This window comes from Astatotilapia calliptera, chromosome 7, assembly GCF_900246225.1.
Source record: "Astatotilapia calliptera chromosome 7, fAstCal1.2, whole genome shotgun sequence".
NCBI classification, from domain to species: domain Eukaryota; kingdom Metazoa; phylum Chordata; class Actinopteri; order Cichliformes; family Cichlidae; genus Astatotilapia; species Astatotilapia calliptera.
Window position 1 is genome coordinate 14,158,783 of NC_039308.1, and position 62,039 is coordinate 14,220,821.

The 62,039-nt window shown below is 39.6% G+C and overlaps 5 protein-coding genes across 6 annotated transcripts; 2 read left to right on the forward strand and 3 right to left on the reverse strand.

The window, feature by feature from the left end:
• Window positions 1–1,063: 1,063 nt before the first annotated feature.
• gas1b (growth arrest-specific 1b) lies at window positions 1,064–3,179 on the reverse strand. The gene has a single exon (XM_026173257.1). It carries the CDS (start codon window positions 2,751–2,753, stop codon window positions 1,974–1,976), a length of 780 nt encoding a protein of 259 aa, XP_026029042.1. The 5' UTR covers window positions 2,754–3,179; the 3' UTR covers window positions 1,064–1,973.
• A 14,109-nt stretch (window positions 3,180–17,288) lies between these two features.
• On the reverse strand, window positions 17,289–20,150 carry fbp1b (fructose-1,6-bisphosphatase 1b). Its single transcript, XM_026173258.1, has 8 exons — window positions 19,912–20,150; window positions 19,366–19,528; window positions 19,175–19,267; window positions 18,377–18,517; window positions 18,155–18,292; window positions 17,903–18,022; window positions 17,606–17,795; window positions 17,289–17,515 (listed from the first exon to the last, which is right to left on the reverse strand). Exons 1-7 carry the CDS (start codon window positions 20,079–20,081, stop codon window positions 17,607–17,609), a joined length of 1,014 nt encoding a protein of 337 aa, XP_026029043.1. The 5' UTR covers window positions 20,082–20,150; the 3' UTR covers window positions 17,289–17,515; window position 17,606.
• An 8,208-nt stretch (window positions 20,151–28,358) lies between these two features.
• On the forward strand, window positions 28,359–37,759 carry LOC113025479 (KN motif and ankyrin repeat domain-containing protein 1-like). Its single transcript, XM_026173259.1, has 10 exons — window positions 28,359–30,794; window positions 31,082–31,234; window positions 31,756–31,864; window positions 31,957–32,106; window positions 32,230–32,317; window positions 32,910–33,129; window positions 34,085–34,227; window positions 35,185–35,385; window positions 35,652–35,750; window positions 35,849–37,759. Exons 1-10 carry the CDS (start codon window positions 28,520–28,522, stop codon window positions 35,909–35,911), a joined length of 3,501 nt encoding a protein of 1,166 aa, XP_026029044.1. The 5' UTR covers window positions 28,359–28,519; the 3' UTR covers window positions 35,912–37,759.
• Window positions 37,760–41,592: 3,833 nt separating this feature from the next.
• Window positions 41,593–49,209, forward strand: LOC113025480 (probable global transcription activator SNF2L2). 2 transcript variants are annotated; one of them, XM_026173260.1, is made up of 6 exons: window positions 41,593–42,055; window positions 43,720–43,949; window positions 46,088–46,193; window positions 47,753–47,854; window positions 47,989–48,133; window positions 48,252–49,209. In XM_026173260.1, exons 1-6 carry the CDS (start codon window positions 41,960–41,962, stop codon window positions 48,383–48,385), a joined length of 813 nt encoding a protein of 270 aa, XP_026029045.1. In that variant the 5' UTR covers window positions 41,593–41,959; the 3' UTR covers window positions 48,386–49,209. The 2 variants fall into 2 exon arrangements, with proteins under 2 accessions (XP_026029045.1, XP_026029046.1); XM_026173261.1 differs by lacking the exon at window positions 41,593–42,055 and adding an exon at window positions 42,076–42,144.
• A 6,381-nt stretch (window positions 49,210–55,590) lies between these two features.
• LOC113027288 (neuropeptide FF receptor 2) lies at window positions 55,591–57,352 on the reverse strand. Its single transcript, XM_026176908.1, has 3 exons — window positions 57,022–57,352; window positions 56,591–56,690; window positions 55,591–56,485 (listed from the first exon to the last, which is right to left on the reverse strand). The coding sequence occupies exons 1-3, from the start codon at window positions 57,350–57,352 to the stop codon at window positions 55,591–55,593; spliced, it is 1,326 nt and encodes a 441-aa protein (XP_026032693.1).
• Window positions 57,353–62,039: the final 4,687 nt, after the last annotated feature.

The following is a 62,039-nucleotide window of genomic DNA, read 5'->3' on the forward strand; positions in this document are numbered from 1 at the left end:
TCTCACATAACTCCTCTCTCTTCTTCTGAGGTAGCTGCCTCTTCATGCTCCCCCCACTCCCAAACACTAGGACAGAGTGAATGAAGTGCAACTCGTATTGTGCCAGAGCACCATTGTGTGTGTGTGTGTGTGTGTGTGTGTGTTGGGGGGGTGGGGGGGTTGTCTCTGCATAATAGAGGTGCCACTTGACTTTTCCTTCAACAATGGGCCCATCTCTTTTTATTTAAAAGCAAAATGGCTGCCATTATTGGTTTCAAAACACCAGAAGGACGGGACACTGGCTGTTTCGGTATACTGAGCTGACTGACTCATTGCATGAGTCACAGGCATGTAGACAGACAGCATGTGTCACTGCTATCACTGATTAAACATAGTTGTCACAAACAATTCAATGACTCTGGGCAACATCTTTGCAACACAGTACAGGATATGGATTTTTACAGGTTATTATGATACCACTGACCTTTTAATCTGGGTTAAGTTAGCTCTAGATTTTGCTGAGTGGTACTGACACTTAATATTGCAACTCAGGTATGGTTTAAATAGCAAAAAAATACCAGTGGTGTAAATGCAGACCAACGAATGAATGAAATGATTACTTGCGACATTGAAGAATGAAAACCATAAATTGTGTTATTTTATGTTATAAAATAAAACAGAATACTGTGAATAAACCACTTCAGCATTCTCCTCTGATGAATACACACAACGCCAAAACTATGCTTATATGCAAACAGAACTACTCCCAACATAGATGTTTACATCAGCGCTGTAACTTGCACTATTATATCAACCGATTCGCACTATAACCAGGGTTTGCCTCTTATCTGTATTTAATTTTATTCAATTTAATAACGGTACGGTACTCTGTTTGTGGTAACCATTGTCCTTGATGTAAATATGTAAAAATTGTGTATGTTTCTGATCTGTGTCTTGTGTACTGTTTGTTTGTACATGTGTCTTTCTTGCTGCTGTTACACCCAAATTTCCCCTTGTGGGACAATTTAAGGATTATTCTATTCTATATACTAGAGAAATACACATGGAAGTCCAAGGACAAAAATAGTTTTAAAAATGCTATTTATTTAATGTGCATGTACATTCAAAGGTCTGTGTTCATAATGGGCACTTAATATCTTCATTCACCCAAACACAGACATGTTGTCTTATAATCAGTGTGCCTTTGTTAAGACTTTGGACAAACACACGGGGTGAAAATAAACAAACCGACTGAATACTTCTCCACAAATCCCAAGGAGGAGGGTTTTGGCCTTCTGCAGTCTGTTTGAGTTTGGAATTAACACTTTATACCTTAAGCAAACACCATGTTTTCAAGGTCATGAGATTCTTTACACAGATTCATTATCCGCCTTGGGATTTAAACACATTTTAGTGGTTTTAATCAACTTTTGGGGTTACTTTTTTAAGTGAAAGTGTTGTAGAGCTTTCACAGTCTTGCTTGTGAATAAAAACGACCTTGAGGCATTTTTGCTTTCTTTTTTTTGTTTTGGATTTTAATGAAGCACATTTCCTTCCTCTGTGGTGATAATGCAGTACAGGACTTTCTTTTAGATACAGTGCAAAATCTCATGTTCTCTCTCTATATATATAACACCCAAACAAATATTTAGACAAAATTATTATTATTATTTTTACAATATACTATACAATTTATGTATACCAACATACAAAAATAGCTTCCTTTAAAAGTATAAGATGTTTTTTTAAATGTGTAATTGAAATATAACTACTATCTGATCCACAACAGTGACTGACAAACGTCATAAGCCCTGTTGTTAAATACATTGTTGTAGACATGAAGTAGAAGGTTTTGGTTGAGTTATAAAATAGAATGTTCTGATTAGAAGAACACACATTTTTAGTTTGGTCTCTGTTTCTGGTGTCCAGTCCCACGGGTTAGGCTCCTGTCTGGTCTAACTGTCCCCGATAGTAGGCACCTTTTCCCACTCTTTTCAGATAATTTTGGCTAAAACCAGAATGGTAGTCAGAGTATTGAACACAGCAGTCTGAAAATGTGCCGTGTCACTTGAGTTTTCCACATATGGCTCATCCTCCAGATCCATATAATCATTCTCAGTGTCCTCCTCGGAGTCTGAGAAGCCGCTTCCCGCGTACCTGTCACTGGAGTCGGAGCAGAAAGTTTTCATGCTGACTTTGATGTACTCACATATGTTCCTTTCGGTGCCGTCGCACACACAGGTGTCCAGCTGCTGCGCTTTAGGTATGGAACGCATGTTGGCTATCACTTTGCGACACGCATCTGAGCACCTTTCTCCACCGAAAAGTTTGCGGCAGTGATATAAATAATCCCCCATGGCAGAGCTGCAGTGCGGGTCCATTTCACACTGCAGCCGGGCCTCGGTGCAGCCCATGGTGCTAGTCCGCGGCAGGCACGGCTCGATGGTCCGTTTGGTGTTTCTGCAGTTCGGGTCCTGGGCGCAGTCGCAGTCCTCCAGAGCCGGGCCGCTCCGGGTTAAATTGAGCTGAATCAAAGAGGACACGCAGTGACTGGGGCACTTTTTGCGTTCCCCGCTCAAAACAGACGCGCAGGCATAGATGTACTGATTGTAGGCGTATTGGCACTCTGGCTCTGCATGACACTTCAGGATGGCTTTCCAGCAGACCAGTCGGTGGCTGTGGTTGGGAGATCCGACACAGAGACCGAGGATTAGGATCAACACGCCGTATATAAAAACCGTTGTTCGCTCCATCAATGTGGCACGACTTCCCATTTCCTCCGAGAATGAATCTTAGAAAAGCGTTACTCCATCCTGTCGCATCAACAGTCCAGAGAGCTACTCCCTGATGATTTTAGATCACGTCACAAGTCGGTGACTTGAAGTTAGCGGTGCGCCACAAAGTAGGCACAACAAGCGCATCACGTTAAGATCCTAAAAGTTCCGAAATCCATAACAAAGTTCCACTTTCCCCCCTTCCGTCCGTGCGGTTCCTCTCTAGTGGCCTCACTTTTGCATCTGTCGTCCACAAAAAAAAAGTTTTGGTGAAGTTTACAAGGGAAAAAAAGAAAAGAAAAAAGAAAGACCCACAGCTTGTTTATTCCACATGCAACTGGGAACACTCGATCCTAAAGTCACTCTTTTCACTATTAATCCACATCCACTCCAGCTGCAACCGCTTTGAAATGCGGGTTGTGTAGTTGTGGGGTGACTAGGTTCCGCAGGGACCGCGTCCCATTGGTCCGATAAACTGTTTTGATTCGCTCGTCACACGCGGTCGTGACGCAGACCGCTGAAGACCGTAATTGATGTATGTGTAGAAATCTTTTACACGTTTGTCATCTCATTGTGATGAAATGAGTACTGTGCAATACTGCAAATTTTGGAATGATACAAAGTAAATACGTTCTGAGTTTTAAACTATAAAGGCAGCCTTCTTAGGGAAGATCAGCCTGTCGTGATTTAAATCTTCAACATTTTAATGATACTTTGTATAATAACAAATCAACACAACAAAAGCTAGTGCATATTTGGGGTACATTTTTTCATATCCCCCCCCACACACACACACACAATTTAAGACAATTCAGTGGGCTACTTACTGAACTTAGACAATAGAAGCAAAGTATCGATACTGTCGCGCTAGTATCTCCCTGATACCAGCGTTGGTTATCGATACTATTGATGTTTGGATCCACCTCTAGTGAAAACTCTTATAAAGGTAAATATTTGCCCATTTGTGTTTTAGGACACCACACGTTGCAGTCATTATGGAAATTATGTTCTTTCTGTACCAATGTCTTGCTTTGCAGCTTTAAATTACCCTAGATTAAAATTAGAATTTAAAACATGCATAATAGACAGTCATTCAAAACTGCTCATCCCTGCGATGAGACTTGGGTACAATGAAGCAGAATGTCTTTGGAAAACATCGGAGTTCTGCAGCCTCCCTGCAGGCAGAAACAACAGCTGCTAAAACACATGCAGCGCTCCTGTCTTACACTTTCCATCATAAAACTAGCATGGAGTCCATATGATACACCATACCCAAGAGTTCTGTACTAACACATTCACACGCATTAGTAATAACATTACAGCTCAGAGATTTTAGAGCTATGGTTTCCACATATGAAGCTGGGAAAGTACCAGATGCCTCCACAGCAAAAAAAAAAAAGTAAAAGAAAAAAAATTAGATATGGCTCTTTTTGTTTCAACAGTCCATCCTGTGCAAGTGTAAGCAAGTAGCTGTGCAAAATCCAGTTCTTTACCATTTGGTAAAGGGTATTTCCTATTTCCTAACAATAACACTTAGCAAGGAAAAAGAGGGATTAAAAACTGCAGGCACATGCAATGTAAACAAACATTAAGCGTGCAGGCTCCACAAATAAGAAGAGAATAGATCTGTTGGGGGCCAGGAGAACAAAGTGTAGGGAAAGAAGCCATGTCTGACCTCGTCACTTCACCAAACGATGACCACAAAGATCTGGCAGCTCTCGATTCTTGAACCCCCGATTCCAATTAGAGAGATTAGAAAGGAGTCAAGACAAGTGCAGAGTAGTTTCTTAGCCAAACAACCCAAACACCCTCCTTCAGCCTCATCCAGCTGGCATTCCAGAGCAACAGGCTGGCTACAGACTCAATTTAGAGCAACATCAAAGTGGAGGTTAGAGAAAGCTCAAATGGTGAACTGCTCAAGGATTCCCATTAACTACAAAGACACTGACATCATCCAGGACTGCTTAGGCAAAACACGGCCCTTAGCAGAAATCGAAATGCTGCAGACCAACAATACTCTATTTGTTTGTTTGTTTGTTCCTTATGTTCAAAGTTCGGTTAGAATTCTCAGAAATACAAAGCTGCTACAAATGGTTTTTTGAGCGTGAATTAAAGAAAAAAGCCTGGTCACACTTGTGTTTCACTTCTTTAAAAGGAGTTCATAATGCACAGCAGAACCCAACTCCCATCCGTGTTGGATTACAGCCAGTTAGGAACAACAGCCAGATTCAGTGGAGCCAGCCGCTCTTATGATGGACGAGGCAAATGCTCTCCCCCCAAACTGTACCTCCTAAATTACTCCAATAGATCACTTACATTTTCTGCTTTTATACCAAAACTTCTCACGTTGCTCTGATGGAAATACAAGGCCAGCGTCTTGCATGGTCTTGTCCTACTTTTCATTCTGTTCATTTTTATTTCAAACGAGTATCCCCAGATCCTGGACATGCAGTAGTTCAGGGGGATTTGTAAGTAATAGTGTTTCCAGAACTGGAATGCGGTTCCCCAGAGTAGATTTGTAAATACACATGCAGAGACAGACATATTCCTCAGTTTGTCTCCACTGCTGTCAGAAGTCATTACACACAAGCTGAACTGCCAGAACAATTAACTGGACTTTGTATTCAAGTGCTTCCAAGTCCTGAGAGAGGCAGCAAAAGAAGTGGGGGGCAGAAAAGGAGTCAGTATTAAGAAGCTGCCAAATGTTTTGCTGTCGACATTTTTTCATTTTTGCTCTGCCTCTGGAAAGTTCTCAGATGTCTGTCTCAAATACGCTGGATTCAGAGGTTCTTACACAAAAGGCAGGAATTATACAGTTTTGTGAAAACAAGAAAACAGCTTAGTCTTGATGGTGGATAGTTTTACATGCATATGCAGTATAAGTGTCATCTCAAATTAGGGTGAAAACACAGCAAGTCATTTGGTTTTCCAGGTCTGCATCTGCAAGATTACACGAGAGGGATCACATCTCAGGGATCTCAGTAATTTTAGCTTTGCTAACAGAATGGCAGCAAGGTCGGCACACAATGAAAACCCCCCCCAAAAAACCAACGACTGTGGCATAGAATCAGAGATGTTATAAGAACTTTGGATCCAGTGCCATGAAAACGATCGTTCCCAGAGGATTAAAGGATTGAAAGTCTTGTTTTTAGGCTAATTTTGTTGAAGAATTCTGGGTTATGTTAAATTAATCTTAACTTTGATTACTTCCTACCTTTTCTGTCACCCATAGAATGTAAACAGAATATATGGACACAGTCACCATTATGTCACACACTAGTTTTGGGCTACTGCTTTGAAACTGGACTTGACTGTATGTGTCCAAGAGTCAAGCAAACACCTAACGCTGGTCCCAGAACCTCCCATTATTAACTTTGGTATGAACTGGGATTCATACTGAAAAAGAAGAAGGTTAGGAAAATAATCTACAGTCCTCTCCTTGGAGAAAGAGGTGAAAAAAACCCATTGGGTGTATCTCACTGTGAAGCCACGTACACTACACACCCATATAGCAGCAACTTGTCAATCACAGGGGAACCACACATGTAAGCATACTCTGCTTTATCATTTTTTAAGTTTAAATATGACCACAATGTACAAAACAAAATATCCTGCTCTAATGAAGAAGACCTGAAAATAGTAACTAGAACCGTGATTTCACTAGGAATATGCTCAGAGAGGCAATAAATCAAGTTAAAAGCAGAGAAATTTGATCATTGACTTTTGTACATTTCAACTTCTTTTCACAAGGAGAGTTACCCCTGCTGGCCATAAGAGAGAACGGAGGTTTAATGGAGGTTTGATTTGACCTCACATTTCAGACCAGGAAGGGCCACCATGAACGTTAAATAAATGAATTTTTTAGAAACTTTTTGTTAATTATTATCAAAGACCTCTTAGTTAGTTAGTTAGTTAGTTGTTGATATTAAGGGAGTTTTTCCTTTCCAGTGCTTGCTCATGGGGGTTTGTCTAATTGCTGGGGTTTTCTCTTCATTATTTTAAGGTCTTTACTGTACAATATAAAGTGCCTTGTGACAACTGTTGATATGATTTTGCACTTTGTACATATATTTGAATTGAAACTAATTTAATTTTTGCTTATCAAAGCTCTCAGTCACATAGGCCTAGAAACTGGTCAGCAACCTCTTGTCAGTCTCCGGTTACTAGAAAAAAATGTCTACTCCCCAACCCTTTTTGCAAGCAGTTGCTGGAGGTTACTGGCTGTCACCGTGTGAAATCATTCACACAAAAGGTATTGCACCAAAAGGCTCCTTGTCATGATTTCTAGCTGACTGCCAAAGTCAACCTTCAAAATTCTCTACCCCTGAGTGAATGGGACTTTAGCAATAGATTTCACAGCAAATTTCCAACCAGTTGGGGAATACACAGAGACGGATGACTGCCTGAGGGACTGGGGGCCCAAGATGATTCTGTTGGTAAACTTGTACTAGATTTCATCCTAACATAATGAATTAGCATTAGAGAAACCCATTGCAATGCCTACTCTGTGTACTCACAGACCTGTCTGCATGGTTGTAGATAGTTTTATATATGTAGGCATGTTGATATATATGCTTGCAGAATATTCTTTCTCTTTTCATATTGTCCAGACTCTAGCACACCCCCTGTTCTTATCACACCACATAGTTTTTAGGATCATACCACATTTCTGTGATTTATTGCACCCCTGTGTGGGAAGCGGTGCACCACAGCAGGAAAAAAGATTTGACTGACTTTGAGCTCAAAGACGGGAACAAAACTATAAGTTCAAACACAGGTCATCCTGGTGTGTGATGTGAGGAATAACAGATTTGTTTTGCTGTTCTGGTTTCCCATCAGCAAGACTTTAAAAATTCCTTTGGCTTGCTTTATGGAACACACTAACACCACAGGGAGTAAGCCAACATTACAAAAGACTTGTGTTCTGTGTTCCTCTTGACAATTTTGGAAGAAATCAAATGGGGCCTCTTAAACTGATTGGAACAGAGAGTTAAGCTTCAGATAGAGCAGTAGACACTCGTTTTGCCATCACAAAGTGGCATCAATGACGGAAATGCACTCAAGAGTCGGTCAAGCGGCGGCTTTCGCCTCCCTCCGATGGTGCATCTGGAAGAAGACACCCTCACCACTCTCATCACCTGTACTGCACACTGGTATTGCCCATTCTTCTCTGTGGATCTGAGACCTGTTTCATTCTCAAGCATGACCTCAACAAGCTCGAGGTCTTCCGAATGTGCTGTTTGCATCAGATTCTCCGAGTGTCCCTCTGTGACCGTCTCAGCAACACCACGATACGTAGTCAATGTCACCAGCAGCCTTCAATGGAGGAGCTGATCCAGAAGCGACGACTCTCACAAATTAAAAAGAGGTCGTGAATTCTGCAGGGCTGTGAGAAGGATGCAGAACAGCCAGTTTTGATTCTGTACACGTAAGCCTTTCCATCTGGCATCTTGCCAGTGACAGGCACGTTTAAACTCAGTCTTTCAGGCATAGCTGCTGTTTCAGGAGACCGAAGACAAGATGTGGCCTATCCTAACATTTGCCTGCGTAATCACAATGATGTTCAGAATTAAAGACACTGTATGAGTAGCATGGGCCATTGTTCCCAGAAGATTCTGGCAGAGTATTTTTGGAAAGCTGGGGCTAGACATAGTAAATATATACTGGCTGGTTTCTGAGATCCTGCTGAGTGTCAGCAGTTTCTGTTGTACAACTCAATTTGACAAAGTTTTATATGGTGTAGACCAAGACATGCACAATAAGTGTTAGGACAGTGAGGCATTCCTCGTACAAAAACATCTACAAATGTACAATTACTTTTGTTACAATACATACTAACCCTACAAGGAGAAGAAATACAGGCTTCAGTTAATGAAGACGTTGTGGTCAGAGCTCAGATGAGGCTATCTTCAGTGACAGTAACCACATGCATGCCTTTAATCCAAACACACCACCCTTTTTAAGGCGCAGCACTGGTGGTGGTCTGGCTCAATTGTCCTCATCCATGACACCACAGAATAAATCAAGAGCATTTGAGGAGACTCTTTTTTCTGCTTCTGTATACAAATGCTGCAAAAGACCTCGGTACTCGATTTGAACCACCTCAAATAAAAATAAGAGACACCAACCTTTCTGCAGAATCATTTCAAGGACACGCAAGCAGGATAATGTTTTGTCCTGATGTACTGATCCATGCCAACTATTTTCCTGCCATTAAGTAGTCATTATGTATATACTCTATATCTCTTATGTGTTTTTGGTCATGCTGTGCTCATGAGCATTAATATTTCCTAGTGAAATAGTGGCCAAAACATTTTCTGGCAGCTTACACAAGAGAAAAGCAATAGTTACAAAAAAAGCTTTGGGTGGATTACCGGAGTGGGTATTTTATTGTACTACAGTCACTCGGATGTCAGACTGAAGCTTTTGGCTTTTAGATGTGGGAACATGAAATGGGGTCTCATGTGTAGTGACCATGGAAACTCCAAGAAAAAAAAGTATTTGATGAATGAAGTACTGGGTACAAATATGGATTCTTACTGGATGGGGAATTAAGTATTTGCAGTGACAGCTCCAGTCAGGGTGGTCTGGGAACACAGAGTTTGTTTAATTTAAACATGGGCTCTCTGGGTCTGTGTGCTGTCACTGTGCAGAGAAAAGCTTTGCCAGTCAGATGGCAGGTCTAATATCTAGCATCATGGAAGAAGTTTTAAAACGCTTTTATGTTTTCTTTCTTTGTGTTGCACAACCAGATGGAAATAATATTTCAAAAACTATTACAAAAGGTCAGTAGTGTGCTGTTTTAGCACGCTAAGATCTAAAGATAAACCCTACTTTATCGATTTCTACTAACGCACCTTGAATGGACTGATAACATCCAACGCAAGTGCTTTATCTTCATTTTTTTCTCATCTGTGGACCAAATTTGATTACAACCAGTCAGTCCTGTGCATTTCTAACTGGATAGAGTAGCTATCATTGCTTCATTCTGGTCATGCTACTCTGCAGGGACATAAACTGGAGAAGCTGCTGTTTTTGTGATTGTCGACACAAGCAAAACTGATGTGGGATAGAGGGGGAAGGATGTTGATTTTATTGAGTAAGCTGTCAGCACCGCAGATGCACCACAGACAAACAACTATAGCACTCTTCATCAGAGTGTAAGATAAACAGAGCCTGTCTGGACATAGGCTGGATGTCAGTCAGGTAGTGAAGTGACTCCAAAAGCAGACGGCAGCTAGTGGCCCGCTGTGGTTAAGGAGGGAAAAAGGCAAAAACAAAATGTAACAGGAAAAAAAAATTGAAATCAGAAATGTCAGTGATACCTGATTTATTTGAAATTTTCTTTCATGCTGGCTAACATTGCTGTTTCAACCCTCTGTTAATGTGGTATTTTTTGTCTGATAGCTCTTTTTTGGGAAACAAATTTCTTTAAAACACAGTAATTCACACATTTTAAATACTTGTTCCAAACATACTCCAATCATTCAAACTGAATAAGACTGTTATCTTGTCTTATACATGAGCGAACACAAACAGTACGCACGCACACACACACACACACACACACACACACACACACACACACACACACACACACACACACACACACACACACACACAGTAGCCAGGGGAAAATGAACAGGCTGAGTTTTGCTTTTCCTGCAGAATCTAAATATTGACTCTGTAACCTATAATCATACACAGTCTGAACAAAATTGAAATAAACAAGAGTGCCTGAAATGTGTAAGTGTTAGGCGGTCTCATGGGCACCGAGGCCCTTGAATGCTGACACTGACAAACGCACATTAAAAAGGAAGTGGTTTAGATTTCAGAGAAAAGCAGACAGTATGGATTCCACCCAGCATACTAGGGCTACATAAATTATTCTGCATTCTGTATACAAAAGAGCTCCTTCAAAAGCACCGGGCCTTCAGCTTCTGATCAAACATCTGCTTTACAGTTTTTTACAGACGCTAGGACACATTTCTCAATACTTAGGTCACGTTTGCAAAACTCCTCACACAGTGAGCACAACAGAAGTCTATGTGGGCTAAACTGAGGATCAGTTATCATTGTTTTGGCACAAAATGCATTCAATGACTACATCTCTCAAATTTCATGAATTATCTTCTCACTCAGACACAACAACTGCCAAAAATCTTTGTACGGACAGGACATTTTGCATGTGCTTACATACTGTTTTCAAAACTGTTAAACTTATGGCCAAAACAATAACACAATGCAAAACTTGAAAAGACAGCAAAATTCAACAACAATATTTTATTGAAACATATTTTAAATCTAAAAATGCAGTTTAACCAGCCACAGCTTATTCTCATTGTAGATGAACATCTACACAGGTGTTACTCCTTCAATTTTTCAACTCCTTCAATTCTGGCATGCCAGAAGATTCTTTCCTAGGTGTGTTGCCCTAGATGACATGAGATGTGATGTGGATGAGAACCTGTGGCCAAATGGAGAAGACCGAGTAGATTAGCATTACTATTGTATGTGTATCAGTGGATGGTGTGTATACAAATTCTTGTATTTTGGGATTACTTAGTGCAAAAAAATAAAAAAATACATAAACAAATATTAACGAATTCTGCATGATGTCTGATTCATTCCAGTAACATATATTGAAATTATAAACAGAGATGTGTCCTTGTTTTACACAAGAAAACACTGTGTAATGCTACATGTTGTTAGTGTTTTTTAGGTCATTGTTGGCCTGGGTGGGTGACAAAGTGTGTTTGTCGGCTGTCAACCTTTGCTAGTGTTCTGGAAGAATGAGGTTATTTGAGACCTGAATGAAGTGTTTTGGTAGTTGTAGTGCATTTTGAATGTGAAATGAACTGCTTTGCCAAGCTGACGGTCAGTTAGGAGGATTGTGTGAAGAGTTTTGCAAAAGTGACCTAAGTATTGAGAAATGTGTCCTAGCGTCTGTAAAAAACTGTAAGTTGACAACGGTTAGCTTTTATGAGTCACATACAATTTTCTCACATCTTATTTATTTTTTAATTTAAGTAATAATAATTCCATTATGCTCTCAGGGGAGCTTTAGACTTCACAGTAAATTTCCAAGTGACATCAGCAGCCATCGATGCACGCAACCATGTTATTATTGTGTTGCGACAGTGTTCAATTCATTCAGATGTATTCCAGACATACTTATTTTTATTTTCCGTGATGGAAGCTACTGTAGGCTATAATTCAGCCTGTATATGCTGACTTTGTAGTCGCTGTTGTTCTACACACAGCAGTGACTGCTTTTCTAAATAAACTTGATTGATTGAATGAGGCATTTTCTGCTGGATCTTTTTGTTTTTCTCTGTGAGTCTTTATGGCTCATTAGTGCTGTGGCAAAGCTCAAAGATTTCTGGCACTGCTGAAGCCTGTCAGCATGTTGCTGCTGCCAAAGATCATCAGGAGCTAGCAAAGAACCACAAAGGCTCAAAGAAATGAAATGTGCTCAGCATTATGGATGAATAATAGAAGGGTCTGTACAGACTGCTGTTGCTCTCAAGTGCGCCTCTTCTAGCTGGAGCTAGAAGCTAGTTAGCTTAGCTTAGCATAAAGAGGGGAAACCTGTTCAAATGTGTCATATTCTTCCCCATTCATTGCTAAAGCTCACTTTTTAAAACAGAAGTTTTCATTTGAGATCAGTGCCAGTGGCCAGTTACTTTAGCTCAGCGTAAAAAGGGGAAACCGGGACAAACAGCTAACTTGGGTCTCAACATCGGTTGCCTCAAGGTGCTTTATGTTGTAAGGTATACCCTACAATAATGGACTAACTGAACACCATTTAACCTGGGGGTTAGGGATCCTGGAGATAGTTTGTGCCATTCTGTCTGTTTATTTTCAGGCTATTTTGGTTGTGCTGAATGAATCTGATATTTCCCAGAGGATATTGTTATTTTTTGTTATTTTTTGTGGCATATCTCTAAGCTACGCAAAAACTGCCACATTTTATCCTAAGGCCAAAAATATTTCAAAATACAATTTTTGATCCCACATTTATTTTGACATCAACTAATGCATTTCTTTATGTTAAGATTTTATTTTGGACTACTGGCCTTCAATTTCATTTTTTGGATTTTTCCACCAGGTGGCACTATTTTTTCCATTCAAACATTCCATTCCAAGTGTGTGTGTGTGTGTGTGTGTGTGTAACATCCACCTTTGAGTCTTTTCTCTTAAAAGGCCACAGTCTGTGTTATAAACTAATTCAATAATTTAAAAAACAACCTTTCAGAGCTTCAAAGATATCTCAGCAGCAAGAACCAAAACAAAATTGGACTTTGTTTTGGTAATGAGCAGTAGTGCACTCATGCACTCATTTTGGAGATGGCAAGACTACAGCACACAGGAGGCTCTGGAAATGATCGTGTGAAGATGAAGAAAGAGATCAGCTGGAATCCAACTCTGACTCATCTCTATATTTTGGTCATTAGCATATTTTGGTCTCCCACAAAGACTGCAGCGCTACGTCCCAGCAGCCAGAGGTTTGATTCTGGGACCTACACACGTAACCACCATGCACTGCTGCCGATGGATGAAATCCTGGCCAAGGCCAACCTGCATGGGAAACACTTAGAGGCTCATGTGGATACAGAGGAACTGCAGGCTTATGTAGGGATGCTCATTTTGGACTGTGTCTACAGGTCCAAAAACAAATCAATTCAAATCTGCAGGGTGCTGCTGCAAGCCCCTTTCTTCAGCCAATGTAAGGGCAGTGTGACTTTTGCACGGATGAAAAAGAGAAGACCTGGCAGCACCTTCTGGGACGCTTACTTGCAAAGACCACGGTGTGTCCATTTGCAGCCGCTGCTCCACCTCAGCTGGAGTCCACAAACTATAATTAATATTTAATATTTATATTTCAGGCTGAAGTAGTTTTAAAATGACTGTGTCATTTAAAGTGGAAAAATATTACTGTGTGATATTTTTACACCATTTCTAGGAAGTCGCCATTTTTTGTCCTTTGGCTAAAAAGGGTCAGGACTTTTAAGGATCATTGCTAAACATACCCGTTCCTTTATGAACAAAGTGCACCCATCTTCTAATGACTTGAGTTCCAGTAAGAGTATACATGTGAGAAAGCTCAAATCATCTGCTTTCTTGAACACGACAGTGAATTCACTCTACTGAAATGGTCTTCAGAGTCTAATATGCTATGTTGGATCTCAATACAATAAATGTATGCCACAAAGAATGAAGACAGTTCTGAAGCTAAAAGGGACTCTAACCTGGTGCCAGCAATAATGAAGTCAGTGTATCCCAAATTAGTCCCAAATTAGTCCAGAAAACCTCATTAATAACTTTCTTCACAAGTAATCCTTTTTTAAAGTGAAAGTTCTTCTGATAACCTTTATCCTAAGATGGAACATTTCTATCGTCACTAGGGTTGCGAATTTTCAAAGATGGAATCTTTCCATGGGAATTAACGGGAATTTATGGGAATAAACGGGAATTAACGGGAATTTATGGGAATTTATGGGAATAAAGTGGGAATAAAGTGGGAATTTATGGGAATAAAGTGGGAATTTTCAAAATTGAAGGTTGGCTCTTCTTAGGGAACTTAAATATAGTTGAGCAAAGTATATTTTAGCATAATATTGACAAAAACAAACAAATGCAATTCAAATACACTTGAATATCCATGCCATTCCTTAATCACATGTACAGAGCACAAGCTTGCTGCATGGCTATTGAGACCACCTACTGGCACTGTGCATGCCTCCATCACATGTACACATGGACCACACTTTTGAGCCTGAAGGACAAAGAGTATTGAAGGCACACATTTGAGCCTGTGGACTTAACAAGTGAGGTAAGTTTTGATGATATTATGGGAAAATATATTCATTAAATGTTTAAATTGTGAATATCACATAAAATGTATTAATCTGGTAGATAGCAATCTGATAAGATGCTAAATAAAATGCTAGCATCTGTTAGATGCTAAATAAGCCATGACATGCATTGTCTACTCATCTACTGGATGAAGAGTTCAGTCGAGTTCAAGCAAAGGTGAAACAGACCATTGACCAAGCTGACTGTATTTCAGTCATCTCTGATGGATGGTCCAATATCAGGGGACAAGGAATTATTAACTACATAATCACCACTCCTCAGCCTGTGTTCTACAAGAGTGTAGACACAAAGGAAAACAGACACACAGGCCAATACATTGCAGATGAGCTAAAAGTGATCAACAATGACCTTGGACTAGATAAGGTTTTTGCACTGGTCACTGACAACGCAGCCAACAGGAAGGTTGCCTGGGCACATGTGGAGGAGACCTACCCTCATATAACTACTATTGGCTGTGCAGCCCATACACTAAATCTTCTCCTAAAAGACATAATGGCACTAAAACCAATGGACACTCTGAATAAGAGAGTGAAGCAAGTTCTGAAATATGTTAAAGGCAAACAAGTAACTTCCGCTACATTTCTGTCAAAGCAAAAGGAAAAGAACAAGAGTACTACACTGAAGCTTCCCAGCATAACGCGATGGGGTGGTGTTGTTATCATGTTTGACAGCCTTCTGGAGGGAAAGGAGTCTCTGCAAGAGATGGCCATATCCCAGTCTGTAGGCATCGACAGTGACATCAAGAAGGTCATCTTGGATGATGTGTTCTGGGAAAGAGTATCTAGCAGTCAGAAAATCCTCAAACCTATTGCAGCAGCAATGGCGAAGATAGATGGGGATGGTGCCATCTTGTCAGATGTCCAGTGCCTTTTTGCAGAACTCAAAGAAGAAATCCAGACAATTCTGCCCACTTCCCTACTACTGAAAGCAGAGGAAACAGCTGTGGTCAAGTCATTGGAACAGCGGAGGGAGTTCTGCATGAAGCCAGTGCATGCAGCATACATGCTGGACCCCAAATATGACAAGGGCATACTTTCTGGGGAAGAGATCAACGGTGCCTATGCAGTCATTACAGCCATGTCTGACCACCTGGGTCTCGATAAAGGCAAAGTTCTAGGCAGTTTGGCAAAGTATCGAACAAAGCAAGGTCTTTGGAAAGGGGATGGAATATGGCAGTCATGCCAGCACATATCTGCAGCCACCTGGTGGAAGGGACTATGTGAATCTGAGGCCCTTGCACCTGTAGCCTCCATCCTCCTCCAAATCCCACCATCATCAGCCGCCTCCGAGCGCAACTGGTCACTGTTTGGCAACACCCACACAAAGGTTCACAACAGGCTCACAAATGTGAGAGTGGAAAAGCTGGTCGGCATTCGGGCAAACCTACGGCTCTTTGAGCCTGACACAGAGCCATCCTCAACAAGGCTGGAAAGTGACACTGAAGAGGAAGACTCAGAGTTGGATGCTGAGGAAGTGAACATGTTGTTGGATGATGATGAGGTCCAGGAAGAGTCTATTGACTGAGCAAAAATGAGAAAAGACGATTGCTTGAAGGAAGATTTGCATGTTTAATGGGACGTTTTGGAGGATAAGTGGCATTTTTCTTTTAACCTTTAGAATGGGACTTTGTGGAGATTTTTGGACAGGGGGCATTTTTGAATGAGCGGGGTTAGGGGATGGTAATATTGAACTCAACATTTCTGTTTTTATTCATCCATGAAACAAGTTATTGAAACGTGTTCTATTCTACTGTACTTACAAATAAATCTGTTGAAATAACTGTTGAAAACATTTTGCATGGAGGTTTTCTTATGATTTCTGTTTATATTTATGCTTGGAAATAATATATTCCCAGTTAGTTCTCCTAAATTCCCATTAATTTCCATAATTCCCATTATTTCCATGGACAGTTTCCAATATGGAATATTTCCAAAATTCCCAAGCTTAACTTACCATGGAAATTTACCGGAAACTTTTCGGAAATTTACCGGAAATTTTCCGCCCCTTTGCAACCCTAATCGTCACAGGAGTGGTCTCTTCCGGGATGATTTATCTTAAATTTCTCTTCTGTATTTTTGCTTTGGTTTGTTTAAACATTTGATCAACTCCTCTCCTCGCTGATTTATAGGTATTTAGACAGCTGGGAAGTAATTGGATAATTTTCCTTGTCCTGGAAAGTCTGGACTTCATTTTTAAAGTTCCATTGAGTTAAGATGTAATGAAATGGGTTGATTGCTTAGCATTTTTAGCAGCGGTATCAAAGGAAACCATTGTTTTTATGTATAAATGACACAAGCTGCTCAAATTCAGGAAAGGTCAGAGCTCATAAAGAAGCAGACTGCTTGCATTCCTAGCATGGTTACTCAAACCTGGGCGGAGAGCGTGAAAAAGAGCAGGCTCTGCCCATGCTACCATCACTGAACACATTTTTAAGCAAAAATCTTGATGTACTGGACTTCTTTCTCATGTAAATATGTGTAAGTGTCCACTCCAGAATATTGGGCTTGTTCAGTAAACTGGGATTCAGCAGTTCTTTCTCTTTCAGATCTGAAATGTGACCTTTGTCCTTATAGGAAAAAATATTGTTTTTACACGAAGACATACCTAACAACCCATATGCACATACTGGACTTTGGAACCTCAGTAAGAAGAACGTGGAAAAACATTTTGTTTTTATTTTAAAAATACAGGGTAACGCTCCACAAATAACACCCTTTAACAGGACAGAATCAGCACAGTATGAGTTCATAGATCCACTGAAGCCCCTGGTTTCTTCATCAGTGCAACAGAGCGGCCGAGAAAAATGCAGTGAATGTGCTGACTGAGCCTCTGGATTGTGTTGTCATTGCCGATTTAGGCTGCTCACCACCACATTTGACCTGCTAAATTTGGGGAAATTGAAAAAAAAATGTAGTTATTGTCCTACATGTTACATCCTTTCATGAGTACACAAAGCAAAATCACACAAGTACCTCATTTGTTGTGCTTTTTGTAGATGGCAATGTATTCCTGCACATCATCAGGGGATCCCAGGACCACGGGTACTCTCTGGTGGATACTCGTGGGCTTGATGTCTAAAACGTTCATGGCTCCAGTAGTAGCCATGCCTCCTGCCTGCTCCATGATGAAGGCCATGGGGTTGCATTCATAAAGCAACCTCAGCTGAAAAGCAAAACAAAACAGTAGTGACATGATAAGAATATGAAGTATCAGAAAATCTTTCTCTTTTATTTTTTAAATCACCATTTCTAGACGCTCCACCTCCTCACCTTGCCCTTGGGGCTCTTGACATTAGCAGGATATAAAAAGATTCCTCCGTACACCAAAGTACGATGAACATCTGCCACCATTGATCCAATATATCGACTGCCATATGGGGCAGAGCCATCCTGAAAACAAGTAAATGTAGAATTTATGCTTAGATTAACTTCATATTACTCCTCAATGCAGCATTAGAGATTGACCTTTATGGTGGTCAATTCCACATTAGGATTCTCATTTATTTATTTTATTGGCTTTACCTCTGGGAATTTCTTCTTTTGTAGGTACTCGGTCACATCTGGATAAAAGTGCTGTGCATATCCTTCATTCAGACTGTAGATTTTTCCCTTTTTCTTTATCTTCACATCTTGGTCCACCAAGATGAACTCGCCAATTGCCTGGAAAACAGAGGGGGGAAAAGCAGTATACTGTCTTATATACGCACGGTCAGGTGACAGTTTTGACGACATCTATTAACTTACAGGGTCGAGCATGAAGCAGTTCACTCCCTGACCAGTGGACAAGACCATCATGGTGGCACTGCCGTACAGGGCATAACCAGCTGCTACAATGTTTCTTCCTGGCTGCAGAGCATCCTGCTCAGATGGCTCCCCATCTGTGGTCTATGTGGAAAGATATCAAAAACTTTAAAGTTATTATTGGAACCACAGGCTATCACATATTGTTAGGACAGGTAAGGACAAGGACACCTTACTGGCAGCGATATAAACATATGCCCTCTTGTTATTTAGTTCTCAGTTAACCCTGGGACAGCAATGTGTGTTGATCTGGTACTGAATTGGCTGTTATGTTTATGGTATGTCAGCATACTGAGTACATTTAATTCTCTGACGACCAATTATTTCTCTGCAAAGATAAATAGTGCAATAACACTAAGTGCAATAATCTTTTCTGGCATCGTTGTATTTTTACTCAGTTGTATATAGCATTCGTATTCTATTTTTATCTTATTGTATATTTTTATTCTATTTTATTCTACTGTATATAGTATATTATTTTATTCTATTCTGTACAGCTGTGTACTGTATTTATTCTTATTGTATTCTAATTTTTGCGTCATAACTTTTGCACTGTCCACTTCCTGCTGTGACAAAACAAATTTCCCACGTGTGGGACTAATAAAGGTTATCTTATCTTATCTTAAATGTCATTCGAATTGTTGTTAGTTCACTCAGGGCTGATCGGGACACCGCTCTACAGTGTTGAACAACAACAAGCCGATGTGCTTGGAATCTGCATGCATTACCAGCATCACTGACCTTTTTGTAGATGGCGAATATTGTTCCTATGGAGACAAGACAGTCGATGTTGGAGGAGCCATCGAGCGGATCAAAGCAAACGATGTATTTTCCCTGTCAGGTGAGAAGAGGATTTTTTTTATTCTCAAAGTAAAAGAACACATAGACCTATTCAGACATTAATATACATCTATAGGTGTGAGTCCACATACGCTGTTGTCCGGTTCCACAATGATGGCCTTCTCATCTTCTTCTGAGACCAGCACACAGGAGGTGAAGGAAGACTTGATCATGTTGATGACTAGGTCATTGGAGAGGACATCCAGCTTCTTTACTTGGTCCCCTGTCACGTTGGTGCTCCCAGCAATGCCATATCTTCAAAGCACAAATACAAACTATTCACTCTGAAGCTATTTAAGAACTCAATAAAATAAATATGATAACAATATTCTATTACAATCTATTATCTGCTTGTCCTCTACCCCAGGTGGATTTGTGCACACTTGTGCAAGGTTTACCTTTGGCCTGGGGTTAAGTTAAAACTGCTTTATTGGATTGCATGCTGCAGTGCATGTAGCTGCACTAAAGCCAAATATCAAAAGATAATTAAACTGTACAGTATATTCAATAAGAAAAATAAATAACCACTGGTTGCAGGGCTAAATGGTGAAAACTTCCTGAATATTCAGAAGCATCTGGGTTTTTTTTTTTTTGCTACCTTTCAGAGTCTGAATAAAAAAAAAGAATGTAGTACTCACAGGTTAGCAATCCCAGCCTTTCTGACAGCAGTGGAAATGGCTTTGACAGCTGTGCAGATGGAGTTGAGCAGGTTTGTCAGTTCGCCTGTTCCTTGGGCCTTTCTGCCTTCCTCCAGAACAAACCTGGTGAGCGTCTGCACATTGGTATCAAAAGCTCCTTTGTCAGACATGTTGCTGTCAGGCGTGGGACTGAGACCTAATGCCCTGAGTGAAACAGGTAAGTGTTTCACCGAAGTTTAAAAAGGGTGGACTGTAGATAGGGGTAGGGACCGGGGTGTGCAACTCTTCTAACCAATCACTAGTGTCCTTTCTGATGCTGGTTGGATCACTTCTGTGACTGTGGGTTTGAAGAGCAAAGTTCAAAGATAGTGAACATTTTAGTTTTTTTTATCAGCATGCACAACTCAATATTTTAAAGTGGATTTCAGTCTCAGTGCAACTTGATTTTGTTTAACTGCATTCATTTCACTGAAGTACGTAACTGCACTCAGATCTTTTAATAGAAACAGCTAAGCTTTTCAGCACCAAGCTCATTTCATTTACAGATGCTCTTTTAAACCGACCATGTATTGTCTGTAGTTTTGCCCCTGTCAGTTTGTGAGATTTAATAAACTTCTGTTACTCAGAAACCTTCAGATCATTATAGAAAATCTGGTGAACACCTTACACCGGACCAACGAACTCAGCACTTTCAAGCATGTAAACATGTTTTCTCTGCGTGATCCTGAAGAGGTGCAAAGTTCAAATGATAGGACTCATTGTACGAGGCAATCTTACCTGACTTCTGTGTTAATTTTCGATGGGTTAATACAACTATGTACGAGAAAATAAACAGTCACATTTATTCACATGAACTGGTGGAGTGTGTCACTGTGTCTCTGCATGCAGATAATTAGGTTATGGTAGTCTCTGTCTGGGAAATCATCAAACTTTTTAAAAAAGTTAAAGGACTCCACACAATCAATGGTGCTGCTTGAGTTAAGCTTACACAAAACGAGTTAGAGAGCTGTTTCACAAACCAAAGTTAAACTTTGGACTTAAAAGATAGCAGGTAGGATAAAAACCTCCAGTGTAATGTAATGTGAGGTGGGTAGTAACATGCTGCAAGCATGCTTTCAAGTCAATAAATTATTTTAAAAAAGCAAACACAAAAAAACAAGAGGTTTCAGAGAGACTTTTTAAGGCTAGCGTGTGAGAAAACTATGCAGCAGGCGCTAGACACCTTGTCCGTAAGCATCAGTCAGTTAATCCATTTGGGGGATATTTTTCGCATGGGAATACCTCAAAAACTCCGCAGGAACAACTTTGGACTCAAAGTGTATTAGAGTGCAGGATGTATTGCTGCACTATGTCCACATGATGTCGCAGTTCAGCTTGAAAATGTGGAATGTCTGGTAAAAGATATACGGTATTCCATAAGAGCTCTCTGGTGCTCCGAATCGATTAAACTTTCACACTATTAAAACAGCTCTACAAACAGCACCACCCTGCAGGATGTAAGAGTGACTTATTTTTAGCAGGTGCCATTATCCCAAGCATACAGTTAAATATATGGAAACTACATAAAAATGACTGTTTAACTTTATTTCCCGGTTATGTCACTGGAAAAAAAAAATAACTCAGGAAATTAGTTCGGTAATTACTACCCCTGAAACCAGATTCTGAGACCGAAATGATGTGGTGTTTATGCTGTGTAATCGAGTCAACAGAAGAAAGCGCCTCATCAATATTTTAATGACTGATTCCCGTGAGCATCTGCTGTGCGCGTCGACAGCTCTGCGCGCATGCGCGGTATGCATCTCACAGATGCAGAGGAAAAGTTCGTCTAATATCGAAAAATTATTGAGAAAGGAGAAAAGGGGGGGGAAAGCGGTCTTGTTAGCGTCAAAAATACACGTTTAAAAAAAACACGTGCCAGCTGATAAGGTAAGCTGTTAATAATACTCATAATATTTAACTTTGCATCACACGAGCATGTTGTATTTGTCCACCTCCTCTCCGAATGCACAGGTGATTTACTTCTTCTCATGTTAAGCAAACAGAGGCTAACTTTTTATAACACGACGGAATAAAACATTCAATTTGAAGTAAGGAAGGAGGAAGGGCTGCAGTTATCTGTCAATTTATAAAAAGTTCAAATATTAATATTAGTTATATTTTTATCATACAAAGTTTTACCCTTTATTAATAATCGCTTGGCACTTTTGTCAGTGAGAAATGTATGGTGGCCCTGAGAGGTCAAACGCACTGTAATTGAAGAAAACACCAGCAAATTAAAAAATGCTGCAAAAAGGCACAAAACCCAACGGAATTTCCATTAAAAAAAACAAAACAAAAAAACACAACAACAACAACAAACAAAAAACAAAAAACAGTGAAACAAAACGGACATGTTTTTGGGGAAACAGCTATGGAAGTGACAGTAGGGGAGACCGGGGATAGTTGTAACATTTTTGACATTTCTGTCTGTAAATTGAAGCTCTTTTAAGGTAGTGGATTCAAAATGTAATGCAAAGTATTTACATGTCTCTGCTATTAAATAATACAGCTATTTTCTCTGCAGCACAATTACCCATTGCATGGTATGGTCTCAAACACAAAGAGTGAAATGTTACAATTAACCCCATAGTCTGGGTTAGTTGTAACACATCCTGGGGTAAAATGTAACACAATGAAATAAGGGTACTAACAAAACATTAACATGTAATCTTTGTTTATTCAACACATGAATGCACTTAGAGCCATTTATGTAGCTATGTGTGTGTGTGACAGAATGCAGAAATCTAACTTTTGAACATATACCAACCCCCCAAAAAAGACATATTATGGAATTTTCTGCAACTGAATATTTCATTAATTTTGGTTGGTCTTCCTTGAGTTTGGCCTCATTGGCTCAGTGGGCATTATAACTTACAACTCTTGCACCAATTTTGAACATAACAATGAAGCTGAAAAAATGTAGTCGTTCACCAGCATCGCAATTCCATTACTTTTTATCATGGCTTACCTTGGTGTGGTTTGCAAAGTGCTTCAGAAAGATGAGGGAATCTGTTTCTTGCACCCATCCTGATTTATTTCCACTACCAGTACTTCCTACTGGTCCATCTCTGACACAGAGGTCTGCATAATGTGGGAACACAAACAGTGGAGGAATTGTGTTGCCAATGGCATTAACCGCATATACAAATGCGACCAGTGAACCTCTCTCTGCTGATGTCGTTGCCCCAACTTGTTTAATATAAGTTAAAGTAATAGTGTGGTAAGTTGTAACATCTGCATTATTGTTACAACTAACCCAGACTGTTGCTGTTACAACTGACCCAGACTCCTATAGCCATGAACTAGCTAGCATTACAGCCAACGGCTAAAACATTAGCACTAAAGACTTACACAGAATATATCCCCATAGACATACAAATAACATAATTTAAGTTTGATGAGTTTAACTGCAAAGCAGATAATGCTATCACAAATTGAAATAAAGTAGAAAAACTTACAGGATGAGTCACATCATTTGAAACTTAGCCCTGATTGGAGAAATTGGAAGTGTTACAACTGACCCACGTTACAACTATCCCCGGTCTCCCCTACTATGTCACTCATGCAATTAAAGCACACTTTACTTTGCTCCTTCACATCACTGATAAACCGCTGCTTCTTTGAAGTGTGACGATGCAATCCTTCATGTTCTGTTTTCTGTATTTAGCGTGCGTTTGTAGTAGAGATGGACTGATCCATATTATGTATCGGTATCGGTCCTATACTGACCTAAATTACTGGATCGGATATCGGAGAGAAAAAAAAATGTAATCCGATCCGAAGTATCACAAAATCAGAGAAGAATCCCAGAGAAGTAAAGCAAGTGTATAAGTTCATCCCTGAATGTTTGCATAGTATTTCCATGTTAAGCTTAACAACTGATATATGGAGCCACAGCTGGACTGGCCATTGGAGTTCCATATTGAGGCGAAAAGGAAGTGATTTGTCCCGTACTTCAGCTAGAATTAAAAAATAGACACAAAGCTGGAGTTATTCTGTCTTTGCTGCGCAGTTGCATCTACTTCGCTCATTCTCTCCCCCTTGCTCTCCTGTTATTACTTCAAACATGAAACTGATCAATGATCAGCTGATCGGCTTTTCTGCTGCAAGTCCCGTCTTTCTTGTTTGTTTATCGCCCACTTTGCGCTAGCAAGAGGAGACCAGTGGATAAACAACAGCAACACGTTTAAGCGTGATAAGCTGTTGTTAGAATTTATTTAATATTACTTTCTAGTATCAGCTGATGTTTGCTGGAGCCACAGCTGTAAAAGCTGCTGGTCATGATATCCGTTTGGATATGTGGTGAGAGGGAAGCATGAAGATGAAACCAGGAGATGCTCTTATTAAATCATCAGAGCTGAACAGGTGATGGAGAAACAGGTTTACCTTCTAGGTGACATGAATGAGTTGAAGGAAAGTTATGAACTGTTTCTGAGAGACAAATAACACCAGGATTCTTTTCTAAGTAGCTGACGGCTGGTAACTGTGCAGGGGCGGGTCTAGCAAAGTTTTGTCGGGAGCCAGGTTGGGCATTAACAGGGAAAGGGGGGCACAAAGAAATATTTTTCTTTGTTATGTCATTTAAAAATTTTGAATAAATAATTATCTGAATCTTACAAAAAAAAGTGGTCATCTGATTACATGTATTCAATTCAATTCAATTTTATCTATAGTGTAAATGTATAGAATCCATTATTGTATATAGTAACTAATAAGTCTAATATACACCCTAGTAAGCTATAGTACTTTTTCCTTTGGGAAGGTACCATCTGTGCAGTCTGCAATTCTGCTGAAGAAAGATATTGAATCTATTTAATTACTGTAGAAAAATAATTGATTTCTGTGCATTTGTTTTACACTTGCATTAAATGAAAGTTGATTACATCGATTAAGGGGGTGGTTCCCTAATATTTTTGCTGGGAGTTGGCAACCCTATTTGTTAGGTAGGTAAGTACTCTTTAAAATACCAGAATAGGGAGGATGGTGTAGGTTTAAATTTATTAGATTGATCAGTGTTGCTGAACTATAAAATGTTTTGGGTGGAGTGTATTTTGTGCATAAAGGTATAACAGAATAGCTTCAGTCTCTTGTTTTTTAAAACTTGAGTATGAACTTATACAAAATGCAGCAAGATATTTATAAAAAAAACTGTTTTATTGATTACAAAATACGTTATATCGGATTCATACCGGTATCGGCAGATATCCAAATTTATGATATTGGAATCAGTATCGGACATTAAAAAGTGGTATCGTGCCATCTCTAGTTTGTAGGGCTTTTCCATTTTGCTGGTGGCTGCAGTCCCCTATCCAAACCTATCTGCTCCTGTGTGAAAAAGTAATTGGCCCTGTTGTTAAATCACGAGTTAACTGTGATTGATAACATTTTGTGGATAGCACTAGCCTCAACCGGTCCTGATTACTGTCGGACCTGTTGAATCAGGAAGTGACTTAATTAGAATCTGTCTGAAAAAATGAAATATGCTAAAGGATCTTAAAAATCAACACATCTCGCTACAATTTAAAGGAACAAGAATAGATGAGAAGCAGAGTCATTGATATCTATCAGTTGGGCAAGGGTTATAAAGCCATTTCTAATGCCTCGGGACTCCAGCAAACCACAATGAGAGCCATTATCCAAAATAGAGAAAAATTTCAACAGTGGTGAATCTTGGCAGGAGTGGCAGGGCTACCAAAATTACTCCAAAAGTGCAATGACAACTCAACCTGGAGGTCACAAAAGAACCGAAAACTGCACGCCTCACTTCCCTTACTTAAGGTAAGCGTTCATGAGTCAACAATAGGAAAGAGTCTGGGTAAAAAGGGTTTCCATGGAAGAGGTCCAAGGAGAAAACCACTGCTGACTAAAAGGAACACAAAGGTTCATATCACATTTCTCAAAATGTTTTTGCAAGACTTTTGAGAAAGTATTCGGTGGACTGACGAGACAAAAGCTGAACTTTTTGGAAGGGTTGTCTCCTGTTACATATTTTGTAAAAATAAGACAGCATTTCATGAAAAGAACATCATACCAGCAGTCAGACATGGTGGTGGTAGTGTGATGATCTGGGGCCATGAATTCTGCTCTCTACCACAAAATCCTGAAGGAGAATGTCCGCCCATCATCTATGTGTGCCATGATGCTGATGCACACTGAGGTTATGCAGCAGGACTAGTCAAAGTCTGGACTTAAATCCAATTAAGATGCTTTAATGGGATGTTCATGTTAAAAAAAACCAAACAAAAAAAGCCTCTAGTGTGACAGAATTTAAACAACTCTGCAAGGAAGATTAGGCCAAAATCCCTCCACATTCCTCCACAGTGATGTGAAAGAGTCATTGCCACTTATCACAAATGCTTGATTGCAGTTCCTGCTGCCAAGGGTGGCACAACCAGTTATTAAGTTTAGGGCAAGAACTTGTTCTCACTTGTTCACAATAAAAAATAAGAAAAACAAATAAATCCTGAAGGGAGCACCTCGAGTTGTAGAATGACGATCCGTTCATTCTACAACTCGAGGTGGATCTACCACATGGCTTCTCAGTGGATAACACAAAAAGACTGAGAAGTCCAGCAACCTCAGATTAGCCACAGATGAGTCAAGTCAGATAAACCAGCTGTAGAGATAAAGCCCTGTGATGGAACAGGCTGTTACAGAGACCCACAAACACTTGAATCAGCAGATGATTAGTCAACCTTACCTCCAGCCAGAGAAAACTGTAATTTATTTCATAGTAATACCATTTTCATTGGTTCTGCAAAATAAACAGTATTTTTCAGATTGTTTATGTCTCAGTAGTATGCAAATAGCAACTTGTCTGTGTTTTTGATGTTTAGTTTGGATTGACTTTGTACACACCAATTTACTTACACATTTGCTGGGCTTCACATAGTTTTGACTCTTTCGGGGTATCAAGTTCTAAAAAATGTAGAAAAATGCAGGCAGCTTACAAAAAAGATATCAAGTTGTTAAATCCTCCTTTTCCAACTCCACTTGGCTTGCTCCTCACATAAGTCATTATTTTATGCATGTTAATTATAAATGCTATATCAGATTATATTATATTAGAGTAGATTGTTGTATTATATATATATATTAAATATAGATTTCAGTAATTCTTTAAACTGACTTTCTATGAAGGGAGAAGAAGAGAGGAAGCCTTCTCAAAACACCAGCATGCTGAGAACCGAAAGGTGCTTATCAATGAAAATGTGATAGGGGATAGCATTGCAATGACAGTGTGTTGAGGCTAAGCCCCATCCTCCTGTAGTTGTGCAGAAATGACCATGTCTCAGTATTGCATTTCCTTTATGCAAGCACTGTAATGTTAGCTGTTATCGACTGTCAGACCTGGGATGAGAGAGAGAAGGAGCTCATACGAATGAGACAGCAACACCAAGGTTCAAAGTTAATTTGATGTGTTTTTCTTTTATTTGCAGACTTATTCAAAGTTTAGGCTGAATGAAAAAGGAATTAAATCATTATTGAGATATTCTGAAACACGTTCAAGGTTTTTAAGTCCTGAGGAATATGTCAGGTAATGATAACTGATATAATTACCACTAACCTAAATGCTTTAGAGTCACAAAAATGTTTGTAATTTGTACATGCTTCTGGAAGTAATGCATGAAATGTACTTTTTGATAATAGGGGTTGTATGATGGAATTTATTGCAATTCCAGCTTAATGCATTTAACATTTACTATTTAAATATAGTTATAGGTTAGAATTGTGTTGTCCTAGGTATTTTCTTTGCTTTTATATTCAGTGGCTAAAATACTTGGAATATGTTTGTGGTTGAGAAGTCCTGCCAAGAGAATGGTTGGGCATTTACAGGGAGAGTTGCAGAGTAATTATAGAGTGGGCTCAGTCTATGTAGAGAGAGACATACCATTGGGAGAGAAGTAACTACTGAAAAAAGTGTCTGCAGAATTGGTAGACACTCCTCTCTCCCTCCTCCCCTTGTGGGACAGGCTCAGAGAGATTAGAGTCAGAAACATTTTGAAGTGAAGGAAGGCTTGAGACTCAGAGAAATGGTCACTGATCAACACATACTAAGGTAAGGGAAGAGTATATAGCCTAAAGCCTTCAAGATTTTACTGTGTATTCATGATGATTCATGATGATTAAATGTTATTTAAAACTTAAATTTACAACAACTTCTTATTTTCTGTAAGATTTATTTATTGTATTTTTTTTTAAAAGATTTTCCACCTTTCTGCATAATGTTTGGTCTGGATTTTTGCTGTTTTATTTTTATTCTTTTGCTTCCCTGACTACTCTTTTCAGAGAGGAAGATTAAAGTACAGCTGTCCAACTATTTAACAGGCCAAAGCACTGGTTCCCTAACCACCTTGAAATTGATTACAGTTATCAGTCTGAAGTGGACTGCATCAAGCGTGTGGACAGTTTCTGAGACGCCGCCACCATTAAGCGACTAAGCCTAAAAAGGAGGCCCAGGGTGGCCGGCAGTAATGTGGACAAAACGCAGAGGGGCATTTCATCTAGTCAGTGGTATTCTGCAGAGTCCTTGTCATCATCTAGTGGTGATGATTCAAAACTACTGGGCATGTCCTCTGCAGCTCGAGGTAGACCACCTCTTCCTCCACCACATGGTTCCTTGTTGGATAATAATAATAAAAGAAATGAAAGTCTGGGAACCTCTCAGATACTAACTGAGCCAAAGCCTCAGCCAGCTGCACGATCTCTCTTCCAAAGTCAAAGCCCTGTGATGGAGAGGGCCTTTCTGGAGACCCACAAACCCTTGAATCAGGAGGTGACAAGACTTTCTCCACCCCAGCCCTATCCCCGTCGACGACTGGCCAGCTTCGGAGGTGTGAGCTCCCCTGGGTCACTCTCACCTTTCACTGGCCTAGGTGCATATAATCAGAACAATAATGGCAATAAGCCTACTGGCACTGGACCCGAGGTCCAACTCGGCTCATCCCTGGGCAGTAGAGGCAGCACAGGCTGTCTGAGAGTAAGTCCACAGAGCTCAGGTAGAACAACTCCAGTCCCCATGCACCTGCAACATGTCCGTGACCAAATGGTGGTTGCGCTACAAAGACTGAAAGAGTTAGAGGAGCAAGTGAAAATCATCCCAATCCTCCAGGTAAAGATCTCAGTCCTTCAGGAGGAAAAGAGGCAACTAAGCTGTCAGCTCAAGGACTTGATTGAGAGAGAGAACGTCAATGATGTAACCTGGAACAGCCCGTATACCATTGAAGGGTCTGAAATTGAGATCAACAGAAATACCAAAAAAGATCTTGAAGTTAAAAGTAGCTGCACAGATCTGAAGGAGGTTGGGCGATTGACCAAAGACATGCGAGAACTGGAAAGGTCCATCAAAGTGGGACAGTTGGGAACATTGCATGAAAAATGTAACCCTCTTCATGACAAAACATTTAAGTCAGTCGCTGTGGGAACTGACAACGATATGGATATCATCTTGTCTAAGCCACCAAAAGAAAACAAATATGCATACACTGAGCAGGTAGAGATGAGGTCCATTGCAACAGAAGTATCTGAAGTCAGTCTGGGAATTTACACAGAACAGGAGGCAGAGCGTGATGCCCAAGAATTAATAAACAGTGCCTTAAAGGAGAGAATTTGTCACTTAGAAATAGAGTTGAAAGAATCAGCTCTGGAGACGGAGTTGATTCGTCTGAAACTGGAACTTCAGGCTGCAGGAGCCAGGAACCGGGTTGACAAGGCCTGCTGTGCCAGACCGTCCACTGTAAGCATAGGCTCAGATGCAAGGCCACACACCAAAAGCCAGGGAGTGGGTAATCACACAGAGCTCAGAGATGCTTCCACAGGCGAGGAAAAGGAGGTAAAAACTGTAGGAGTATCCTGTGCACCTATGATGAGGAGTATTTGCACAGGACTGGATGTACCCATGAGCCTCTGGGAGGTCAGGGAGCGAATGGAGACCAGCGACAAGGCTGTGGAAATGCACGTTTTTACAAACACACAAGGAGTTGGGACAGAGATAAGGGTATGTGATGCAGAAAGCAACACAGAGGCGCCACTGGCAAATCTGAGGTCCAAGAAAGAGTATTGTTCAGTGGCTTGTGGGGATTGTTCTGTCGATGTGACCATTTGCGAGGCAAAGGAAGCAGTTTCACAGTGTATGACTACAGATCGAGTCAGAGGAGTTGAGCTCGGAATCATGGTATCACCCCAAACAGCATCGCAGCGTACCAACACTGTATGTAGTTCAGTGTCTCGCTTTACCAACACCAAGCACGCCTTCAGCACTGACTCCAGCACGAATACGCTCCTCAGCACCCAAGACAAGCACACCAACACCACTCACACTTCAACTAGGACAGTATCTGTAGGCAATAGGGTCCGAGACGTCAGATGCACCACAGAGACCCGAACAATCGGTGTAGGAACTGCAAATGCAGTAGAAAGTATTTCAAAGCAAACACCAGAAGCGGTCACCAGGGTAACTCGAGACACTGGAGTTGGATTCACAGACATTAATGAGAATTTCCTAGTTGGACTGAAAACTCGAAATATGGCATCCGGACCGTCCCATCTACCTGACCCTGTCAAAACAAAGAGTGTTGGTGTAGGGGAAGGGCGGATAAGGGATTTTTCAGTTTCATCCAGGACACCTGGACAAAATTTCCAGAAACCTGCACAGTTACAGTGGGACCATGAGCTGAACCATTACATCGAGAAGTTGCAGAGGCTCCTCAGCATGGAGCATGGGGACCTGCTCACAGAGGACTGTCCTGATCATAACAGTGGCCAAGGAGATCCCAGCTCCTGCAATAGAAAACCTATGGCACAAGGAGGGACAGACATCCACATGTTCAGTTCTCAACCAGCAGGTAACACAGCAAACCAAAAACATTGATTCTTCATAAAACATTTGCAAAGCTGATACCAAATTTCCTGCTAATTTATTACTATACATTCTGAATAGGTTGAACAGTTTGCGCTTGTATTGCTTGCATTATTGCTGTCATTTGTATAGAATGACATAGCTCCAGATTTTTACACATTAAAAAAAACCCTTTATCTACACAAAGTAGGTGATGCAATTAACTTTTTTTTTTTCAAATCTGCAATGTTATGTTTATACGTTTCTGTCTACTATTATCTTACTTTCATGCAGCAAACAAAGACTCTCAGTCCCAGTCTCAACTTTCACTTGTCTCCTCTAAGTGTGACAAAGCAAAAGCAGGACTGTGTCAACAGAGCAGTAATGATTCAGAGGTGAAAAGAATGATTAAAATGATAGAACAGCAGACGTCCTCTGGTTTACAAGGTAATATTTTTATTTATTTATGTTTAGTTATAAATCCAAATCCTTTTTTTCATGAGATATTTAGTAAATATCCAGTTAGTAGGAATTTTGTCTCAGTGAAGGAAGTTTAAAAATCTTTTAGTATAAAAATATTTTATTTTGAAGCCACTCCCAGCGCCCAGTTTAAACTTGAACTAGGTTCAGGGGAAGTGGCTGGCTTCAGCTGGGCAAGTTCCCTTTTTGAGGGATGCATTTGCGATGTGTGGAATGATATCTGGTTTTGGAAGACGTTGTGTGCCACATAGCACTTTGTGGCTTAAGATCTAAAATTGAACTGCTTTGTGGGAGGAGCTGGTGTAAAAGAATGCTTTCTCTTTTCCACCGAGGCTTTTAGATGTGAACGAATGCATAAAGAATCGTGTGTTTTCATATACTCTGAACGTGACCTAGCTAGCCTTGTAACTGTTTTGCTATACATGCATTTAATGCAACATACTGTGTGATTTGTGTTAAGAATAAAAGTGCTTTGTGCTCATTTCTAGACAGGTCAGATAATGCTGGTAAGCCAAGGAATGTAATAAAGAAACAGAATGGTAACCAGTGCTGTAGTAGCAACAGGCAGAGCATGAAGTTTCTGGGTGTGACTACAGGGTAGGTGTCTAATGTCTAAACAAATGTTTTATTTCTGAAATGATGGATGTGGTATGTTCATAGATATTAAGCTCTTGTTTTATTGTCCTTAGGCTGGACCCAGTGTCGAATTATGAGCATGATGATGTGGACAGAAAGATAAAAAGAACATTTAGGGAATCTCCTCAAGATGTTGCCCAATCACGAAAGGAAAAAGACAACAAGGGATCAAAAGGAGCTGCGAGAGTGTATACACAGCAGAGGTAATCTGGGAGAAAATAAAACTGCAACAATAAAAAGCTTCGCAACAGCAGTCTGCATTACTGTGGGAGTCCTTTCAAATCTGAACTGACATCTAGTAACCAATAGAATTTGGTTATTTTCAGACGTAGGATGAGCGAACGGATGTTTTTTGCTTGTCAAGCCTTAAAGACGCACCTGAGTGATGACACAGCTTTATCCAACAGGGAAATGGTATGTTTTGTTTTACTATATTCAGTATGAGAGCCACTGAAAGTCACCACGGGCCTTGTTTGTCTGTACGTGTTTTGATTAGCATGGGTGCGGAGAGATGCTGGGCCATGGTGGTTGAAAGTATATCGTTTCTAAAGAAGTATCCTTGCCATTGGATATGAAAAGAATTCGTCAGTAGAAGAATTTTTAGCCATATCATTTGCTTCAACTTGAGAATGTTTTTCTTTCTAAGTGAAATAGACTACTCACTTTCACAGTAAAATGCAAAATAGGTAAGAAGAAGTGGAATTCAAGGGAAGTATATCAGCAAGGTAACTCTTGACAGCTTCCATTGTGAAAGCTGAAACACTAAAAAGAATAACAAGAACTCTCGACATGCCTTTTTATGTTTGAAATAATGACAGATTCCTCTTCTTTTATGATGTCTTTTATAGAATTGTTGCTTTATGCTGTTTGTCTGTCTTCTTTCATTCACATCCCTGTAATTATGGGAGGATTGTGTCTATTCAGTCCTGATTGCTCTACTAAACTAATGTTTAAAAAAAGAAGTGCTGTTTTTGCATATATAATGCATCCTTTTTTCCTCTTGCAGCAGGACTGTCTGCACACACTCCAGCAAGAGTGGTTCTCTGTGTCCAGCCACAAGTCAGCATCTCCTGAAACTGTAGAGGACTACTTATCTACGTTTCAGGCCATTTCACCTTCAGTATTGCAGTACATAGTTAATATGGCTGACGGCAATGGAAACACAGCTCTACACTACAGCGTTTCTCACTCGAACTTTGGCATTGTGAAGAAATTGCTTAATCCAGGTACATCACCACACCACCCCAAGTACATATTGTTTTTCTCTGTCCCTCTATGTCACGAGAATTAAGTTTATTTCTTTGCAGTCTGGACATGCTTAAAATAAGATTACAGACAAATTATGCTGCCAGGGCTTTTTTTAACTTCTACAAAATGCCGCAAGAGTTGTCCTTTTAATTTGAATCTCCCAGCAAATCAGAGAAACAAGCAAGCTCACAGTTTTTTAGGGTGGAAACGCCTTGTGTAATTCAGCTGTACTGCTCAGAAGCCCATGTATAATCTGGATTTGTCATATCATATGAACATTTTAGTATTCTTTCTAATAGCCACTAGGTGGCGAAAATACCAGCAGCAAGCGAATTCTGTGTGTGGTAAGATACAAAGTGCTCCTGTCAAAAACGGGAAAATATTGATAAAAAAGAAGACCCTGGTTTCTTAAACCAGCATGGGCAATAGAATACATTTTTGACTGCTGGGTAGCTGATAAACGAGAGGGGGGGAAAATACGATTTTTTTTTTAAATAAGAAATTATGTGCTGGAGATTGCCTTTTGAAAATCATAATGGCTCCTTTCAACCATTTTTCCAGCTGTGAATGAGTATGAAAGGGATCGAAAGGCAGAAACACTATTCTGGACAGTCACTTAATTATTTAGTTTGTCAGGACAGTTTGATATTTGCACTGGGTGCCCGACTGAACAGCTTCTGTGTATGTATATCACTCAGAATATATATCTCTAAGCGCCAGCCTTTTTCTGTGAATCTATATTGCATAACAGTTTTGTCATTTTTAGTCACTCACCACAAAAGCTTATCTGGAACAGGTCTTCCTTACAAAATAAAACTTGGCATTTGTATGATTAAAACAAGTGTGAATTGTTATCAGTACAAAATAATATACATTCTTCTTCCTCTTGCTTGTTTTTTCCACTGCCATCCATTTGACCGCCAATCACTACAGAGGTGTGCAACGTGAATCAGCAGAATTCAGCAGGTTACACGCCCATCATGCTGGCTGCACTTGCTGCTGTGGATAATCCAGACAACATGAAAGTAGTCGAGCAGCTCTTCACTAAAGGAGATGTCAACGCCAAGGCCAGCCAGGTCAGTATGTTCTCAGGTTGTGGGTGAGGAGTGGTTAGCTGGCTCTCACATTACACTATAGTTTAAGTTTTTTACAAACTAGTTTTACAATTTTTTAAAAATTGCTGCAGCTCTCATGGCTTTCAGTCAATGTGGGTATTGTCAAAATGATTTAATGCATCACTCAACCTAAGATGAAACATAGGAGGAACTGTGTGCAACTATTTTATTTTAAAGCAACTTTCCTTATAAGATGACTGACTGATTTTAATCTTAATAATTTTTGGAGTTTATTTTATGTAGACAGATAAATGTAACTGCTTGCATAAATATAAATACAATGAAAACAGTCTTTCCTTTGTCTTTAGCTGCTTAAAAAAAATCCTGCAGATATCACAGCACTGCCAAACAAACGCCTGATTATGTGCGTCAGAATTATTCACAAAGTTGAGATCTGCAACTTGTCACTTTTACTGGATATGCACCTCTGAGGAAATGCTACGTCCGAGGCTTGTTGGCTTAGCAACCGATGGCGCAGCTGCTGTGATATGCTGATACAGAGGAGCGGCCACACTCCTACGCGAAAAGATCAGTCCTAAGCCGACTTCCATTCACTGCATGAATCACAAGCTAGAATCTGCAATGCACGTTTAACCTTTTATGTTTGATTACATTTCCTGTGTCCAAAAGAAGAGAGAACAAACCACGAGACTGAGAACATTTTGCAAATAATTCAATTAAATGTAAACTTTCAAAAAGATGAAAATATTCATCCAGTGGCTACATTTGTGTTGTGTAGTTGAAATTCAGTGAATCAATATAAGAAAGAATAAATAACTGAACTAGCTTCACTGTCCCGCTCATTTTTTTTCCTTTCCCCAGTCGTCTACTGACTGTATCTTTATATTTGGAGATGTGTGACTCAGTATTACTTGCCCTGTTTCTTCCTGTGTTTGACTCCTGCCTTCTGCTGCCCAGGCCGGTCAGACGGCTCTGATGCTCGCTGTGAGCCATGGCCGGATGGACATGGTGCAGGCACTCCTGGCACAAGGGGCGGAGGTCAATCTCCAGGATGATGAGGGCTCCACAGCGCTGATGTGTGCAAGCGAGCATGGCCACGCTGACATTGTTAAACTACTGCTGGCACAGCCGGAGTGCGATGCCACCCTGACTGACAGTGTATGTGAGTCATTGCCTCTACTTTGCAGCTTCTGTGAGCCCGGTGGCCTCAAGCTGTGAAGCAGAAGCGCTCTTACTTTGTTTTAGATATTATATTACAAAAGCAGAGAGTAACCATTTGTTACAGAAGACACATTCAGTGTGTCAGGAGAAAACAAAAGGGATAGAAATGGTATGTAATTAAATATACTGAGGCTGTTTATTTTCTGTCTGTTATTGTGCGATAAACAACAGAAGCTCTTGTGGTGTATTTTGTGCGTAAACAGGATGAAAGCACAGCCATGTCCATCGCATTAGAGGCAGGACACAATGACATTGCAGTGCTTCTTTATGCTCATGCCAACTTCTCCAAAGGACATGCAGGGGTATGTGAGTCAATTTTTACATTAACACACAATATAAATGTGTTTCTGCATCTTTTTTTACATTGTATGCATTTTGGTGTTTGTGTGTTTCTTATCAGGCAACTGGTCGTCACAGTGGCAGGTCTCTTTCTTCTTCCAGTGATAGACACGTCTTTGAATGATGGGATCCCCCCAAACTCTGATTTGATGCTACATGAAACTTATTTTCAGATGATTCAATATCAAAGCCCACATTGTGTATAACTTTGTCAGTTTCAATCTTATCAAGAGAATTCAGTTGAATATTTATCTGTCATAATTCAGCAGTTGACAAAATGCTTTTCATTATCTAGTAGCACGGTATGCATACATGTGTATATGATAAGACTGGTAATTTCATATTTCATACAAAGAAATGTGTATTACAGTAAATTTAATATAGTGCATGTGTGTATATTTAAGGAGAGCATGCAAAATTATCCAAAGTCCCCAAGTTAAGATGCACTTCAGCTGGGATGCTGTGTTAAATGGAAATAAAAGTAGATTGCAATGATTTGCAAATCATTTCAACCCATTTTTTTTATTGAAGGTGGAACATAGAACACATGTCAAACCTTTTATTCTTATTTTTAAAATCAGGTTATTTTGAATTTGATGGCCAGAACATATCTAAAAACTTTGGCACAGGCCATGTTTAACACTGCGGGGCATCCCCTCTTCTTTTAGCAACACTCTGTAACGTCTCTTTGTAACATCTGGGAACTGAGGAGACCAGCTGCTAGACCCTCTGGTAGAGGAGAATTGCCTCATTCCTATCTGATAGGCGATTCTAACTGCTCAACAGTTGTGTGTTGTCTTTGTTGTACTTTTTGTTTCAGCATCCAAACTCTTCTATGAAGCCATGCTGCTGCAATAGATGCAGTAGCATGGTCTCAGCATATGAAGTATGCTAAGATTATATCAGCAGCAAAGACATTACATATTTTCCTCTAAAACCTGTACATACTTTTCAGCACTGATGGTGCCTTTTCAGAAGTGCCAGCTGCTGTTTCATAGATACTAATGTCAAAAAAACATCAGAGATTCAGGCTTTTGAGCTGCGTGCTGATAATAAACCAGACGATCCTTCTGATCTTTAGTCTGGAGGATGCAGCATTTATGTTTTCCAAAAAAATCTGACCACAGAACAGCTTTCTACTTTGCCTCAGTTCTCTTAAAATGAGCTTTGAACAGAGAAGACAGCTGCAATTCTGGATCATGTTCACATAGGGGTTCTTTTTTTGCATGATAGAGCTTTAACCTGCGTTTGTGGATGGGACGGTGAATTGTGTTCACACACAGTGATTTCTGGAAGTGTTCCTGAGCCCATTCAGTGATTTCCATAACAGTGATTTCCGAACAAATCCAAATAGTGGCTGTTTTCAATGCCCGAGGGCCTGAAAATCACAGGCATCCACTATTGGATTTTCAGACTTGTTCCTTTCTGCACAGAGATTTCTACAGATTGCAGGAATCCTTTTATATACTGTAGATGATGAGTAAGTCTTCACAGTGATAAATATCATTCTGAAATTGTTCCATAATTTGTATCTTCTAGATACTTCCCATCTTCACTTCTGAGAAACTCTGCGTCTCTAAGCTGCACTTTTTTACCCAATCGTGTTACTGACAAATTCTCAGTTAACCTTTTGTTCTTCCAGCGGTTTCTTTTTAGTATCTCTAAATTTCTGACCTCTTGTTGCCCATTCCCAACTTTTTTGAGTTATGTTGCTCCATTAAATTAAAATTTAAATAGTACATTTTATTTAAACATTTGATTTATTTTTTATGTACTATTGTGAAAAGTTATTGGTTTAAGAGATTTGCAAATCATAGCTTTTTTATTTATTTGTTTATTTTTTATACGGCATCCCAGCAGTTTTGGAATTGGGTTTTACTTGGTGCTAAGGTGAAATTTTGTACTATTTTTAAATCTCATATTATTTGTAAAGTCACAGGGCTCAAATGTGCTGGGGTAAAAGTAACAAAAAATATAATAATAATAATAATAATAATAATAAAGATTAGAATAACAATACTGTGAATGCTTTTCAAGCATTCACACTAATTACAAAGTGCAAAATCTTGACCCAGCCCTTTCGTACTTAAAGGATCTGTACCTCAGAAAATATCCATGATACCATAGTAAAGGTTTGCATGACTTCATTAAATATACTAAAGTTATTGACACCATACTGTGTACATTACTATAACTTACAGGAATATAGATGCATGGCAACATAGTTTACTATTTTAAATTCATAAGGATTATAGATTATGTTGAAATGCATGATTACTTGTTGTTTACTGTAAATGTCAAAATACCCTTTTTGTTCATGATTCCAACAAAAGTTCAATTCAACCCAAGTGGCCTTTTTATTTATATGTTTTGTAATCTTTAAAAACTGTTTATTTTTTGGCAAAGCTTTTACTTTATACTATGTAAACAGGGTAAGAAGATGCAGCATAAACTACTACATATCTGTAGCACATCCTTTTCTACCAATCATGGACAAAATGTACAAATAAATATCAGCAATGTAATAAATAAATACAGTCTGACAGATGACAAGATTAGTCCCATGTTTGTTTAATAGTAAGGAATTTTAAGGTAGCACGTTATTGTGTTATATGTGTTACACATTTGCTGGAGGAAAGGAAAAATGGAGCCTCTGATAATGTTTTTAGTCACACACAAAGGAAGGGTCACGTGAGCTCTGTCATTGTGTAAGAGATTTTTCAACCAGCTGGTGGATTCAAACCCAGTACCTTCTTTGCTGTGAGACAGCAGTGCTTACCACTGTTCCACCTGAAGTATCTCAACCAGGCTCGTGCCTGGCTGAAGCACGAACACTTCTTTCCTTTTTTGGTTTGGCAGGCACCAATTTTTCTTCATCCTGACACCCAGCTCTTTTACCCTGTTTCTTCCTGTGTTTGACTCCTGCCTTCTGCTGCCCAGGCCGGTCAGATGGCTCTGATGCTCGCTGTGAGCTCTCTTACACAGAAACTACCCACCATTCTCACCTCGTTTCTACCACCTCACCAGGCATTGCCCCCAGTGTTCATCCTGTCCCTTCTCTGTTGACTATGATGTCTATCAGTAAAGTACCATTGCCTTTTTTTCCCCTATAAGCAAGATTATGTAGACCTTTTTCAAAAAATGACTATTAATGACTGAATTATTAGGTGAGTTTGTGACCTTAGACTGCAAAACCTGGCCTTGATAACTCATCAGAGTAGTCTTGCCTCTCTTGGCGTTTGTACTACTGGAAATTAAAAGCGAATTTCAGCTTTGAATGAGCTGTAAATCATTTATCAACCATTCAGAATAACCTGTGCCCTACAGTTCTCACCATTTTAATTAATATTCCCCACGAGCTTCATTGGTGTGAGAAGAGAGAGCGTGTGGTGATAATTCAATTCTACAGCAGTCCTGCAGCTCAGAGATTATCATTGTTTAATTTTACGCTACAGCACTGTTGGTGAGTGAACATGTGACAAGTTATAAAATAAAAGAAAGAACAGATTAAGGGGTATCTCGTTTTTTTTCAACCTTTTTTTTTTTAACCGTTTACGAAGTACGATGTTTTCATCAGTGAAACATGCGATCTCACAGTCAGTTTGTTGTATTTCCTCTTCCTTTTGTTTTCTTCATCTACTCATGTGATTTATATTTTGCCCATTTCCAGAGCTTTTTTTTTTTAAAGCAGTGCTTGGGTGCACAAGACAGAAAGCTTCCATGAAAAGACAGATTATAAAATTATGTTGTTCGGCTTCCCGCTGCACTCGTTTCCCCAGTGTACCACTTTGTCTCCAATTCCTGAGCACTTGTGTGACTGAGAGCACTCTGAATCATTTCCCAGCAACAGCAATAAAACACAATGATATACAAGGTCCACCATCAAAATTTGCTGTTGCCATGGTAACAGTCAGCAGTTTTCAGCAAGTGATTCTTGGGAACATTAGTCTGGAAAGATATCTCTATTTCACCGAGGTTAGCTAATCCGTTCATTTAATTTCCCCGTTTGTTTAAGCGTCACCGCTACCATGTTATTTAGTAGAATAGATGCCGATGTAAGCAATCTTGAAAGCAAAACAAAACTGTTTTGTAAAACCCTAATGAATGTCATATGAAGCTGGCATGCAAGGACATTCAGCAGTCACAGTTTCATGCCAGTGAAGCCCTTTGTACACTGACACATGCCATCAAAAGATATGGATGTTCCTGTCAGAAGGGTACATGTGTCTTCAGTACAATATGTTGCATGTGACATGTATGGACTTCTACATCAGATGGTTCGTTATTTCATGGTGCAGACCATATCATAAAACTGAGACTTGAAAGGTTTTGAAAAACAGTCGCTGCAACAATGTCTGTGAAACATTCTTGATGTTTTGGGCCATTTGTCAATTTGGGACCAAGATCCAACAAACCACAAACACTAAATTAACTAATAAATGGATTTGTTGGATTCGGAAAAGACAGTGCAGAAACTTTGATTTGCTGTGGACAAGTCAAATCGAATAAGTTAAATCAAATGTGGCACCACGTACTGGGTTTTATGCTGACCGCACATTCAGAGCCATTGGTCATGTGCTTCTCTTACTGGTTTATTGAAGTGGGTGGGAGTTGTTTGGCAAAGGTGATGTCACATATTTCCCTGAATCAGTTTGATATAAAACAGCTATAATCAATATTTTCGCGATAAACCAATCAAACTCAGATATATGTATATGTGTGTGTGTGTGTGTGTGTGTGTGTGGGTGGGTCCTTCATTGTTGAATGATTGTGTCCATTGTGGTCTTCTGCTGCTGCTGTCCATTTACTTCTAGGATCAATGTGATGTGCCTTCAGAGATGCTCTTCTGCCATCTCTGCAGTGATTATTCGAGTTGGTATTGCTTTCCTGTCAGTTCAAATCAGTCTGGCCATTCTCCTCTGAACTCTGGCATCAACAAATCACTTTCACCCAGAACTATTTCCCCCCTCTCTCTCTTTTTTTTTCTTTTTTTTTTTTTGGACCATTTGCTAATCCCTAGAGAATCAGCAGTTTCTGAAATACTCCTACCAGCCCATCAGACACCAACAACCATACCACATTATAAGACACTTAAATCACGCTTTCTCATTCTGATGCTCAGTTTGAACCTCAGCAGATCGCCTGGAGCATGCTTACGTGCCCAAATGCACTGAGTTGCTGTCATATGATTGGCTCACCATATATTCGTGTTAGGGCGCATAAGAGTAGGCGTACCTAATAAAGTGGACGAATATAGGAGTGTATGTATACTGTAGTAGGGTAGCATGGCATGACAAATAGTCTGTAACTCGTGCATTATGATTTTCTCTCACTGAATTCCATTCAGCTGAGATCCTCCACTTCACAAGTATTTCCACTGGACAAAACGATGTTGCTCTGACATCAGACATTTTTTTAAATTTTTTTTGCATATGTTTTTCTGTGCTGTTACATGTGCTGTTATCCAGCAGCAGCCTTTTTGGTTTGTTTTTTTGTGCACATGTTAGGAAGAAAACTAATTGCTTTACAGAAACCACATGGCTTTGAATACTTGCCTAAAGTAGAAAAACTCCCTTTTTTTTCTGCTGCAGCTCAGCGGCTCGGACTTTGCAGAGAACTTTTTTTCTTCTTTCCTTGCTGTCTCGGCTGAGGAATTAAGTGTAATCTGAGTCAATATTTATGCATTAATCACCCTGCTGGAATTCCGAGGCGGCTGCACATTCAAACGTGCTCTCGAGTGAACTCATGAATGTCCGTGCTGCTTTCAGGCTTGGACTCCTGGTTCCAGCAGGAGTTTCTTGCTTGCCTTAGTTGATAACGAACAGTACGATCCCTCCAAAATACAGTGCAGATTTTTTTTTAAAGAAATAATAAAAATAAAAAAGGACCCGACAACTTTAACAGAGGGGTAGGAAGAGAGAAAGAGAGAGAGGGAGAGAGAGAGAGAGAGAGAGGAAAGAAAAAAATAATAACGTCTGGCAACAGTCGATATTAAAAACATGCAGAGGGAGACAAGCTCGGGGCCTTCCAGAGTCAGGAAAAAGACTTCGGAGAGCTGCAGACGGGAGATGGGTATGGCATTTGTATTTTCCCCCTGCCCAATGATTTGTATATGAAAACATAGCGCTTTTATTCTCCCCCCTTCTGGGCTCTGCTTCTGAGTGATCAGCTGATGAAGAGACTAGCAGCTCGCCGCTATGCTGGCTTGCTAATTCTCTCCCCCACAGCTGCAGCCGATCCCGATAACCAGCCTGCAGATTGCAGTCAGGTAAATATCCTCCTCCATGTCTTTTCTTCACAGGCTCAGGATTCAGCCAGGGTACATCGCATGGGAAGAGAGGAAGAGATGGATAAAATGTGTGTGTATGTGTGTGTGTGTGTGTGTGCGCGCACGCCAAGGAAAGAGAGAGAGTGTATGCGTGTGTGCGCAAGAGGCAGGGAGAGAGAGTGTGTAGGTGTGTGTTGTAACAGATGAGAGGGAATCTTTGCCAGATTAGTCAGGGAAGAGGCAGGCTTGTTAGGAGATAGCACAGGCATGGAGCATCACATGCACACTCTGACACCCTTCCACTCCACATGCACGGTCAATCAGGCAGCTCTCAGCTGTGTTATACATCTTTGAGGATTACCCTCTATCCCTCCAGTATTCCGCTGGAACGATTGCTTCCCCTTAGAGGGAGTAGCGGGGCTTTTCAAAGCCTACATTTGAGCCCCGAACAATGATGAGCAGGATTTCTATTGTTGTCTCTAGTGCTGTTGTCTCCTCTAAGTCAGCTTCTGCTATGTCTTTTTTATGGTTGGAAGTGCAGGCATGTATCTTCAGTCCTGTTTTTTTTTTTGGTTTTTTTGAGGTGGGGGGAAGGGGGGGGGGGGTTATTGTTATTGTTTTTCCATTTTTTCTAATTCTGCATGGCACCGTTCGCTGCTCCTCGGATCAGTGTGTGTTAAATATCTCAAGTTTGCGTCCTTGAGAGATCAGCAGGCGTGCTGTATTATATGATGTGAAGGCTGATGTGTGTACTGTATGATCCTGTATTATTGATGCATCAATATTCTGTTCAGATTGGACAGCATGCCCTCTCTACCCCCCCTCCAGCTGCTGCTGCTGCTGCAAGAGCTGCTTGTGCTGCATGCACACTCACTCTTGTTTCTGGCCTCTAATTGCCTTTGTGGAAAACACAGTGGTCGCTGCATAATCGAAAAGGAGCGGATGAAACGGTTGAACATAACTCGGGATGCAGCACGCACCCTTGTCAAACACCACACACCTAAAATAATGATTCCGGCTCTCTTTTTTCTCTCTGTCTTGCATGCACAAGGCTGAGTGCAAAGCAGCAAAATATAGATTCATATTTATGGCACAATGGCATTTTTAGACTCTGTGCTTTGACAGAAAAGGGCTTCCTCGAATCCATTCCGACTCGTCGTGCATTAAAAAATAAGCATCCCCTCGATAATCATCTCACATCAAAGCCCACAGATCAAATAATCTGTCCTAAATTTGCAGAGACGGCACTGGGTTGCTTCAGTCCATATAAATTCAGATGCTATTGTAATAAATAAATGAGTCCTAATTCATTTGAATACAAAACCATGCTCTGTAATTCCAAATGCCTGAATTCCATCTGCTAATTAGATGGAGACTTAGAGTGCTTTAATTTGGAGGTTTTAAATTTAGAATCTGCAGTTTGTCGTCTTAAGCGCTTCAGGTTTGCGTCTGGGAAAAACACGTACTATGCGTTTTCCCGAGAGCTTTGACATGAAAATCAAAGAGGCCAAGTTAGAATAAACAGAAAATAGAAGTTTTGAAATGAACTCTTTCCACCCATTCTCTAGCAAATATTCTCTCTCCTCCTCAGTCTTTGTGTTGCTGAAGTAGGAACTAAACAAAAAGAAAATACATGTGCATTTACAAGATTTCCCCACCCACAGCTCGAGGCAAGAGAGAACGGTTCTCTAGAGGACATGGAGGAGGACATCAGTCTGAAGAAGCGTAAAGGTGATCATCAAGCAGTGAAAGACCTGAAGGCTGGGCAAGAAACTGGCGAGAAAGTCAAAAGGAAGCGAGGGCGCCCACCAGCTGAGAAACTCCCTCCAAATCCACCTGAACTCACCAGAACACTGAACACACTGGTGGATATGGTCATGAACTACAAAGATGGGTGAGGGATGTGAAAGACGTTTGGGCTGTGTCAAAAAAGTCACTATTTTTAGATCTCTTTTTAATTACAAAAATGAATATAATGTTTTATTTGATAATATTAACCTTTTGATGAGCATGATCTCATTCATACTGATTGATTTTAGTTTTTTTCCATGTAATCTATATTCATTATGCATAAATTTAAATATTTCAAGCTTTTTTGATTTTATTTTGACTATTATCGCTTGTACCGCATCAGTGTGGTACGACATGGAGGTGATCAGCTTGGGGCACTGCTGAGGTGCGACTGAAGCCCGGGTAGCTTTGACAGCAGGGCTTAGCCTGTATTAGGTGGTTCTCATCTTCGGTTTGACGAAACCTCATGTATTCTACGAGCAATTGGGAAATAGATTTGGGCCTGTGCTGCCAAGTCCTCCTGGAAAAGGAAAACCAGATCCCCTTCAAGCTTATGAGTAGATGGAAACATGAAGTGGTGTAAAAATCTCCTGGTAGACACCTGTGTTGACTTTAGCCTTGATAAAATACAGCAGACAGACTGCAAACTTTGCACTAGACACCTTGGATTCAGTGGCTTTTCACGCTTTCTCCAGACTCTAGGGCCTCAATTTCCAAATGAAATGCGGCATTTTCTTTTCATCTGAAAAGATGACCGTGGGCCACTGAGCAACGGTCCGGTTCTTTTTCTCCTTAGCCCAGGTAAGACGTTTGTGATGCTGTATCTGGTTCAGCAGTTGGCCGATGTCAAGAATGCAACAGTTGTAGCCCCTTTCCTGAAGAAAGTCTTTGCATAGTGGCTCTGACTCTCTTTGTGAAGCTCTCCCAAGTCAGCAATCCTTCCTGTGACTGTGGCATTATGTACTGAACTCAAATGAGACATACACACTATTTAAACTCTAAGAAAAAGATTCTGTTAATCTAAGGTACTGGACTTCCGATTTCCGTGAGCTATAAGCCATGATCATCAAAATGAGAACAAAAAAGGCTTGAAATATTTCACTTGTGACAAATAGAGAACACATGTAGATTCTAAAATTACATTTGTTGAGATGGTCTTATAGCAATTCCTACAAAACTGTACACCTGATTACAGCTTAAAGGGGACCTGTTATACCCTATTAGACAATTTTTTGTATAATGAAGTCAGCATATGTGTAAGTAATCCCAAAGGCTAAAGCTCAGGGTTCAGTATAAACACACTCAGAGTTTTCAGCTCTTTGTGTTTGTATGGTGTCAAAGCGAGGGGATATCCCTGATGCAGTCATTTCAGGCACTCAGCTCCAAACGTAGGCCCAGTGGCCCCCGCCCACCTGCTGTTCAAACCTTCTGTTTGCGAGGAACAGCCAGCCAGAACAAAGCTGGTTCAAAGGAAGCGGCCAAAATAGTTTAGTTCATACAGTGAATAAACTGTGGTACTGCACCAGGGTCTAGGATGAAGCTACTGTAGCTGAATTCAAGACTAGAAATACGGAATTAGAAATGACCGTAGTAGGTCCCCTTTAAAACTGATTGATTAAGGGATTCTTTTGATATTATCATTATTATTAAAAGTATTATATTTAAGTAAATTGGTCTATCCAGGGACAACAGCACTGTAGTGCAATGGTTAGTTCTGTTGCCTCAGCAAGAAGCTAGCCGGACCTTTCTGTATGATGCATGATCTTTGCATTGCAGAATATGGATGGATGGATGGATGGATGGACGGATTGTGCAGTGGGATATTTTAACAAGAGAGTTTTAACAAGAGAGTTTTTTAGCCTAGCGACTCAGTGAGGAACCAGAACACTTATTTCTCTCACCCCCTGCTGCTGGATTGAAGCAGAAGTAAAAAATTTCAGCTTTAAACATTTTGCGAGTCTAACCTAATACCTCACAGGGATTTCAGGGAAACCTGCCTTAAAAATCCCAGTGCAGCTACTCACTTTGTCAAGTTTTGAATGCTGAACATTGAATCAATCAGCAGTTTATTTTGGGATTGTGCCTCCTTCATAATTTAGTCATGAAAAGACATTGTATGTAAGTGTGGACTGCAAGAAAACATTATCAGGAATAAGAAAACAAAATGTCTTACAGATATTGACAGAATAATTAAACATTTTTCCTATTGTCACGAGATTAAAAGAAACATTGTGTTTCTAGGTTGGGACGGCAGATCAGTAAAGGCTTTGTGCAGCTTCCCTCTAAGAAGGAGGTACCTGAGTACTACGAACTGATCCGAAAGCCTGTGGACTTCAGAAGGATCAGGGTTTGTGTCACTGAATACCCTCACAACTCCGACACGATACAGATTTCACAGTTACCTTTTCTACGAAGATAAAATTGAATGAAAAGGGGGTGAACCATAATACATCAATGGCAAGTGGGAGTCTATTCAGTATTCAAAACCTTCATTCAGTAAACAGTGATTAAGAGGACTTAAGCTTAGGTATACTATATAATACAAATATGTCAATGTATGTTAAATACACATGGGTTGAACAGAAAGAGCCTTAATATTTTTATGCTTAACAGACTCCACAAAACTAGAACTTTTCTATTTATCGCCATTGTAAGAGCTAAACGCTAGCATGTTTCTATTAAGCTGATGGTTTAGCACGTAGGTTTACCATGTTCCCCCCATCATCCTTACAGTCAGACTGTAGAAAAGACAGCATGTGGTGTAAAATTGTTGTTGTTGTTTTTAATTAATGTAATACACACATAAAAACAACCAACAAAGGCCAACTACACACTAAAGTTAAAGTCAGTTGATTTTTGAGGATTAGAAAAAACAAATGTTGTACATATAAACAGGCTCATTTATACCCAATGTTGTTGCAATTACTTATTATCAACAGATTAGTGCCTCCAATAAGCTGACAATAAGTTGACTTAACAACAACAGCTGGTTATAAGCTAACCTTATGCCAGCTAATGTTAGGCTTGAATGTCCCAAAAATCAAACGTTGCCTCTGACAAACAGTTTGATTTCGTTCTCGCAGCGTAGGAGAATTTATTCACTAAGTGTCCAAGTCCACTTCAAAGAAACTCGTACTTACAATGGCTAACAGCAGCTAACAGAGGCTAACAACAGCAAAAATGGCAGCACTTAGCGACAGAAAAGTTCAGGATATTCTCAACAACTCACCTCAGTATCGCCGTCATTGGACAGAAGTTAGCTTAACTGAGTCATATTGGACTCCTTTTGTAAAGCTTTACACCCTCCTCCAAATTTAACAGACATGGACACATACTGACAGCTGAGGTCAGTGAGTGTAGGTGGCGACCAGACTTGTTTGTCCTACAACAGCCACCATAGCTAGATTTATGCACTTGGGAGAGGTAAGAAAACATAATTCAGTTGACTGCAATGTGCAATCTACTGACATCTAGTGGTGAGATTTTATACACTGCACTAACTCCAGAATATCACTTTGCCAGCCAAAATGTAGTTTCAGCACCAAACTTCCCATAAAGTCACAACCTGTTGTGTCTACATTCTGGCTTTGCTGCAAAAAGATTAACAGTAGTCATGTGACATGTGACGGTGCTGGTAGCTATTTTGTTACCTTCTCTGTTTGAGGTCTTAATGCTAAGATGACTGACAAGTCTAATCTCTTATTTAGTGTACAGACTTGAAGTGAGTGAGTTTTTTCTCATTTAATTCTCAGCAAAAAACTGAATAAGTGTGTTTTAGAAAAGTTCAGGAGACAATCAAGTATCTTTGTATTTTTGTCCTTTTTTAAAAAACTAAATAATGAACCAAATCAGTTTATAGTTTTATTGTTGTTGTTATTTGTCTGTTTTTATTACTGTATTTCATAGGAACGTGTTCGCAATCACAAGTACAGAAGTGTGGGAGATCTGGAGAAGGACATTTTCCTTCTGTGTCACAATGCTCAGACTTATAATCTGGAGGGATCACAGGTGAAGGGATTTCAGGAGGAATTCTTTCATTCACAAGCAGCAAAATAGTTTTTCTCCACGGTTCCTGTTATAAAAACTCTGATCGCGCGTGTGTGTGTGTGTGTGTGTGTGTCTGTGTGTGTAAATCACTGCAGATCTATGAGGATTCTATTGTCATTAAGTCTGTTTTTGAGAGTGCGAGACAGAGAATCGTCACAGATGAAGAACAGAAAGAGACGGTTAGCGCCAGTCACAGCAATAATGGCGGTGGAGCTGAAGACCAGTTTGTTCCATCAGCAGGTGAGGGCTGTGTTTTAATAACTAGGGTGAATGGAGAAAAAGGAGTAACATTTTTGTTTGTCTGCAGTAGTGTTTTGTATTAGACTTATCATATATTTCTTTCCCTTTTTATAACCAGTGAAACCATTACCAGTTCAGATCAAGAAGGGGGCTAAGGAGCAGAGAAGCAGAAATACTATGGCCAAGAGGGTTCACAGTGATTTAGACAGCGATGAGGATCTAGAGGATAACACCACAAAAGATGAAGGTTGAACTAAAAGACCCTGCTCTTTTTGTATCCTTGTCCATGTCTATTCTCTGCCACATCCCTTTTCATTGGTTTCTTTATGTTGTTGTGTTTTTTTAATTAAAAGAAAGCTCTTTGAAAATAACCGTGAAAGGACTCCTCAGTGTGAAGCACTTATAAAACAGTGCTTGTTTTTTAGATGACTCACATCACTCAAACACATCTTGCTGCACAGTGCTGTTCTTCTCATTTAGCTGGTCTTTTATAAGAATTATGATTTACGTTTTATCTGCTTTAGTCCCCGTGATAGCTTCTGCAGATATAATGTAAAGCACCAGTTTCATTGACTGTTTTTAATCAATATATTTGATTGTATGAAATGCCTTCATATGTCTTTGGAGCATGATATGTATCTCTGTCCTGAAGCTGGCTCCTCCAGAGGAAAACCTGCTGCTGATGATGTGTTCAGGGCCAGGGCATCGAAGCACACAGGAAGGTCCGTTTAATGAATCGGAGATGAGCAAATTAGATTTGTTTAAAGTCTCTGAATGTGATTTTTAGAGTGGATACAAGTAAAAAGACATGTGACAAATACTGGTAGTATGCCTTTTGTTTGTTTCTGATACTTGATGGAATAAGTTTGGATCTAACCAGGGGTACTTAAGTCAAACATTTGTATCCCTTGTGCTACAGTATATTCACATATTGTACAGTTTGTGTGAAAAATAACAAAATTTCTTTTCATTTACTCTCCTACTATTTGGGGAGGATGAAAGACATCATTGTTAAGACAATCCCTCAAAAACCTGTATCACTTAAACACTTGCAAAATAAATTTTACCAAAAAGTCCCACTGGTTGGTATCAATTATTTTTAACCCGGTGAGCAGAACGAGATGTTAAAATGTTTATGTATTTGAACTGTATATAAAGAATCTGCCAATAGATGGTGCAAGAGAACCGTTTGTCTGGATCTTTGTCTATACAGAGACAGAATTCATTGAAATATACATTGTACAATATCATGTAGCAATTTAAACAGTATAAGAAATAAATGCAAAGAAATGTGATATATGCTAAGTTTATATTTACATGTAGTGCAATTTAATGTTATTATTATAGCGCCAAAGGTGCTTTATATTATTAGGTAAAGAGCTTACAATAGCGTACAGTAATATAGAGAAAACCCTAAAAACCAAATTTTGCACTTTTTCATCAATAGTTTCTTTAAAATTGTGAGATGGACAGTGGATTTATGACTGGCATGCACAAATTGCACAAGCTCTTAGCTCTCTTGCCATATGTGCTCATGGAACCAGGTATAGCTGACGGTAAATTGTGATCAACAGCTCTAGCATATGCTTCAGTCATGTTCTCCAGTGTTACAGCAGTTACATATGGGCCCATCTGTGGCAGTGTCACAGCCTATCTGTGTCCACCCAGTCGCTCATCTTGAAGACGTTCAATTCGTGTTATTTAGAAAAGATAAACAGCAAACAAACATAAATAGCATAGAAGCCTTCACTGATTTATATGTTGAAATTTACCCTAGAAAGAATTTCAAGGCTTTAGACGCAAAGCTGGGAGCTCTCATGCAGAAAGTTAGACTGATGCAGGCTCATATCTGTTGAATAAACCAAAGAAAATTGAAGTTAAACAGCTACTCACTGCTCACTAAGCTCAATGATCAACTCCATATGTTTTCATGTAACCCATAAACAAACAGAAAACAAAAAGTAGTGCTTTTCTGTGTCATATTACATTCATCTGTTTCTTCATCTTCTGCCTGTAGTTTCATTAATACAAATAAATTTTTTTTCTAATTCTTTCATATTGATTTAGGCAGATTAAGGTTCTTTAAAGATCAGGCTGCATCTCTTTAGCTTGTATGTTCTGCTTCCTTTGCCAACCACCACTTTATATTACCTATGCTGTTTTGCACTGTGAAGCAAAAAGGAAAGTTTTAAGTTTATATGAACCACTTTAATTCAATCATACGCCCTTAAAATGAACAAAACAGCCAACATGGAAGTACCAAAAGTTTAGTTCCACTAATTACCACTTCATGCTGTTTAGTAAAGTAAGTCAGTCCTCATTTCTATAGCTTATTTCTTTTACCCCCAGCCATTTGTCTGGTGTTAGTTGACAAGTTAGCGCTCCAACAAATCACTGAAGGCTTCACGTCAGCAGTCCCCAAACCAACGGGTTACATCACACAAATATATCTGCATATTTAGTGTGTAGTGTCCATCGAGCTCGTTCGGTAAAAGCTACAAAAAGTTAATGTTTGCTATGTGAAATCATTTGCTCTTCAACATTTAATAAATTGGAAGGTGTCAGAAGTACAAAGCTTTTTGCAGGTACTTACAGATTAACAACATCCTCAGAGCAGCTAAAAGGTGTAGGCTCTTACAATAAATAGCTCTGGGAACAAAATGGCACATAGGACTATATCTTTGTGATGAAAACCTCACAGAAAATTACACATAAACCTAATGGAAGTGTAAGGATAGAGATATTGCTGAAGGTAGCTGCGCTAATGGTTTTATCAAATTAGCGCAGCTCCAGAAGGTGACTTTAATCTGTTGAGAAGACAATCTGTTTTGTTTTTTTTCCTTTACCCACAGGACACCGATTTAACAGATAGAGTGATCCACATTTATCATAGCTTTCACTAATCGCCTGTTGTATAAGGTAACTGCATTTAATATCATTGTGCTCACTGTAAAAAAATGTTCTGTCAACATCAGCGCCTTTAAAATGAAGTTGGATCATTTTGAAATTCTCGTCATTTGCGTGACACATTTTGTTTGGTTTTTTTTCTGCCTCATAAACTTTGAACGCTGTCAGAATGCTGACAGGTGGATTTTAAACATACCATATAAAAATATCTGCTGCCAACTTTCCCAGTATATAGAAAATGATTTCATTCATCTAACACCGCTGCTGTTTCAAGGAAAAATGTGATATTACTGCACACAGCAGCGTGAACAGTAACGATCTGAATGTAAACGTTAGTAGCACCTTTATTGTTTTTCCTTTGCTGATGGTGCAGTTCTCTGGTTCACAGAGTACAAATAGTAACTTTAAATTTGTGATCTCAGAAAGCTTAACTTGGTATTGTTTTAGCATTAACTTGTGCAAAAACATTTCAGCCATTAACAGCAATCCCACCCAGTGTAGCATATTGTTCTTAAATAACATAACAAATGAAAATGACAGACTGAAAATTTTTGAGACTCTAGACCAAATTGTTACTTGACCCCTTTTTAAGGAAAGCAGTGCAATCGGGAACTTTTTGTAGCTTTAGAAGAGACTTCCTCACTGCTGAGCTGATCCACTCACCTTAAGTAAACTGCTCCAGTTTTTTCTTTCTTTCACTTTTGACGAGTGTTTGATCCCGCTGATAGTTTTCTTCTGTGTCAGTCTTGTTTTGAGTCATTACCGTTCTACAGGAGCAATGACCTTAGACAGGAATGAACTCTCCAACACTACCAGAATTTTTCATCCCTGAATGCCTTGATAATTTTCTAATATAATTGTGCTTTTCAGCAATTCAAGGCACACAATGCAACCCCAGTACACCATTAAATGTTTCCTTTTGCAGCTTTATTAAAATGATCTAAATTTAAAGTAGGTATGACTAAAACTAGACTAAAATGAAAATATAGTTTTTATTGAACTTAATAAGAGGACATTCTGCAAGAAGCATTGTGACTTGACAACATGCATTTTAGCAAACTTTAGTTATTCTTACCATTAAATAGAACATCTGAAGTACAGTATAATATTATAAGAATTGCACATCTCCTTCACAAACCTGAATGATAGTAATTATTATATAATGATTTAACTCGAAAGACCTTTTCCAAGGTCCACTTGTTATTGAACACTGCAATTTAGTATACCTGTGGTATTCATCAACCTGCTGGCTCTTCACCTGTGGTCTAAAAAGATGACTCACTGGCTTTTTATTAGACTTTTCAAGGTAAGACTTTATCTGTTAATCTAGTCATGTGTGCCTGGCTGTAAAGCAGGTATTTATTCGCATCTGTCATTTCACATTCCACATATACAATATTTGTGGTATGAGAAACTTGTTAAAAAAAGGTTAAGGTTAAGTTCACCTTAAGTCTGCCAGCTGGTGCATATGTGCAGTTGGTGGATTCTAATGTAAAGTATCTTTGGACAAATCCCGGTCACAAAAATTAGCAGGTAAACAATTGTAGGGACCCACGCAGTTACATTTGATCATATAACTGGTCTTTGATTTATTATAAATGTTACTAGGGACACATATCATATCACAACATCACTGCAAAACAAGCACCAAAACCTGCTCAGGATACCACCCACTCTCTTAGCCTCTATAGAGTATTGAATTCATATGTAAAATGTGAATTTTGATATTAAATTGCAGCAACATTGCGTGTGCACAAAAGGAATTCAAGGAAACTCCAAACTGTAAACAGGGTCTATAAAATCAAGGCAAATCAGAGGACCAGTCAGGGTTCCAGACAATGTCACCTGCAGTGTTAAAGATTTTCCATTAATCCCTTACTCACAGTAGTTCTTATTGGCAGAAGAAGAAATACAATAGTTATTCAGCCGCTTCCACATAATGCTCATTCAAGCCATTATACTCTTACTGTTTATTGACTGGTATGGAGTTCATTATTATTTACTGCCTAGCGGTTGGAATGAAATTCATGTAAGGTAAATGTGTAGGTGGCACCTTATGATTTTTGCCATTACCAAAATGAAAGCAGAGATGAACAGTCTTAGTCTGTCCTTTCCGTCTCTCACTTATTTTAAGATCCCTACCATAAACATTATCTATATGGAAGAGAAAGCAGAAAGTAGCTAATTGTTGTGGCAATGTTATTTTCTTCTTCTTTATTGAATCATTTTTGAACCCTTTTTTAAATAAGACGCAACAGTGGATGATATAAATAATATGTTGAGTTTAAACTTATGAAGCCATTAAAATATACTGAAAGATAAATATTTTATAACAAGGGGCAACACTGTAAACCAGCAAGCAACAAGCTGATCTAAATTATAGTGACATGAGTGTGCCTGTGCAGTATAACATATTTTACAAACTGGCAGGTATAATCCAAAATGAAAACAAAAATCAGTTTTATTTATATCGTATGTTTGAATGCATTTGTTTCATTCTTTCTTTCTTTCTTTATAATGAAAACACTAAACACGTTTGGTTATATGTAAGTTCCACTTTCAGACTCTAACAATATGCAGAGCAATATTTCGCATTTCATTACATTCACTTTGAGGTTATAGAGGAACATAAGCTCAGCATTCATCAAAAAAAGGATTAGACAGACAAGCCTGCCCATGATGAGTTATGTTTTACACACAGCATATCAATGATGTATTTTCCCAGTTTAACCACTGAAAGCAGTTTTATAACCATTACACCTACAAAACACCATTTATCCTTAAAGAACACATTTTTTACATTACGGATGTTATGCACACCAATCAGACAGTGTGCACAGTTACCAGCATACACAGAAGAGACCATAAATAACATGTGTCAAATATGTGCAAATCATTTTTTTTAAATATTTGTATAAAGTGTATAGAGTTAGAATGTGAACAAAAACAGAATTGAAGATGCTGCACTTGTACTTCTTTATTAAACTGTAAAACTACAATTTTAAAACTACAATTTTCTGCTGAAATGGGAGCTCTTTGGGGAACTTCTTATGAAAGACGTCTTTGTTTTTTCAGCTAAAAATGCCATGTCTGCCCATGACCCAACATCTGAGAAATATTTGCACAGCACCTGAAGACAGTTTCTTATGCTAGTAGTGTACTGCCATCCAGATGTGATCAAACTAAATCCATACCAAATGTTCATGAGGCAAAAAATCTGTGTTAATAATAGCACGAAACAATAGCACGGCCTGCTGTTACTCACTATTGACTGATTTCTTTGTGTGCCTCTGCTGTGAAGGCGCACCATTTGTTTTCCTTTTGTACTTCTGGCAAAGTAACTGTGGGAGCATTTTGCTACAGTGCCTGCTGTAACCATGGCAATTGTAAGGATAGCAGCATTAATTATGGAGACCAATTAAGATTTTTTCAGTCTTTTTTTTCAATTCATGAATAATATGGGGGATCTATTACAATCTTAGATTCTCATTTCAAGCAAGGTTTGAAATAATGATTTCTGCATATGTATAAAGGAATCCCTGAGAACCAAAGGCTTGGGTCTCATATACCTCTAAACACTCAGCTGCAGTTACTTTCTTTTAAACTCTTGAATCTTTTTAATGTCACAAAGATGTTCTTTAATATAATTATAATAAGCCTCACTTATCCATTTTTCAACTCTTTTGTTTTCAAGTGGCAGCCACTTAGAAAAAAGCTGGTTTAAGGAGATAAAAAAGATTATTCTCTCGCCATTTAACTTCAGCCTATCTTTGTACATGAACAAAGAGGCCAAACCAAGGCCAAGTAAAGGATAAATAAGGATTAATACTCTCTATTCTAAGGATGATTCATGCTCTCCCACCCTCATCTATGGCCAATAACCAAAATAATGAGATTGAAGCAGATATTAGCTTTCAAGTCGCAGTTTTTAGCTTTCCCAGACAAAATGCTGAGCTCTCCTTTAGAGACATGTTGAGGACCTTGGTCATTTGGGAGGGACTCAGAGTAGAGCTGGTACTCCTCCACATTGGAAATAGTCAGCTGAGGTGGTCATGGCAGCTGACTAGGATGCCTCCTGGACAACTGTCCAACTGGGAGAAGCCCGCATGGTAGACCCAGAACCCAGTGGACAGAATATGTCTCTCAGCTGACTTGAGAAAGCCTCAGTGCCCCAGCCCAGGAGGTGGCTGAGGAAATGAACATTTGAGTATCTCTGCTTAGACTGCTACCCCTGCATCCCAGACTATGGATGGATAGATGGATGGACTCTCTACTGCAGTTGTCCGAGAACAAAAATAATGAGCAGGAAGCAGGAATCATAGGTGCTCTTGAGATGTTGTAGAGACGTTTCCAAGTCTTGAGTCATTTTAAAGTCTCTGCTTATATCATACTTTGCCATATACACCCACCATAAAACCATAGACACCATAACACCATAAGACATATCTAGATTTACAAGGAATTAAAGTAGTCTAAATTCATCTAGAACAAGTTAAAGAAACCTCTTTGTTTGTGAAACGGGGCAGTCACTGCACATTGTCAAAGTCTGCCTAAATCTTGGACACCCTTTTCAGGTCCTCCGTGATCACGTCTTGTTCTTTGATGTCATTTTTACCAGACAAGCACTCTTCCTCCTGACTTGAGCTCTTCTTATTTTCCACTAACCCCGATCCAACTCCAGAGCCTGATCTGCTGGGGGCGACAGGTCGTAGGGGGACCACAGCATTTCCTCTGATCCGATGGGAGTAAGTCCTCTGGCGCAGAATGTCAGCAGAGCACAGCTGGAATTTGAATGCTGCCTGGAAGCCTCTGCGGAAGTTCTCATTGAAGAATCCGTAGATGATGGGGTTGATGCTGCTGTTTGAGAAAGCCAGCCAATGAGCTAAGGGATACATGTAAATATTAATGACACGATACTGATGCTGTGTCAGGCTGATGTAGTCGCTTAGCATCATCAGGGTCCACAGAGGCAGCCAGGATACGATGAAGAGCAGAGCCACAACGAGCAGCATCATAATGACTCGCTTCTTCTTCCTTGTGATTGTCTGACGACCTTCCATGCTTGACTTGTTTTTGCCACTGCCTTCTAGAGACTCACTCCCACTGCCCCTAACAGGTGAGATAGTGGTCTTGAAGAGCGTGTAACCAATGCGAGCGTACATGATTACAATGAGGCTAAGAGGAGCAAGGTAGATGTTAGCAAAGAGGACAGTAGTGTAGATTTTCCGCATTTCCTGATTGGGCCAATTTTCGCGACACCAGTAGAAGGGACGGGTGTCGTTGTTGCTGCCGAGGACTATTCGCACCCTCTGCTCTTTTGTGACCTGGAGCATGATGCCTGAAGGACACATTATAGCCACAGCCAGGACCCAAATGATGACAATTATTAGTTTTGAGGTGGCAATGGTCAGCTTCTGCTTGAAAGGGTAAACAATGCACCGGAACCTGATAGAAAAGGGGATTAAAGAAGATGTATAAAGGAAGTAAATCTTTCAGAGTAAAACAGACAAGTGAACAGTAATCAGAAATTACAGAAATGACAGCTCTTACCTATCAATAGCTATTGCCACCAGCGTAAACACCGATGCTGACACAGATATGCCTTGAACCATCCCACTTAGCTTACAAACTACCCGACCAAATGGCCAGCCTGCCCAAAAGAAGACAAAAGAAGATAAAATCATTGATTTATTTCATTTGATTATTCATTTGATTATTTGAACCGTCATTCACACAATGACAATATCTTGTTTGTTTGTTTGTTTTTACCATATAGCAGTTTTTATTATGATTAAATTGCCTTTATTGGTCTTCTTACTGATAAAATTAACAACTTTATTGACCTTTCTCTATTTTAGCATTAAAAAAAAAGGTCACAAGTAAAAACATCCTGTAATGTGCTCCAATAACACTCTAGGGTAAAATTTTGAATTTCCATGTGTTTAAGTGCCTTAAAAATAGGGAAAGAGAGAACATGTCACCTGTTATGACGTTGTCCACCAGTGTGGTCGGCATGCAGAAGATGCCGACAAGCAGGTCACTGATGGCGAGGTTGAGAATAAACAGGTTGGTGACCGTGCGCATGTTTTTGCTGCGCAGCACAATGAAACACACCACCCCGTTGCCCACCATGCACACCAGGAAGATAAGCAGATAGGACACAGTGAAGACTGCAGCCACTGAGGGCTTGTGGAGGTAGAAATCAACATAAGTGATGTTTTGGAAGGTCAAAGGATTTTTGTGCACTCCTGAGGAGTTGGAGATGGAGTTCAGGCCCTCCCATGAGGTCGTGTTTAGAAAATTCAGGGTCATGGTGATATCTGGATGTAAGAGAGAGAGGAATAGAGTCAGGCAGTACTGTAATCTGTTAAGGGATTGGCCATTTCCAACAGCTTTTCTAAACAAAGTCAACTAATCATGAGCCAGATCAACATGGTCCTCCCGATGGGAAGGCAATCCTGATTACCAGGAGAAGAAATCAACTGGTAATAACATAGACCAATAGAACCTCACCGGTAATCAATAAACCAATTCTTGGGTCAGTACAAGTAGCTTGATTCAGTGGATGCTCACACTGACTGATTAAAAGTCATCTGTTCTGGGAGCAGTGGGAATCACTACCTGCTGGCCTGTGGATTGTTAGCGCAGTTACTGTAAGACAGCAGTCTGGGAAGGTTACCTTTATTCTGATCTTTTTTTTAAATTCTCCAAAGCTATGCTCATATTTCTCCCAAGACTTCGATGTTGAACTCAGTTACTCAGCTATTTTTAATAAACTGTTAATTCAAACTGTGTCCTTGTGTCATGGATTAAAAATCTAATGCATAGGTGTTTTAACCTCCTGAGGCCCCCTGAGGCCACCCTCTTATTGGAGCATCACATTTAGGCTTTTCCGCTTTTCCGTATTTTCTATTTTGAAAAAACACTGTTTAAAGGTGATACTTACTTTTCAGACTTGTATTCCAAGCAAGAGCTTGCATCTCAGGAGATTAATCGAACACATCATTACACATTGTAGTTTTTTTTTTCTTTTAATTTTTATAGAATCAGGTCAAGGCCCTGTCATCCAGACTATTTAAACAAAGATGAAGTAAGCACTGTTATTTTTTCTAATAGAGAACAAGACATCGTTATGTTTAGATAAAGATAAATATCTATCACAATAAAAGCTCAGAAGCTGTTAAAAGTAGCTTGTTTGTGCTCATGTACATATTTAAAATGCAAAAATTTATTTTACACATTTTTTTTTAGTTTTTTATATTATATTATATTAAATTAGTTTATGCAGATCCATAATTGAACTACAACTCTGTCCCTGATAAATAAGCCAGAACTGATAAAAACTAATATTCTGGGAAAGACTTACTTTTCTAAAAGCCTACCAAATCACTTTGGTAGACCCTTGCATTCTTACCTTAAACAGCTGATTTTTTTACTCCCCTTTTTCTGCTGCTACAAGTGGTTAAAATCCATTTGACAGAAATTTCACTCAGAGCAACAAGCTGCACACTGAGACCCCTTGCATCCCCTCAGCCTGCACAGGCAGAGACTGCTGTAGCACTTATAAATGACACAGACAAGATTCGCTTGGGAGGGATAGATTGGGTGTTGCAGGGGCTGGGAGCAATACATGTCCCTGGGCGTTGTGTGAACTCATCACAACAGATGTCACACTAATCAAGGACTCCTTGCAAGTGAGGGCCAACGGTGGCCATCAGAACAGACAGCTGATTTTTGTTTTTTTTCGCACATTAATCTGATAAACAGGTGCTGATTAAAGTGATCGCTTGTCTTGGATCAGCCTTGGATTTAACTAAGTCTGGCATTAGTCAAATCTTACTTTTTGCAACTCACCCTTCACACTCACATTGCATAAGTGGAGAAAATGTGAAGTCTAAGTGATGAAAGTCTGTGCAACTGCATTAGATTTAACTGAAGTCAAAGTCAACTTTATTGCCAGTTCGGCAATAGGTGGACATACACAGAAGGAGGGGAAAAACACTGTAAAGAGAATTCATGATTAATGGGAAAATGTGCTTTGAAGGTAACCAATAAGGGAAAATACATCAACTGTAGAGAAGCAAGGAAGAGGGATTTAAAAGTCATCAGTATCTGATTAATGCAAGATCGAGAGATGAGGAAGAAAGTGTGTGAGGAGTGATTGTACAAAGCGATACCTGATCAGGATGCAGAAAGTTTTTGTGCTTCGCGAGTGGAATGTTGAGTAGAAATCGAGATAGAAGGGAGGAAGCCAGCTAATGTTTTTACCTCGCAAAATAGTTAATTACTGTGAGTGTTAGAAAAACACTTCAGGCATTACCTGCAGTTGCTTCAGGTTGTATAATTAACATGCTAAAATGATTATATCTCAAATCTCTATGGACTCTGACCACAGAAAGAAGTCAGAGGGGGGAAATTGTTATGGCCGGGTAGACTGGCTTCTTTTTTGCCTTTAGTTTTCGCTTTCTCAAAAGTCCACAGCCATAGTGTTGCTTTACATGAAGTTGTTAAAATGTCATAGTATGTCTAAGAATAGTGGCAAATTGTAAATCTTGTGAAAAATGTGAGAATAATAGAACATATGCTTAATCCGAAACAATACGCCTCTTTGTCCTCAGGTGTAAACCCATGGAAGAAATGAGAGGGCAAGACAAACGTCTGCATAATCTCATCTGAAGCTAATCTCACAGGAAAATATGGGATGATTTGAAAATCTTACTCAACTAAACATAAAGGACTAAAATATTTCTTATGTGCAGTATGTACAGTCAGAAGTCACATACTCTCATCATGGGCATGAATGTCATGGTAATTTTGGGCTTTTGATGATTTCTCTGAACTGTTGTTTTTCCAGGGTGAAATGATTGTACAGCATACATTTTAAGCATAAGTTTGAATTTATTGGGGATTGTATTATAATCCACACAAGTTCAAAAGTCAGAGTATACTTACAGAGTCAAATCTTAGCAAGGTGCATCTCGACCTGATGGTTTTGGTAGCCATCAACAACACTTATGGTAACATATTTGATTTTTGGGGGCAAAACTGATTGGTTTCCTGACAAAGGTTTGCTTTTAAGCATAGTCCAGAGAGTTTCAATAGGGTTTGAGTTCAGAGCATTGGGAACACCATTCTAGATGTTAGCCTGCTTTATCCATTTCAAAACCAGTTTTGATGTGTGTTTGGGATCATTCTCCTGTTGGAACTACTGCCTGTGTCCAAATTTCAACCATCTGGCTGTTTGGAGGTAATGTACCAGTACTACTGGCTGCAAAACAGTCCCAGAGCACCATGTTTGGCAGCTTGTGAAGTGTTCTTAGGTTTAAAAGCGCCACATTTACTCCTCCAAACAAAGCTCTTATCATTGTGGCCAAAGAGTGCAATCTTTGTCTTCGTCTGATCATAAAACCTTTTTTCCAAAAAACATTTGGCTTGTCCACGCAGGCAGCTGCAAGTTTCAGTCAGGGGCTTCTTTGTTGGTCAGCACCCACTTGGTTCATGGCGAGGTAAAACTTCCTTCACTTTAAAGTAATTAAAGATGTATGCGCTACAATCATTGAAATCTCAAAAAAACAAACAAAAAAAAACAGAAATGACACTCATAACCATGATGAGTGTATGTAAAGAAGCATAAAACATCCATCTATGGACCGTGTATTCACCCTCAACAAAACAATGATGTTACGGCACTGCTATGTGTTCTGGACATGGCTCAAAACACATGTAAGGTGGACCTGAGCTGAGCAGAGCACATTTAGGCCAAACATTCACTTTTGTCTGCGTGCCATAAAAATTCCCGCTCGTGCTTTTACAAGCGTCCTGCGAGCCAAAGCTTTTTTCACATCGTGTTGTGCTTTATGTGATTTTCTGCTGCAAACAATTTGTTTTACTTTTCACACAGCGACGAATGCATAATTACAAAGCACTGTTGTCGTCAACAGATCACATTTGTCATGCCGCTGAACCCACACTGCACAGATAGTGCTACGTGCCAGCATCCTGGTGCGTGCTGCTATAACACATTTAGCATCTTGTTACTTTCATAAGAAACATTCCTCAGCTCACACATAACAGTTATAATTAAATGATAAAGTGACCACAGATCAGCTCTATTAGATGTGACAATTCTAATAACAAATCAATGACTGCATTGCTTGGCAGAGTCAAAGATATTTTATTATGGAAAAAAAATAAATAACCAACAGCATGACCCTGTTGAACAGCCTATAATGCCCCCTGGGGAAAACACACTAATGGCCTCTCTCGACTGGGAAATGAAACAGTGAACAAAGTCTGGACAAGCAATCACAGGACACTGTTATGAACTTCGGAGCCAATGTCAAGGGAGAGATGAACAGCGCGCACTGAGGGCCAGCAGTTTATTATGAGCAATAAAAGCTGCTTGGGCAGTAACTGAGCAGGACATTTGTTTCTAGCTGCGGCACGAACTGTTTGCTTTCCTCAGATCAAGCTTTAACATTTTAATGAGGGAGCCGGCAATAATCTGAACAAACTGTAGATACGACGTGAACGTTCAAGAAATGTGCTGATATTATTTTGGCTAAGAAAACATTCAAACATTACGTTTCCCAAATATGGGATGAATAAGTAATTCCTATCTTCTTTTTCCTTTTTTTTTTGAGGATCATTTACTCATAAATTCTAGTCATAAGGAATAAGAACCACATTTAGATTGCCAAAGCGGATTTTCCTAACCTGGCTGCATACTCTGAATGCTGCTGATCTTAGAAGCAGTATCTTTTACCTGCAGTAACCAAAGCAACTGGTTATAAACTCTTTCCAACACACACAGTTTTCTGACAGATGAGACTTTTCTGTGTATCTTCATGCAGCGCTGAGACAGTCTTCATCACATTTTCTATTTTGAGCTGTTGGTGTTGAACATGCGTGTGGCTTTTACAAGAGTCACTACTGCCCCCTCGTGCAAAATGCAAAAATGCAACGCTGAAATCACACCACATGGTTTTACTGAAGTTAT

What these genes read in the sequence shown, in the direction of transcription:
- fbp1b (XM_026173258.1), bottom strand. Translation starts at nt 20,081, where the DNA reads ATGTCTGACAAAGGAGCTTTTGATACCAATGTGCAGACGCTCACCAGG. An exon ending in TTGTGGAACCGGACAACAGC is followed by an intron (nt 19,268 to 19,365) that starts GTATGTGGACTC and finishes CTCACCTGACAG; the next exon opens with GGAAAATACATCGTTTGCTT. An exon ending in AAAAGAAGAAATTCCCAGAG is followed by an intron (nt 18,023 to 18,154) that starts GTAAAGCCAATA and finishes ACTTGTTTTCAG; the next exon opens with GATGGCTCTGCCCCATATGG.
- LOC113027288 (XM_026176908.1), bottom strand. Translation starts at nt 57,352, where the DNA reads ATGACCCTGAATTTTCTAAACACGACCTCATGGGAGGGCCTGAACTCC. An exon ending in GGTGGACAACGTCATAACAG is followed by an intron (nt 56,691 to 57,021) that starts GTGACATGTTCT and finishes TCTTTTGGGCAG; the next exon opens with GCTGGCCATTTGGTCGGGTA. An exon ending in GTGGCAATAGCTATTGATAG is followed by an intron (nt 56,486 to 56,590) that starts GTAAGAGCTGTC and finishes CTTTTCTATCAG; the next exon opens with GTTCCGGTGCATTGTTTACC.
- LOC113025480 (XM_026173260.1), top strand. Translation starts at nt 41,960, where the DNA reads ATGAAGAGACTAGCAGCTCGCCGCTATGCTGGCTTGCTAATTCTCTCC. An exon ending in GTCATGAACTACAAAGATGG is followed by an intron (nt 43,950 to 46,087) that starts GTGAGGGATGTG and finishes TTGTGTTTCTAG; the next exon opens with GTTGGGACGGCAGATCAGTA. An exon ending in CCAGTTTGTTCCATCAGCAG is followed by an intron (nt 48,134 to 48,251) that starts GTGAGGGCTGTG and finishes TTTTATAACCAG; the next exon opens with TGAAACCATTACCAGTTCAG.
- gas1b (XM_026173257.1), bottom strand. Translation starts at nt 2,753, where the DNA reads ATGGGAAGTCGTGCCACATTGATGGAGCGAACAACGGTTTTTATATAC.
- LOC113025479 (XM_026173259.1), top strand. Translation starts at nt 28,520, where the DNA reads ATGTCCTCTGCAGCTCGAGGTAGACCACCTCTTCCTCCACCACATGGT. An exon ending in GACGTCCTCTGGTTTACAAG is followed by an intron (nt 31,235 to 31,755) that starts GTAATATTTTTA and finishes GCTCATTTCTAG; the next exon opens with ACAGGTCAGATAATGCTGGT. An exon ending in GAAGAAATTGCTTAATCCAG is followed by an intron (nt 33,130 to 34,084) that starts GTACATCACCAC and finishes CAATCACTACAG; the next exon opens with AGGTGTGCAACGTGAATCAG.